Source organism: Mus musculus, chromosome 1, assembly GCF_000001635.26.
Source record: "Mus musculus strain C57BL/6J chromosome 1, GRCm38.p6 C57BL/6J".
NCBI classification, from domain to species: Eukaryota; Metazoa; Chordata; class Mammalia; order Rodentia; family Muridae; genus Mus; species Mus musculus.
The window spans coordinates 136,648,282-136,719,304 of NC_000067.6; the positions used below are offsets into that span (position 1 = coordinate 136,648,282).

Below are 71,023 nucleotides of genomic sequence, written 5' to 3' on the forward strand. Positions count from 1 at the left end.
ACACATAGGGAGTTCCAAGCCAGCCAAAGCTACCCAGTGTGACCCTGTCTCAAAAATCAACAACAGAATCACCCAGCTTTTCTGAGACCATTGTTAGTCCTGTGTGACCAGCTGCCTTAAGGACTCTTCCTGTCGCAGTCAGAAGTGGGAGACTCCTGCATCTGTGTGGCTTGGATGATAAGCAAGGCCCACCAAACACACAGGACCATGTTTGGGTTTTTATTCGTTTGTTTGTGTTTGGTTTGATTTCATTCTTCTTGGGGAGTGGGCTTGTTGAAACCAGGTCTCCTGTGACCCACATTGAATCATTATGTAACCAAGTCTTCTGTCTCTTTCTCCCAAGTGCTAGGTCTGCCATCATGCCTTGCTTTAATACACACCCCTTTTTTTCTTTTTTTGGGGGGATTATATTTATTTATTTATTTATTTATTTATTTATTTTTTATTAGGTATTTAGCTCATTTACATTTCCAATGCTATACCAAAAGTCCCCCATACCCACCCACCCCCACTCCCCTACCCACCCACTCCCCCTTTTTGGCCCTGGCGTTCCCCTGTACTGGGGCATATAAAGTTTGCAAGTCCAATGGGCCTCTCTTTCCAGTGATGGCCGACTAGGCCATCTTTTGATACATATGCAGCTAGAGTCAAGAGCTCCGGGGTACTGGTTAGTTCATAATGTTGTTCCACCTATAGGATTGCAGATCCCTTTAGCTCCTTGGGTACTTTCTCTAGCTCCTCCATTGGGAGCCCTGTGATCCATCCATTAGCTGACTGTGAGCATCCACTTCTGTGTTTGCTAGGCCCCGGCATAGTCTCACAAGAGACAGATACATCTGGGTCCTTTCAATAAAATCTTGCTAGTGTATGCAATGGTGTCAGCGTTTGGATGCTAATTATGGGGTGGATCCCTGGATATGGCAGTCTCTTTTTTTTAATACACCCTTTTTTTCTCCCTCTCCCTCTTCTCTCTCACACACACACTCTCTCTCCCTCCCTCCCTTCCTCCCTCTCTCCCTCTCTCCCTCCCTCTATTTCTTCTCTCTCTCACACACTCTCTCTTTTACTTCTTTTTCTTTCCCTTCTTTTCCTAGTAAACTTATTTGGTATACTTGGAACTCACTATGTAATCCAGTCTGACCTCAACACCTGTTGACTTTTGTTTATTTATTTATTTTTGTTTTTTGTTTTTTGTTTTTCTCTGTATAGCCCTGGTTGTTCTGGAACTCACTTTGTAGACCAGGCTGGCCTCGAACTCAGAAATCTGCCTGCCTCTGCCTCCCAAGTGCTGGGATTAAAGGCTTGCACCACCACGCCCAGCATCTGTTGACTTTTTTTTTTAAGATTTATTTATTTATTATTATATGTAAGTACACTGTAGCTGTCTTCAGACACTCCAGAAGAGGGAGTCAGATCTCGTTACAGATGGTTGTGAGCCACCATGTGGTTGCTGGGATTTGAACTCAGGACCTTTGGAAGAGCAGTCAGTGCTCTTAACCACTGAGCCATCTCTCCAGCCCCTGTTAACTTTTAATACAGTGTGTTTAACACCCATTACTTATCAAAAGCCCACACTTAGATTTTATTTTTTTTTTTTATTTTTTTTTTTTTGGGGGTTTTTTGGTTTTTCGAGACAGGGTTTCTCTGTATAGCCCTGGCTGTCCTGGAGCTCACTTTGTAGACCAGGCTGGCCTCGAACTCAGAAATCCGCCTGCCTCTGCCTCCCGAGTGCTGGGATTAAAGGCGTGCGCCACCACGCCCGGCTCACACTTAGATTTTAAATGCTCGGAAGAAAAAATGTTTCTCATCCCAGCTGATAGACTGAGGCAGGAGGATCACAAGTTCAAGATCTACCTTGGATTCAGAGTTAAGTTCAAGGCTGTTAAGCACATCGGTGAGATCCTGTTACAAAATAAAGGAGGTGGGGAGACAAAGATCCCATGCTCATGAAATAAGAGAGCGCTCCTCACAGGGCTGAGAAAAGAGCAACGTTTGCTGAAATCCTTAAGCATTTTTTAAGAACTAGAAAGAACACTGTATTCATAAAGATAGATGCAACTGAACCCACAGCAACTGCTGGCCACTTGCAGGGAGAAAATAGGGCCTGTTTAGCACTTGGCTAAAGCTTCCCCCCCCCCCCCCCGGGCAGCCCCCACCCTCGGTTGCTTTTCCTTCTCCTTGGTCCCCTTTAGTTCACATTCCACATTGGCCCTGGATAGCTGGAGCATCAGTAGTTGCAGTTGGCGCATGGATCCAGTGAAGTAGTTTGTCATGGGCTGCTGTCCTTCCTCAAGGACAGTTGGTGTGGTGTGTCCATCCTCTTGGCTTCATGGATAAAAGTTCTCTGTGGTTCCTGCCATGGTTTCTTTCTCCCTAGTAAACTTTAAAAAAAGAAAAAAAAGATTTATTTACTATTGAGCCAGGCGTGGTGGCACATGCCTTTAATCCCAGCACTCGGGAGGCAGAGGCAGGCGGATTTCTGAGTTCGAGGCCAGCCTGGTCTACAAAGTGAGTTCCAGGACAGCCAGGACTACACAGAGAAACCCTGAAACAAAAAACAAAAAACAAAAACAAACAAACAAAAAGATTCATTTACTATTACACCTAAGTGTACTGTAGCTGTCTTCTGACACACCTGAGGAGGGCATCAGATCTTATTATGGGTGGTTGTAAGCTACCATGTGGTTGCTGGGATTTGAACTCAGGACCTTCGGAAGAACAGTCAGAGCTCTTAACCACTGAGCCATCTTACCAGCCCTCTTCCTAGTAAACTTATTTGTTATGCTTGGTGTAAAGTTTGATTTTTTTTTTTTTTTAAATAGGAAAATAGAAAACATCAGCAAACAGGTAGAAACATATTGAGGCAATACTGTGTGTGTGCTGGGAAGGGACAGACTTTTTTTTTTTCAACGAGACAGGATCTCTCTCTACATAGCCCTGGCTGTCCTGAAACTCACTCTGTAGACCATGCTGGTCTCACACTCTCAGAAATCCATCTGCCCCTGCTTCCTCAGTTCTGGGGTCGTACACCACCATGCCCTGGCTGGAAGAGACATTTTAAGTGTGGTAGAAATAAATGGTGAGGCCTCAGAAGAATCAGACCTCCCCTCAAAAGCCAAGACTCTGTGCTCCTCAGTTATCTCTGTCCGCAAACTGGATTCTGACCAAGAGATTTGTTAAACACATACACCCACACATTGAGATTCCCTGAGTGGAAAAGAAGCAATTCTCCTCATGAGTATATTTATACCAAGGTCTGTCTTCTCAGCACTCGTTAAACAGATTCCCTCAACAAATGGTACGCAGAGGTAGGCAGAATCAGTGCCACCCTGCCCAGTTGTTTGTTTGTTTTTTTGGTTTGTTGTTGTTTTTTTGAGACAGGGTTTCTCTGTATAGCCCTGGCTGTTCTGGAACTCACTTTGTAGACCAGGCTGGCCTCGAACTCAGAAATCCGTCCTCCTCTGCCTCCCGAGTGCTAGGATCAAAGGCGTGTGCCACCACGCCCAGCTTGAAATCTACGTTCTTAATACAACATCTCCTTAAATACCTTTGCATTACTACAAAATGGAGCTGAAGGAAACTAAGATATCTTGCAGACACACCTGTTGTCTTAACTTTAGACAAGGTCTTGCTCTACCCTAGTCCAGCTTAGAATTCACTACAGACTCAGGCTGGCCTGGAACTTGTAACAGTCCTCTTGCCTTCCTGAGTGCTGGCATTACATACCATCCCACCTGGCTATTCTTTCTTCATTTTTCTTGACAAGTTTTGGGTTGCCGTGAGACGGTGGACTATCGGTATGTGCTCTGTGTCTGAGCAAGGTGTGACAAGAGGCTCAGGAGGCTGGTGAGGCCATAGGTTCTTCTGTTGTGGCCCCAAATTCAACACATCTTACTGTTGGGTTTTTTTTTCCCTATGTTAATTTTTTTTAACTTATTGGGGGGAGGGGGATGTTGTGTTTCTGTGTGGTGCATGTGGTGTGGGGACATCAGAAGATGAGAGGATGACTCACAGAGTCACCACCATGACTTGCTGAGCCTTCTTATCAGCACTAAACACCATCTTTCCTCCATAAGATCAGACAAGGTAGATTTAGTTCTGTAGATGCAGCACACCTAACGAACCTGGGTTACAAGCTCCTGCAGTAAATTCAGGGAGTGCAGAGCTGTGTAACAGTTAAGCTGGACTGAACCAGTCACAGCAGAGAGGTCTAGGAGGAGCTCACTGCAGACATCGCTGATGAGAAGGCCCTGCTAAGTAAAACATTTCCCTGAGAACCCAGCTTGAATCATAAAACAAACAATTAACAAAAGTCTTTTTATAGATTCTTAGGTTAAGGCAAAATAAAAGTATACTACTAGTCTTGATTTCCTTTCCACAAATATGATGTTGTATGACTCTGCAGTGCCACTTAGGACCCCTACAGGACTCTCAGGGGCCACGGAGCAGTGATTCTCAGATGGGGCTGGGGAGGCTGTTTGTCACAGGATAATCTTTGTTGTTGGTTTTCTTTGTTTTGGGTTGGGGTAGGAGTCTTGGCTTTCTGTTTTTCTTTTTTCTCTTCTTCTTTTTTTTTTTTTTCTTTTTTTAAGATGGAGTCTTGAGTGGGGCAAGTGGGATAGGGGGGTTCCAGAGGGGAAACCAGGAAAGGGGACAACATTTGAAATGTAAATATAGAAAATATCCAATAAAAGAAAAGAAAAAAAGATGAAGTTTCACTCACACTTGTAACCCACCCAGGCCAGCCTTGGATTTGCAGCAGTCTTCCTGCTTCAGTTTTTCAATGCTGCTATAGGCATGCATCGATATTGCTGGTGGACCACACTCAAACAACAATGACAAAGTAAGAACAACAACAACAACAAAAAAATCCAGAACCAACTGAGGTGGCTCACAGCCGTACTCCGCAATGGGGAGAATGAGGCAGGAGAATTGCAATAAGTTTTATGTTTGCCTGGGCTGCATAGTTCCAGGCTGGGCTGAATGAAATTCCAGACTGACAAAAAGCAAGGAGCCAGGCAATGGTGATGTAGCCTTTAATCCCATGACTCCAGAGGCAGAGGCAGGTGGACCTGTGAGTTTGAGGCCAGCCTGGTCTACAGAGTGAGTTCCAGGACAGCCAGGGCTACACAGAGAAACCCTGTCTTGAAAAACAAACAAACGGGGGGTTGGGGGGGCAGGAATCAACGACAAAACAACACCCCATCCTGTATTGCGTGTAACACAGCAGAAGGTCTTCGCCTTCCCGCAGCCAGCAGTGAGCTCCGTCATTCAGCCACTGTTGGCTTAATCACTCATTCAGTCACTTTCAAAATTCTGAACTTGTAGATAGCAGGTGCTCTGTCAGGTGTGGGGGTCAGAGAAGAAACTGAGACAGTCTAGGTTCTTGCCCTCCCAGAGAGCAGGTTCTCAAGAGAGTAGCCAGGCAGAAAGAGGACAAACAAGCCGACTGGATGACTGGATGACGAGAAGCGTGAGAAAGGAAGTTCAGGGACCGCTGCAGAGAATAGGGTGGGCTACCCTTTGGGTTGCTGCTCTAGGAGTTAAGAGGCCACTTGGCCTGCGCCTCACTTCCTTCTCCGGAGAAAAGCAACCTCAGTTGGTGCACACAATTGGCACAGCAAACCTGGAGGTGGAAGAATGGCTGTGTGTGTGTGTTAACTTAAGGAAGAAACTTCTAAAACTCTGACATGGTTGACTGACTCTTCAGAGATGAATTTTGAGGATGATCCCAGAGGGCAACTTGCATATCTTAGCCATGTTCTAAATGTGGAGCCCATAGCTCAACGTTGACACCCAATACCTAAATGCAATGTGTGGTGAATGTCGCCGCTTCTCTGATTTAAGCTAAGCTTGCATGGCTCGTTAATTTCACAGGAGAACTATCATTTTGGTGATTGCTGTTACTTTTTTGTGTGTGCATTCATTCATTCATTCATTCAGCGTACCTTTCAGGCCTGGGAATGTTACCATGAACACAACAACCAGCAGTCTCTGCTGAAGCCCAGAGCGCCCCTCTCTTTCCCCTGATTTAGTACTAAGGCACTGGTAATACCATTGCTGCCTGTCACCAATTCTGGAAGACAATGTTTATGTGCTGGACATAGATCTGCTTGGTGTTCTGCTGTTCTTAATTTAAACATTATTGTTGCCAGTGTCGTTTTCTTCTGGAGGATGTGGGTAATTTAACTTTTATTAAGGTAATTTTAGTATGTTAGGCCCTCAGCTCGTCTGGCCACTTGACTGCTCCCCTTTGTTTAGGAGCGTGACTCCTGACTGATGCGTGCTTGTGACAGAGCAGGAGTGGAGAGCCGACTTCGCCTTCGGGAGATAAATCATTTCCACATTCTTGCTTAAGTGGCCATTTTCGTGCAGAGTAGCACATTTTCTGCTGAAAGCCAACCGGACTGTCTCCTTGACCCAAGGTCTCCACAATTTTTAAGCAACATGGCTATGAAGGCTTGGAGAGAACTTGATCGATAGATACGTATTTTTATCTTGTAGAAGTACGTTTTTTTTTTTTTCTTCAAATAATCATTGACAAATATTCATTTGGAGCAGTGCAATTCCTATATATTCATAATGAAAGTAGTAAAGTCTGCTTTTATATTTCAGTATTTACTAACATGGGAGTGATCAGGAGTTGGGTAGAAGCTCGCCCATCCATGGCTGTGGTGGCCTACATACCCAGTTCTTTGTTAAAAATATTATTTATTATTATTGTTTGTGTGAGCACCTGTGTGCATGCTATGACATGCATGTGGAAGTTAGGGGACAATTTTGTGGGGCTCATTCTCTTTCCCTGAAATCAAATTCTGGGTGTCCACTCAAGTGGCAGGCATGACAGCTGCTGATCCATCTCCTTGGTCCACATCTCAGCTTTGATCAACATTTTGGTCCCATTTTTGGACAGTAGAGCAAAGCTGTAGTAGAGGCTAATTCCTCCCTCTGTTTATGCGTATTCAACATAAACACACAAAGAACCAGTTTTGTGTGGAGCAGAACTGAAAGCTAAGTTCAAGTCCAGCAGTTTCTACTTCTTCATCTTCCTGTGGAGAATGGAGCCCAGGGCCCAGAGTATGCAAGATGGTGTGTGTGTGTGTGTGTGTGTGTGTGTGTGTGTGTGTGTGTGTGGTGTGGTGTGTGTGTAACCCCCCCCCCTTTTTTTTCTTTTTTCTTTTTCTTTTGGAGAAGCAAACATCCAAACAACGATCTCGTGGTTGTGCTTTCCTGCATTTATTTAGTAGAGGGTCCAAAGTCTAGACTAAGAAACTTTTGTGTCATTCAGAGAAACAGGAGCTGGTGAAGGGAGTGCAGTGAGCCCTATGCTTTTATGCTTTTGTTTTGTTGTTGTTTGTTTGTTTTGTTTTTTTAAAAAATTAAGTCATTTTTTGGAAATAATACAACATAGGGTCCAGAATCCTAAGGCTGATTTCCTCAGAGGCGGGACTGGGTTCCTACCTGCCCACTGTACCCTGGGCTCCTACCTGCCCACTGTACCCTGGGTAGTCCTAAAGGTAAAAGAAAAGCTGGCATGCTTCTTTTCCTGTCTGTCAACAACTGGGCAAGGTCCAGATACCCACTTCTTATTTGTTAGATACTTTAAAAAGAGGGGATATGAACCACTGTATATAAGCCTCCCTTTCCCTCCCTGTCTCTCTCTCTCTCCCTCTCTCCTCTCTCTCTACCTTTCTCTTTCTTCCTCTCTCTCCCTCTCTCTGGCTTGTTTTGAGACAGTCCTTACATGCAATCCAAGTGTCTGAGCCTCCTAGCACAGCCTTCCAAGTGCTGGAATTACTGTGTGCCCAGCCTATCTCCTTCTTCTAAAAATATTAGAATCATAGATTGACTTTTTTTTTTTTTTTTTTTTTTTGAGACAGGGTTTCTCTGTGTAGCCCTGGCTGTCCTGGAACTCACTCTGTAGACCAGGCTGGCCTCGAACTCAGAAATCTGCCTGCCTCTGCCTCCCAAGTGCTGGGATTAAAGGTGTACACCTCCACTGCCCCGCATAGGTTGACATTTTAAAAAGCTGTAGAAGAGTAGGAAGCCCTTATACTCTTGTTCCACACAGGTAAATTGTAACACGATTGCATTGTAAAATGCACGTGACTATATAATTCTAACATTGTCCTTGGTGATTTTTCTATATAGTGACAGCTTCCTGATTAATTTGTAATGGCTGTGTGATGTTTCATTAGGAAGATAGACCATAATTTCCATTTTCCCTATTACTGAGTGCTTAGATTGATGCGGATTTTATATCAAACATCTTCTCATTTGCATCGCACTTGGGGTTTCAGTAAGAGCACTGTGTCGGATGGAGGAGTCATCTCTGTGACTCCTGATACATGTTATAAATCGTCTCGCAAACCGTTTGGCCCCATTTTCTTTGGTAGAACTTTAAAAGTGAATCATCAGTTGTGACTCAATGCTGACATCTTAGTTGTTATTCCTATATTAGGAAGAGAGAAGTTCTGTGCAGAGCTGATATGCTGTTTGCTTTTGTTATGTAGAGTCAGCTTGGTGAGAACAGTGTCCTGGCCCCGAGACGCTCCAGACGACAGAGCCATCGTTTCTGCAAAGTTTGGACCAACCCCAAGTTTGTAATCAGTTCCCAGAGTTGTTCATATTTCTTTTGGCAAAGATATGTATTAACCATGGTCAGATGCAGCTGTGTGGTTAAAGTCCCAGGAGGAGCTGATCAAGGTGCCTATTTTAGCATTAGGCTGGCAGTCTGTGGCCAGGTGTCTGTGTATTTTGAGAGAAGTAATTTTGAAATGTAATTAGCAATTAATAAATGAACGGTGTCATGAGAGACATATGTAGGTCTTCTGTGGAGATTCATTCTGTTTCTGCCTCTCTCTCACACACACACACAAACACCCACATACACACACACTCCTCATTGAGGGATTATCTTATCACTGGTTTTGGGTGAGGATCTGTGACTGCAGGGGACTCAGAAGGCCTTCATCTTTGCCTCGCATGTCACAGTGTCTGCATTGTGCAGCAAATTGCTTTACCTGTCACCTGTAGTTGACAAGCAAGGAAGCAGGAGTCCTTACCATCCTGCAATTCCTTTCTGTCTGGTGACTACAGTTGCACATTTGTTTGTTTGTTTGTTTTTGTAGCCAAAGATGTAATTTTTCTACTGGTTGGCTCTTCTTTGAGATAACAGCGGAAAACAGCAGGATTTGAAAACAAACCAATGTATATGTTTTGGCATTTCCAACAGGAATCTTCGTGGTATACATAGTTAGGGCTAATGACACAAAATAGTTTACTCCCTGATGCTTGAATTGACGGTTGCTCACCAGTGTGTACAATGGAGCAAGGGGGAAAGTAGCCTGTACTTTCGTGGGGGCAAGTCAGGAGGAAGTTAATTCACTCTGTTGACCTGGCTTTGAGCTTACTGACCAGTAGTTTATTTGCTGACTGTAAAAATTCTAGAATAAAACTATGCCGGGGCCTAGAAAACACAGAAGTGGATGCTCACAGTCAGCTATTGGATTCACAGGGCTCCCAATGGAGGAGCTAGAGAAAGTACCCAAGGAGCTAAAGGGAACTGCAGCCCTATAGGTGGAACAACAATATGAACTAACCAGTACCCCGGAGCTCTTGTCTCTAGCTGCATATGTATCAAAAGATGGCCTAGACGGCCATCACTGGAAAGAGAGGCCCATTGGACTTGCAAACTTTATATGCCCCAGTACAGGGGAACGCCAGGGCCAAAAAGGGGGATTGTGTGGTAGGGGAATCGGGGTGGGTGGGTATGGGGGACTTTTGGGATAACACTGGAAATGTAAATGAGGAAAATACCTAATAAAATTTTTTTTAAATTCTAGAATAAATAATAGCCCTCTCAGAGCAATAATTTCCAAACATTAAGCTGACAGTATTTTTTTTTTGTTTGTTTTTTTCGAGACAGGTTTTCTCTGTATAGCCCTGGCTGTCCTGGAACTCACTTTGTAAACCAGGCTGGCCTCGTACTCAGAAATCCGCCTGCCCCTGCCTCCCGAGTGCTGGGATTAAAGGCATGTGCCACCACGCCCGGCCTAAGCTGACAGTATTTAGTATGGCATTTTGAAAGTCTAATGGCCATGTATAAGAGGAGCTGGGGACCCTTAGATGAGGAAGAAAAGATAAACTGTAAGCGGTGTAGTCAATATCTCTGTAGTTGCCCTCGGCAAACGTTCCTATTGGCCGTGAAGACCAATGAGAGGCAGGTGAAAGTCTTCCCAGTTGAGCCTGAGTAGTTGATCTCATCTGCACTGGTGAGAAGGGCTGTTGTGCTGACTGGAAATAGAGCTGAGGCAGGGTTGCGCTAGTGTAAGAGAAGATGCTGTTCTAAGGGAACCCCCTCTCCCCCTCTCCCCAAGAAGCAGCTACGGAAACAAGCTCCCTCCCAGGCCCAAGTGGAGAGCGTGGGAAATCCCCACACCACGAAGCCACCCTGCGTTCATTAATTTTAGCATCCTTATTGTTATTGAGTGCCCGTTCTGTGCTGGAGGCTATTTGGGTGGGTTAGTATTTGGTGAACTCTATGCTTGCCCCGGAGACAGCCATTCCCAAAGATCCAGTAAGTACATCAGAAGGAGCTAAGCACCGTAAAGAATGAGTGGGTGGGAGGCTGCTTTCTGACACATTTCAGTTGGGGTAGGGTTGGGTCAGCCAGGAGGAAGTGAAGGAGTACTGCTCAGACCAGATCAGTATTGGGCAAAGAGCGTTCCAAGGACAGAGAACCACATGGGCAAAGGCCCAAGGTAACAGCCCAAATAACTACTCCAGTAAGCAGGGCAGTGTTGTGGCTAAAGGAGAGCAAACATGGAGGACCGTGGGGTAGGGACTGAAGTCAGAGATGGGTGGGGTCTTCAGGTCACATCCTTGGAGAGAAGGATGAAAAATGTCTTTGCCACTCATTCATTAATTCACCCAGCACTGTTCAGAATGGACAAAGGGCCACATGAATGCTAGGCGCTCTACCACATCTCCAGCCCTGATCTTTGAGAGGATGGGAAGCTGTAGAGGAAAGCATGCCATAGAGAGTACCGTGGCTTTGCCAGAGCAGTGTAGGGCAGATGTGTGTAGATCGAATGGGCTGTGCTTTGTTGGATGCTAAACCCCGGAACCGGGTGGTTAAATGTCAGTCAACTGAAAAGCAAAGGATTAGGGCTGGGTATGTGGCTCAGTAGGGAGTGTACTTTTAGAGCATACGAAAACCCTGGGTTTGATCCACACTGCCTAGGACCGAGTGTGATGGCACGTGCCTCTCATCCTAGTACTGCGGAGGGTGAGACGCTCAAGGTCACAGGGGCTGAGCTGGAGGCGTAGTGAGACCTTCTTTCCAAAAGAAAAGCAAAAGAAGTTTAAGGTCATCTTTGGCTACATAAGAGAATTTGAGGCTTGCCTGGGCTTCACAAGACTGTCTAAACAAAAAGGGAAAAAAGATCCCCTTCCTTGGTCACATCAGCACACCTCCAGCACTCAGCCGCTGGATCGGAAGAAAAACACACGCCGGTTTCCACCCTGATGGAAAGTTCGTATCAGACAATGTCGGTAGGGTCTGGTGGACCTAGAGGGAGGCTTTTCCTCTGAGTAAGAGGAAAGTCGTGTTAGTGTCTTGAACAGAGGAGAAGCCTGCTCTGAGATGTGACACCCAGAAGGTCACTAACAAGGCTAGCCTGGAGGAAGCACTGGCCAGAGCAGAGATCAAGGTCTAGAGGTGACCTCTGCCTCTACTGACCTCTCTTACGCTTAAGGGGAAGTAGCTGCGCTCAGGGAATATTTTGAAGGCAGAACCAGGAAAATTTCTCCTGGAATTGAGGTGCTGCGTGAGAGAAGCGATGTGTCGTGTGGGTGCTGTCAAGGAGAGGAGGCCGAGCCCAGACAGAGAGCTGATCTCCGGGGAGAGGCTGCTTGCTTTGAGTCAGGAGGGAAGGTAGCTAGAGGAGGTCTAAAGCCCTGAGCACCAGGAAAGACGGGTGTGTTAGACATTCGACAGTGGGGGAGAAACTTTGAAACACCCACTGCAGAGAGCTAAAGAGAAACACAATGCCGTACCCTTATTGGTGTCAGGGCCCACCAGAGTAGGTGACCATGATCTTTTCCTCCGTGTCAGTCATCACTGATTGATGGGGAGGGAGGGAGGGAAGAAGTGGTGGCTGAACTGCTCCAGGGGCGGAGTTACTGTATAGATGGAGTTGTAAAACAAACAAACAAACAAACGGGGAGGGGCACGGGGGGGGGGGCAGGGAGTGTCGGGGGAAGCTGCTTAAGGAATTGGCAGAGGTGTCACAGTAACAGACCACCATGGAGTCTAAAGGTAGCAAAGTGAGAGGAAGCAGGAATCCAACTGGGAAAAAGAGCAATCTACAGACTGGTGGCTCCAACACGTCCAGAGCATTCCAAGTCGTTGTCCGTTGCACTCGTTGGAAGGAGAGACGCCTCAAGCAGACAGAGCACTGCTGGTGACCGGGGAGCTCTTAGATTCTGAGTTCATCTTCAGTGTATGCTGGCTCACTCAGTGTGCCGGTAATGTTGTGCCAACCTGACACACGGTAGACACCTCCCATCCATGAGGAGGGAACCCCATAGAGAGAATGCCTTCATAAGACTGGCCTGTAGGCAAGCCTGTGAAGTATTTTCTTAACTCATGATTGGTGTAGAGGACTCACCCATTGTGAGTTGTTCCACCCCTGGGCTGGTGGTCCTTGGTTCTATTACAATGCAGTTTAGCACGCCACAGGGACTAAGCCAGTAAGCAGCACCCCTCCATGGCCTCTGCATCAGCTCCTGCCTTCGTAGGTTTCTGCTCTGTTTGAGTTCCTGTCCTCACTTCCTTCAGTGAAGGACTACAATGTGGAAGTTTAAGCCAAATAAGCCCTTCTCTCCCCAGATTTCTTTTGGTCATAGTGTTTCATCACAGCAATAGAAACCAAGCCTCAGAATTCCCTGTGATATATTCTCACCACAGAGCCTGTTAGCAAGTCTAGTGACCAAGAGCCCAAGAAGGTACGACTGGAAGTCCTGAGGGCTACCTAAATTTCCAGGCCTGCCACAGTGCAAGTCTGTACCTGAAAACTTGAGAAAACAAACCTTCTAGTGCCTGGTCCGTCTCTGTGGCCTCATCGTCGTCACACGCTGTTCTCTCAAATGCTGACCTTCCTTCCACACGAACTGGAGGAATTTTCTATGAAAAAAAAAATGTGCAGCCAGGCAGACTTTTAACTGCAGATGGCTCATGGAATATCAGTGTCTCTGAAAGGCACCCTGTGGGGCACGTCCTGGAAATCTGATCGCACAGTCGTCTGAATGAATGGGTGAGACGGGACTGACATCCCAGCACCGCCTTGCCTGGATGACTGGCCCCTTACCCAATCTTCCCAGGTCTCTCCACTCTGCCACACACTGGTGGTCTCTCGATTCCTGAGCTGCTTAAGTGAGAGCCTAGTCAGCAGAAATGATGGAGGTTGCTCCTCTCAACAGCAGATGCTGGGGACCTGTGAATCCCTCAGAGCGTCTCTCAGCACTCTCAGGGTATTTATCCAAGAGAGATTCCAGGAGTGAGACCTGCGCCCACCTCCCATCACTCTCCCCTCTTTGGGGCACAGAGAGAGACGAAAGAACAACCTCAAGTAAATTTTTAACAAGATGGTCGGTCTTGCTTGAGCTTGGTGCGGCTTGACAGATGAAGTGAGTGGCTGGCTGTGTTTGAAGGAAAACAGCCACACTGCTTGCGGGTTTCTCCCCGACTGTTCTAGGGTCATTAGAGTGATCCAGCTGCCCTACCTGATGTTTGAACTGGTTGAGCCTCTTAAGGGATGGAAAACAAAAACTGGTGTTGAAATGCAAACAGACAGCTCTGGGTTTCAGTCAGCCAGGCTGCAGAGTGAAGCCAGGGCTGACATCACTGTTTCCACCAGCCATACAGAGCCTACAGAAATCTCACAAGATGGATTTCTTTGCTTGGATTCCAGGGCTAAGGTAGGAAAGAAAAACAAAAGCAAAATAAAAACAAAGAAATCTCATCCTTGGAGCTTACTCAGTGCCTGCTGAATAGCGAATTGTTCCTTGTGTCCATCCCCTCCCCCCATCTTTTCTGCCTGAATAGATAATCCTTACAAAACGGCTATTCATTCTACTAGCGAAAATTTCCAAGAATTACGTGATACCGACCTTGGCACGAGTCATGGATGGGATGGAGATGGGCTTCTGTGTGTTGTGGCTGTGTGTGTTGTAGCTCTGTCGATTTACACATATCAGTAGTATAAGAAAAGAAGATTTATAAGATTTGAATGAATGAGGGCATTGAAGGTTAAAACCTGTAAATAAATGTATAAAATGAAACACTTTTATAGCTTGCCTCTGGGCCAAACTCAGTTTTCTTCCTCTTCCTTCTCCTCTTCTCCTCCTCCTCATCCTTCTTCTTTCTTCCTCTTCTTGTTTCTCCTCCCCTTCTCCTCCTCCTCTTCCTCTTCCTCTTTCTCCTCCCCTTCCTTCTCCTCCTCCTTCTTATTTCTTCCTCCTCCTCTTCCTCCTCTCCTCCCTTCTCCTCCTCTTCCTTTTCTTCCTCCTTCTCTTCCTCCTTCCCTTCCTTCTCTTCCTTCTTCTTTCTTCCTCTTCTTCTTCCTCTTCTTCCTCCTCTCCTCCCTTCTCTTCCTCTTCCTCTTCTTCCTCCTCCTCTTCCTCCTCCCCTTCCTTCTCCTCCTCCTCCTTCTTTCTTCCTCTTCTTCCTCCTCTTCCTCCTCTCCTTCCTTCTCCTCCTCTTCCTCTTCTTCCTCCTCCTCCTCCCCCTCCTCCTCCTCTTCCCCCACTAGCACTACCTTCTTTAAAAAGGCTTTTCGGAGCTATCGCTCAGCTAGTAAGAGTGCTTGTTTAGTGAGCCCGAAGCCCTGGGTTTGGTCCATAGTGCCTCACATTCTGGGGTGATGGCCCTTGTGTTCCCAGTCCTCAGAAGCAGAGGCAGGGGCATCAGAAGTTTGAGGTCATCCTTGGCAATATAACCAGTTTGAGGTCAGTTTGGGATATATGAGATGCTGTCTAAAATTAATAGACAGATAAGAAAGTACCTATTAGAAATAGAGATGGAGCTGAGTTGGTGAGCATGAAGTCCTAGGTTCAACCCCCAGTACTGCATATAACAAACAGGCACCCAGGCACCGCGACACACGCCTGGAATCACAGGCCCCTGGAAGTGGGAGCAGAATGGTAGATCAGAAGTTCAGGTCAGCCTTGGCTGCACAGTGAGCTCCAGGATAGCCAGAGCTATGTAGAAAGACTCAGAAGAAAAAAAAAAAGTAATTAAAAAAAATCTAAAGGGCCCAATAATAACCAATGATGGCTTTTGTTATATTTCCATGGGACCACATTAGTTGGTGTGTAAACTATTTTTCTTTTTTCCTCCCAAGAGAGAGAGTTTTTCTGCGTAGCCAGATGCCCTGGAACTTGATCTGTAGAGTAGGCTGGCCTCAAACTCAAAGAGATCCACCTTAGGAGTACACCACCGCCACACTGCTTGCTTTGAGGTTAGACCTAGATATGTAGCCCAGGCTAGCCGTTAACTCCCAGTGATCCTCCAGCCTTTCTGGTGTGTGTCACCATGGCTACCCAGCTAGCAACAAGTTTGGTTTTATAGGGGAATAAAATAAGGCCTGAAGGCGACCTCGGAGAGAAGAATACTGTACCGGGTTTTTAGCAGGTCTACTTAGTTTTGCTTTCAACCATCCTCATGGCCCTGTATAAGTTGCTTAGCTCTTTTTCACATTTATTATTTTCTTTTTATTTGTTAATTTATTTTGAAGCAAGGTCTCATGTAGTGTGGGCCGGCCTGAAACTCTCTATACAGCTAAAGGTAGATTTGAACTCTTGATCCTCCTGTGTCTTCTTCCTAAACACTGAGATTACAGGTATGGGCCACCTAACCTCCATCTCTTGTTTTAGTTATAATAATAATAATAATTAGAAATGTTGGATAATGAGGGGCTGGTGAGATGGCTCAGTGGGTAAGAGCACCCGACTGCTCTTCCAAAGGTTGGAAGTTCAAATCCCAGCAACCACATGGTGGCTCACAACCATCCAACCAATAAGATCTGACTCCCTCTTCTGGAGTGTCTGAGGACAGCTACAGTGTACTTACATATAATAAATAAATAAATAAATCTTTAAAAAAAAAAAAAAAAAAAAAAAAAGAAATGTTGGATAATGAAAAAAATGAATGTGGGCTGTTGTTGTTGCTTGTTCTGTTGTTGTTGAGACTGTGCCTCTGTATGTAACTGACTGACCTAGAACTCAGTATATAGACCAAGCTGACCTTGAATTCACAGAGATGTTTGTCACATCCCAGCTATAAGTGTGTTTTAAAGGCTGCATTAGAGACATGCTCAGAAACCACAGCAGGTTTTTCAATGGGAGTTACTCAGTTCTATCAGTGACCTAACTGTTTTAACCTGCTTATTTATTTATTGTTTTGTAAGCCTCCATTTAATTTTAGGTGCTTATCAGCTCTTCAATTTGTTAATGGCAAGACATGCCATTCATGCCAGTGCCTACACAGTAACTTTATTCTGGTGGAATAATCTCTCAAATCCTTATATACACAGTCCTAACTGTTGGCTCTATAAGGTCAGTAGAGGCAGCAGAGCAGCCTGCGGCTGTCAGGGGCTCAGGGGACCAAGATAACATTAACTTGAACAAACACACCAAAAGCAAATGCTTTAAACTCTCCTCTTTGATTTGAATTTCACAAGTCTGAGCTGAGGGCCAAAAAAAAAAAAAAAAAGTCATCATCCAAGTTACATTATTTATAGAAACTGTTAGGTTGCACCTACACAATTCAGCTATGCATTTGCAAAAGGGACAGACGGAGAATGAGACTTTTAAAAGTCAGATTTAACTCTCTACTGCCAACTTGCAGGCTGTTTATTTCTGACTGGTGTTTTGAAGGGAAAAGCTTTGCAAACTGACATGGGCTCCCCGGGGGGCCTCCAAAAATCACAGTCCTTTACAAGAGAGGGGCTGGTGGGATTAGCCAGAGGCAGAAGGCCTGAGGAGCTGGAGTCCCAGGGCCCAAGGTTCAGAGCTCCAATGTTGACTCTGCCTGAGTCATCCTGACCCAGGCACCTGGGCTCTCATGTTTCTGTCTAGAGAAGCGCTGAGACTGTTGACTTTTCGGGGGGTTGCAGAACACATCATAAAAGGATAGGAAAGTGCTGTACAAATACGTAAATCCTGGGAACTATTAGAGAGGCACATTGTACTACTAATAAACTACATTCTTGTGATAATGGGAAGTTGATCAGCCTTATGTAGAAATGAGAGTGTTGGTCTCAGGGTGGAGGAAAGTTGACTTTGAACAGTGTACATTTGGGTTTGGACTACTGGTTTGTGCTAGATACTGAAAGCCTTAGTAGAGTGTGGTTAATTGATTATTTGATATCAGACCTCCGGGTGCTCTGGCAATCTGGGTTAAGATTTGCACCAGGCGTGTGGCCCATATGTAGTGACCACCTGACTTTTCAAGAGGAAGACTAATGCCTGCTGGGCCTCTACACTGGGCTTGGGTTTCTCTATGCGTTATAAACAAGAGACACAGTGAGCTCTCAAGGACTGTAAGGGATGGCGGTGTAACCCTAGGATTTGGGGCACAGAAGGAGGAGGAGCTTGAGTGGAAGGCTAGTTTGGGTTCCATGGTAAAACCCTGTCTTAAGTGAAATTGGGACTGGTGACATAGCTCAGTGGTTGAGAGCACTGGCTGCTCTTCCGAAAGAGCCGAGTTCAATTCTCAGCACCTGCACGACCATATGTAACTCCAGTTCCAGGGGATCCAATAGCCTCTTCTGGCTGCCTTGGACACCAGGCATGCATGTAATGCATGCAAACACATGCAGGCAAAATGCCCGTATACATAAAAATGAAAAACAAATACAAAAACAAATGTGTGCATAGATGAATAAGTAAAGTCTCTAAAGAAAGTAATGGCCGGGCAGTGGTGGCGCACGCACGCCTTTAATCCCAGCACTTCTGAGTTCGAGGCCAGCCTGGTCTACAGAGTGAGTTCCAGGACAGCCAGGGCTACACAGAGAAACCCTGCCTCAAAAAACAACAACAAGAAGAAAGTTAGTAATAGACTGATGTAGCTGGAGACATGGCTCAGCCGTGAAGAGCACTGGCTGCTCCTCCAGAGCCCCCCCCCCCCATTCCTAGCACCCACATGGCAGCTCACAACTGTCTTTTAACCCCAAAGCCTTCTTTTGATCTCAGTGGACCCTCAGATACATGGCACACATACATACTTGCAGGCAAAATACCTATACTCATAAAATAATAAAAACTTTTAAAATAATAAGTAAGTATATTGATGGAGACAGACATAGTGACATGTGTCTTTAGTCCCACCACGTGGGAGGCAGAGGCAGATGGATCTCTGGGAGTGCCAGGCCAGCTGGGTCTATATAGTGAGTGCCAGGCTACATGGAGAGACCTTGTGCTGGATAGTTTTATGTCACCTTGACACACACTAAAATCATTTGACAGAATGGGGCCTCAGTTGAGAAAATGCCTCAATGAGATCGGGTGCAGGGGAGCCTGTAGACCATTTTTTTAAAAAATGAGTGATTGATGGGGGAGGGCCCAGCCCATTGTGGGTGCTGCTATCCCTGGGCTTCGGGTCCTATATTCTGTAAGAAAGAAGGCTGAGCCGGGCAGTGGTGGTGCACGCCTTTAATCCCAGCACTTCTGAGTTCAAGGACAGACAGCCTGGTCTACGTGGTCTGCAGAGTGAGTTCCAGGACAGCCAGGGCTACACAGAGAAACTGTCTCGAAAAATTTAAAAAAAAGAAAAAGAAAGAAAGAAAGAAAGAAAGAAAGAAAGAAAGAAAGAAAGAAAGAAAGAAAGAAAAGAAAAGAAGGCAGGCTGATTAAGCCTTGAGAACAAGCCAATAAGCAGCACTCTTCATGTCCTCTCTGTATCTGCTCCTACCGCTAGGTTCCTGCCCTGTGTGAATTCCTGCTCTCACTGCTTTTGATGATCTACTGTTCTATGGACCCGTGAGTGAGATAAACCCTTTCCTCCCAAGGTTGCTTTGGGTAATGGTGTTTAATCACAGCAATGGTAACCCTAACTAAAGCAGACCCAGTCTCAGAAAGAGAAGGCAGGGAGAGAGGGAGGGATGGAGGGAGGGAGAGAGGGAAACGGAAATAACTAATTTTCTCCCTCAGTTTCTCATTGTTTCAATAACATCTTTAGGCTTTGCTTTTCTTTCTTTCTTTCTTTCTTTCTTTCTTTCTTTCTTTCTTTCTTTCTTTCTTTTGTTTTTTTGGGGTTTTTTGTTTGTTTGTTTTTTGAGACAGGGTTTGGTTTTGTTGTTGTTGTTGTTGTTGTTTTTTTTTTTTTTTTGAGTCAGGATTTCTCTATAGCCCTGGCTGTCCTGGAACTCACTTTGTAGACCAGGCTGGCCTCAAACTCAGAAATCCGCCTGCCTCTGCCTCTTGAGTGCTGGGATTAAAGGTGTGCGCCACTACACCCGGCTACTAGGCTTTTCTTTACACTAATCTCTCTCTCTCTCTCTCTCTCTCTCTCTCTCTCTCTCTCTCTCTCTCTCTCTCTGTGTGTGTGTGTGAGTGTAATGTGTGGTGTGTGTGTGTGTCGGCCATGGTCAGAGGATAACATATGGAGTAGAAATTGTCTCTCTCCTGCTATTATGTAGGTCCTAGATTCACACTCAGCCCACCAGGATTGGTAACAGAAGCCTCTGTCCGGCCAATGATCTATCTATCACCTCACAGTCTCCACTCCATTTTAAATACTGACTTCTTGCCTTCTCGCTCACGATTACTTAGCTATGCCATGCATACAGAAGACATTTCCAAAAATGAACAAAAAAGAACTGTTTTTCAGCTCTCAATGGTATAATTATCCCACCCTCACTCATAATCTCTCTCTCTCTGTCTCTCTCTGTCTCTCTCTCTCTCTCCCCTTTGGTTTTTCAAGACAGGGTTTCTCTGTGCATTCATGGCTATCCTAGAACTCACTGTAGATCAGGTCAGCCTGCAACTCAGAGATCTACCTGCCTCTGCCTTTCGTGTGATGGGGTTAAAGGCATGCACCACCAGCATGGCCTTAATATGATCAGATTTTTTTTTATCAGATATACCTATATGATTTTTAACTCATTGCTTCCTGGGTCATTTATACTGCCCACTTATCCAACCAGCCCTGAAACTTCGTTAATTTTTCTGAGGGTGTTTAGCATCTCTCCCTTCCCACACTTCTCTCCCCACTCCTCCTTTACCTCTTCTTCTTCTTTGCCCACTTTCACAGTGCTCACTCACGCTGGGTAAAAGTTCTACCACTGAGCTACACTCCCAGCCGGGCGTCCCTCTTCCAGTCCGCAGTGACACTATTGCCTTCCTGTAATCCAGTGTTAGTTACATTGTTTTTGTCATGGCTGCTCCAGTTTAACAGGATAAAATATCAGAAGCCTGGCAAGCTGTCACATGTCTATAATTCCATATAGGAAGTGGAGGCAGGAAGATTTAGAATTCAAAGTCAGCCTGAACGGTCCCAGAAAACAAAACAAGACGAAATAAACAAACAGAACACCAGTAACAATCAAGCTCCTTGTGTGCCTGGTCCTAGTTTCGTTTTCTGCTGTCCCTACTTCTCAGAGCCCATGTGAAGGGTTATATTATAAATCCTTGTAAAGATGTTATAGCTGGGCAGTGGTGGCACACACCTTTAATCCCAGCACTTGGGGGGCAGAGGCAGGTGGATCTCTGAGTTCGAGGCCAGCCTGGTCTACAAAGTGAGTTCCAGGACAGTCAGGACTATACAGAGAAACCCTGTTTCAAAAAAGCAAATAACAACAACAAAAAGATATTATAGTTATTTAAATGCACTTATAGTCAATACGTTGTTAAATAAGTTTGAATGTGTGTGTGTGTGTCCCCTCTCTTCTGAGACTGGACTTCAAGTCGTCCAGCTGGCCTTGAAATTCTGAACCTCCTGTGTCTATTTCCCAAGGGCTGGATTACAGGCATGCACTACCACACCTGGCTCTTTTAACATTGTTAAGATTTATCGCGTGTCTCTATGTGTATGTGCATATGTGCACATGCACTGCTGTTATTTGGTTCATAGTATAATCTATGTTATTTATTAGTCCATGCATCAGCAGATATGTGATTACTTGCATTTCACTACTGAGAGCAAAGCTTGTGTTAGTTTTACATGTGTGGATTTGCACAGTAATTTACATGGCTATTTAGGTGCAGAATTGCTCATCCTGAATATGCACGATTTAACTTTTAAGAGTTATTCATTCGTTTGTTTGCCGTTGAGTATAGGTCTCCCTGTGTCCTGAAACTCCCTCTGTAGACCAGGCTGGCCTCAGACTCCCAGAGAACCTGTGTCTACTTCTGAGCGCTGGGAATGAAGGTGAGCCCCTGCCATACCTGGCTGTCAATCCTTGCTCTCTAGTGTTTGAAACCAGTTCTCCGAAGAGTGCAGCTCTTTGGCAGACATTAGCTTTGCCAGTTCCCTAGTAGCAAATGATTTCTCTTGGGCTGTTTTTGTCTTGTTCCCTCTGATTCTGTTTGGTTACTGGGCCAATACTTTCTAGGTCCGGAACTGCTCGGTGCTGTCCTGGCTACACAGCCAGGACCAGCACGCCCCACTTTCTCCCTGGTCTACACTGTGCCAGCCCCTTTGTAAGCCTTCCTTTTCACCTCATCTCTCCACGGCCAGCCGGACCAGAAGGAGCAACCCGCTATTTCCCTAAACCCAGCTCTAACTTTTTGCCTCAGCAACTTGATCTGTGTTTCTGCATCCCTTTATTGATTCAATAAATATTTATTGAGCCCTGAACTTCCGGCCAGGTGCTGGGAGTGTAAGGGCAAACAGGAAAGACAATATCTCCCTGTTTGTGGGGTTTACAGATTTTACCTGCACGTGGAGATGGGTAGGAAAGACACCTATCCAAAAAAAAAAAAAAAAGACAGCTTTGCATAGTTCTAAGTATTACAAAGTAAACTGTCATATCGATGTGAGCTAGTGGGTAGGTTAGTAGTGGCAGAGGGTGTGAACAAGTTCAGGTGGGAACAGAAAGACTGGGCTCAAGGAAGGCCTTGCAGGGATTATATCTGTCCAGAGAGCTGCGGTGAGAAACTCATTCACACCACAAGTGTTTCTGAGCCCGAGCAAGTGCAGATGCCTCCCTCGGAATGGCCTCAGTGTGCTGGAGAACAGAGCGGCCCTTGTGGCTGGGTGGTCAGCAGGGAGAGAGGTGCAGGCGCGGAGACCAGAGGCGAACTCAGCCATACGGCTAGGCTTGCTGCTGCTGTTCCCTTGTGCAGCACATTGGTCCTGTGAGGCAGGCGCTCTTCGCAGTCACGTGGGAGAGGCGCCTGCGTCGATCGGAAGCACTTAGCATAGCACTTTGGGATCTTGGCCTTTCTAGGAGCCAGCTTGCTTTCATCTTACTGTTTTGATTGTGCCTCACAAGGGACAACACTCCGATTGTCTAGGAGGAGGAAGGTCAGGGACAGAAAAGTAAAAGCCAGGAGCAGCCTGTCCTGTCTGCCTGGGCTGCTGGGGAATGATTGTCAGTGAATCGAGTTGTCTGTGGAGCCCCTGAGCAAATTCTCCCAGTGGCAGGTAAGACAAACTGACTTAGAACTGTAAGACCAGCGAGGGCTTTTTCCCTTTCAGCCCAGTTTGTGGGCTGTCACCTGACATGTCCCCCATCTTATGGAGATATTCAATGTTCTGCTCACTCGGAGTTTTCAGGTTGCTCCTTTAATGCTGGCATCTGTCAAACCCAGAGTCTCACTCTTAACAAGGAAGTACTGTACCCCTGAGCTGTCCAGCCCTGAGTCTTCGCGGTTTGTGAAGCCGTGCTATGTTATCTACAATGGAGACTTTACTCCAGATAGACCAGCTCCCGAAGGTGTTGCTGCTTGCTAGAGGCTGAGGCACTGTGGGGTGATTTCTTCTCCCCATGATAGCTTTTGAGTGGTGTATTTGCAGATCAAAACAAACAAAACCAAACCAGAACCGTGTCATCCATGACATCCTTTGTCCCCAGTCACTGACTGACTCCATTTTGCTTAAGTCTCTATGAAGCATCCACCCTGGAAGTAATATTACAACACTGCTAATATGTCCGGGCAATATTCCTGGGTGGACTTGTTTGGTCTACATATTTTTCATAAACAAGACAGTCTATGAGCTCAGGTTCTATCTGTGCCTGGCCTGCCTGGGCCAAAGGCTCTTTCTCCAGCTTTACTAACTGTTTAGCAAGTAGCTCAGCAGCTATAGTTTGGCTATGGTATTTCTAAGGTCGGGATAATGATAATACCTGCCTCATTGGGTGCTGAGGATTAAATAGGATACACACTTAAAAGGCTCACCTGAGCCTTGCACTTACAGAGCCCTCGGTTAAAGGTCTCGTAATTTCAGGTGTCGGGCTCAAATGTTGCCTGACTCCTAAGAGCTGGTGTGGGGTAAGATACCCCTGGGTATTCAGCGTCTCTCCTTCTCCCATGGGTGTTTTCCAGCGCTCAGTCTGTGGGACTTATTGACTAGTTCTTTCCCCCATGACAACGTGAACTCTCCGTGGATGGTCTTTTTATTCCGGTTTCAGGCCCCAAGGTTGCGCCTGGCATGCAATTGGCTTTGTTGAATGCCTCTCCGCTCCCAGCAACCTTGAGCTAGAGCATTCATTCTGGACAAAGCAATCACCCCTCCGCTTCTTCCCCTGGTTGTGCCCCATGGATTGGCGTTCCCTGTAATTCCATCTCCTGGGCTTCAGATGCCACCCTAAGCACAACTCTAGGGGGTGGGGGAAAACGGTAGTTCCTCCTCCTGTGCCCCAAGACGGACTGGTGAAGTGGGCCCTCGCCCAGTCTTCACCTACCCACTTAGAAACCTGAGAGCTAGCCTGTGGTCTCTGCCTACCACCATGTTGTCAGACTGCCTGATCCTGTTCAAGAATTTTGTACCCAGGAGCCTGGCCTCACTTTGTTTACACAGTGGCCCAGAGGGCAGATTCCTTCCATATAAAATAAACAAGGTGAAGTTTTAAAGAAGTTAGGGACTTGCCCAACAGCCCAGCAACCCACCTGCCTCCAAAGCTCCCAGAAGCAGGCCTCAGTTTGGTGTTAGTCTGGGATCTGTCCATCCTCTGCCCTGGGGTAGCGTTATCTTTCTAAATCCACATCCAGTCCTGAGGCCCTTCTGCATGAAGGCAGGGCAGCCTTGCTTGGTTCCTTTTAAGCCCTGTGTAGTATGCTGTATGCAGTTAGGTCTCCTCCTGGTCCCTACCTCCATCCACTGGTCCACATCCCCAGCAGCACATAAGCCCTTGCAGTCTTTTGTTAGAAGACTCTTCACACACTACCACAGACCCAGAATGCCCTGCTCTCCGCTTAGTGGAATCTTTTTGGTCCTTCCACGCTCTGCTTTATGAGCCACATCCTCTGTGGCGGCCTTCAAAGAGTGCCCGCCTTAGACTGCCACTCCCACTGGGGTTCCTCTGAGCTCTAATTCAAGTGAAAAGTTTCTGAGTCTGAAGCGGAGATGTGAAGATCTAGCCAGTAGATGATGGGATATCTATCGGATTAAGCAAATTCTAGAAGATGCCCCTTGCCCCTCCCCCACTGTACTGTGAAGCTCAGGGCAAGACTTTCTAAAAGTCTTCTGCCTACACCTGACATGCTGTCCAGTGTGCACAGTTATATGTTGACTGTATGAAGATGGTGAAGGCTTTTCTGTAGTTGGTAAGGGTTTTTTAATTTAATTTAATTTATTGTTATTAATTTTTTATTGAGGCAAGTTCTTATGTATCCCAGGTTGGACTTGAACTGGCACTGTTGCTGGGGATGATCGTGATGATGGTCCTTCTGTCTCTGTCTCCCAAGTGCTGGGATTACAGGTATATGCCAACACACCTGGTTTATTTAGTGCGGAGAATTTAACCCAGGGCCTCCTGGATGCTAGTTTAAGTCCTGCCTCCCCCTGCCTCAAATGGCTTTTCTCAAAAGACCGCCCAGAGTCAGCAGGTGAGCACCAGGCTTCCTCTTTCTGTTTTCCCTCCTGGACGCTTCTCTCAGCCTCTGGATCCTTATCTCCGATGGGGATAATAGTGGCTTCTTGCAGGGGCCTGGCTGCTGAGAAGATTACGGGAGTGAACTGAATGAAGGAAGTTGTTAGCAAACACAGGTCTGCCTGAGGAGTCTTTGTTACAGGCACAGAAATATGTGTGACTCATAACTAAAAAGGAACTGGAAAGGCAAGGTCATATTCTACAATAACCTTAAAGTTAGGATGTCATTGGGGATTTGTTTTGTTTTTAAATATTTTTAATTACATGCATATGTTTGTGCCTATGGGTTTGTGCACATGATTGTAATGCCTGTGGAGGCTGAAATTATTATATTATATTATATTATTTTATATTATATATTATGCTATTAGCAGCCAGAAAGGGATATTGGGAACTGAACTCACATCTCTCCAGGGACCCTCAGCCTGGATATTTTTTTTTAAGTTAGGATCTCACTTGTGTGCCCTGGTGGGCCTGAAAGGCACTATGCTGGCCTGTAGCTCAAATATCTGCTTTCCTCTGCTTCTGAAACACTGGGATTAAAGGCTTAGGGCACTATGCCTGACCTCTCCAGCCTGCCTTTTTAAAAAAAAAAAAAAATGTTTTTGAGTTAGGCACGGTAGTGCAAACCTTTAATCACAGTACTTAGAGGACAGAGGAAGGTGGATCTCTATGAGTTAGGAGCTTACCTGGTCTATATGGTGAGTTCCAGGCCAGCCAAAAGTGACTATGTCTCATAAACAAAGCCAAATACAAATACACACACACACCAACCAAATTCAAAACGCAAAGCTAGGAGATCATGGCGCACGCCTTTGCTCCCAGCACTCGTGAGGCGGAGGCAGGTGGATCTATGAGTTCGAGGCCAGCCTGGTTTGCAGAGTGAGTTCCAGGACAGCCAAGGATACAGAGGAACCCTGTTTTAAAAATTAAGACAAATTTTTACATCTGTCTGTTTTGTAAGTGTGTCTTTAGGGGGGAGGGGAGGCGTGTGCACATATGAAGGTTCGAGGACAATTCATGGGAGTCATCCTCTCCTACCCTGCCTTTCTTCAGGCACAGCAGCGAGCACCTTTCCCCAGTGATTTGTCCCACCAACCATCATTGGGGATTCTAAGAGTTAAGGCAATGGGAAATATTCTTGATATTTATTCTAGCTTGCAAGGCCTGGAAAGGCTGGTGCACAGCCAGTCAAATCCTGCCCCAAGCGTGCCGGAATCACCTGGTGAGTGTTTTAGATTGCAGGTCTCCACCCCAAAGCTCTTGAATCAGAATCAGGAATGATAAATGCGCCCTTCCAAAAGCTGCCCCTGTGGCTTTGATAGTCAGCAAGGATTGAGCACTGAGGGTCGTCGGTCCGCACACAGCTCAAAGAGCTGGCGCGCCACACTGAGAACTCCTCAGCATTTTTGATAAAAAGCACTCTCAGCACTTTCCCTGTGGTCTGCCGAGGGATAAACGGTACCGCTCAAACAATAGGAGAGAGAAGGAGTCGACCACAACAGCCTTCCCACCTGCTTTGCATCTTGGAGTATTTTCCCAGGTCCGACTGTGGCCATTTAAATGCTAATATGTAGTTAAGCACTGCCATTTTTTTTTTATTAGCAATCTGAGAGAATGATGTTTATGAGGGCCTAATTCTCTCTAGCTTTCTCTATGGTTAGAGAGTCACATGTTAAACTCTTTGACCTTTCAAACTCAAAAAAAAAAAAAAAAAAAAAAAAAACAACCAACAACAACTTTTGTTATTTTCTCAGCAGATCTCGCAAAAGGGGAGGAAGGCCTTCACCGCTGAACCCGAGCTTTGCCATTTCGAAGTGCTGAGTCACCTCGTCCTCTCAGGGTCAGACACTTTCACGCAGGAAACGTCCTGCAGAGCACCGCAGCGGGAGCACCGAGCTGGTATGTCCCTATTTGAATGACAAGACGGGAGAAGAGACAGCGCATATCTATGCTAACTTATTTTTCCTCATAAGCTGGTGTTTAAGAGACTTCTGACAGCAGAAATCAGCTTTCTGGTTGGTAATTTTGTTGAACAGTATTTTCTTCCCATGGCTGGAGATGACTCAGTAGTTAGAGTCAGTTGCTCTTCCAGAACAGCAAGGTTCAATTCCCAGCGTGTGCACGCGCGCGCGCGCGCACACACACACACACACACACACACACACACACATACACACGCCGGGGGCTCACAACTGTAGCTCCAGGCGTCAAGTTTTCTGGCACTAGGCATGCATGTGTGCACAGATGAATGTGCATGGAACACACCCATGTACGGCTCCTGTAAAATGAACATGACTGTCAAAGTGTTGTCTAGTGGTGTTTACAGGGGAAGGTGCTCTCCGCTTATTTTATTATTTTTAAATCGCTTGATTCTCAATTTAGTTTAAAAAAAAAACCTAATACAAAAAGAAAAAAGAATACAAGAATAAATTAGATCTTAAACCAGCTCAACTTTTAGGACATCTGTTTTTGTATTTTGAACATGTCATCGAGTGTACCGGAAGTATTACTGCTGTATTAATGAGGGGAAGTGGGTAGTGGACAGCTGGGGAGGGTGGGAGGGCAGGAAGTTACAGTTTAGGATTTTGGGGGAATGTAGAGAGCATAAACACACAAGATTGAGCAACCTGGCCAGGTGGGGTACGCACGCCTTTAATTCTAGCACTTGGAGGCAGAGGCAGGTGGATCTCCTGAGTTCCAGGACAGCTGGAGTTTCCCAGAGAAACCCTGACTCGAGAAAAAAACAAAACCAAGAAAAGACTGAACAATTTGTATATAGAATGGCTTTACTGTTCTTTTAACAGAAAACTGTCTCCCATCATTTGGGGGTCCTCCAACAGGAAGCGGCTTGGTCTTTCCACAGGGTGGTAATTTATTCTAGAACCGATGTGCCAGCGTTTCCTTCTGTGTGCTTTGAGTAGGAGCAGGAACAACGGATCTCTCCAAGCATGGGCAGACGGAGAGCTGCAACCCTTGGACCAACCAACGCCTGCCAGTGGGCGCCTGCATCCCACGCCTGCATCCCGCGTGCAGGCTACTGGCAGGTGCTCTGTGTCTCACTCCATCTTTACCTGCCCTGTAAAGGAGGAACTGTTGTTTTTAGTCTCCTGGAGCAGCCGCGCCTTCCCACAGCACTCAGACTTGAGGAAGCTTAAGAAGCTGAGACCAGAGAGGGCGATGTCCACCTTGGTGACGAAGCACTCTAGAGGCTGCCGCCACACTTAAAAAGTGACCAGTCACCAACAACTCATCTTAAGTACAGGAAGAATGCCAGCAGCTGAATGAAATTCTTGCTTTCCCTGGTGAACAACGAAGGGGAAGGGAATGGAGTGTGGTGAAAGAGAGGGCAGAAAGGCTGCCAGTGTCCTCTTCATCCCTGCCCCACCCCCACCCCCACCCCCCAGCACAGAGAGACCCGGGAAGATTTCAAATCTTTCCTTTAAGTGGCGGCTAAGGACAAAATGAAATGACTTAGCCACCTATCATGGTCTTTACTGAGTTATATCCATGGATATAAGATAATTTGGCATCTAAAAAACAAAGACAGGGCCAGTAAAATGGCTCACTGGGTAAAGGTGCCCGCTGCCAAGCCAGAGCACCTGGGTTTGGTCCTTGGAACTCACACGGTGGGGAGAACAGATCCCTTCATGCTGTGTGCTGATGCCCACATGCATGTTAGGAAAACACTTCCAGCCCCCTAAACTAACTTTTTCTATTCCGTACTCTGCCTGTGACTAGACCTGGAAGGAGAGAACAAGGGCCTTCCTGAGGCAGGACAAGGACCCAGAACTACCCAGAATGCAGCAGGGCGGCCCCGCACGACTGAGCTCTGATCCTAACCTGCAAAGTGAAGTTTCAATTTCCACTTCCTGAGAAGGTCAGGTAGGAATAGCTCAGAGGCTGAGCACTGGGGGGCACATTGTACAGGACTGGGGGGTGCTCTGGGGCTTGGGGTCACAAGCTTGAAAGAAGATGAGACTGGAACAGAGATATGAATCGGCCGAGTGAGGCAGCCTTTGGAAGACCCTGGAAGAGGAGACAAGGAAACAGCTAAAGACATTGCCTCTGGCAAAACTTAGGAAGGGCCAGGAAGTCTTGTGGCTGAGCCCAGCAACTGAGGCCCAGGAGGTGAGGGATCAAGCTGGTTAGGGCAGAGTTTCCTGCCAGAAGCCAGGGCTTACAGGTGCTGGGTGAAGACTATACACTGTCCTATAACTGCCCCACTGCTAGTACTGTTTTAGGGACTTTGCATTCAAAAAAGAAAAAAGAAAAAAAAAGCATCTATTAGAGGCTGGAGAGAGACTTGCTCCGTGGTTAAGAGCTCTTGTTGCTCCTATAGAGCGCCTGAGTTCAGTTACGAGGACCCACATGATGGCTCATGGCGATCCACAACTCCAGTTCCAGGCAGTTCAGTGCCCTCTTTGGGTACCAGGCATGCATTTGGGCACAGAGATATGCATGCAAGCAAAGCAGCAACTACATACATAGCATAAAATAAATTTAAAAAACAACATTTATGTGTGTGTACATACATTGTGGCGACTCCCAACCATAAAAATTATCTTTATTGCTTCTTCATAACAGTAATTTTGATACTGTTGTGAATCATAATGTAAAATTCTTTTTTGGGGGGTGGGGAGATAGAGGTTTGCAAGAGGGGTCGTGACCCACAGGTTGAGAACCACTGGACTAGCACCTCTGAAAAGAATAAAGTGTGACATGCCTGGGCAAGAGACCTGACGCCCTCCTCTAGGCTCTGGAGGCACATGCCTGGGTACCTCACCCTACAGACATGCATTTTCTCTCTGTCTGACTGCTCTGATTACTGTGAGAACCTGGGCATGGTGGCTGATGCCTGTTTTAATATCTAAACCTGAGAGTCAGGGGCATTGTTGTGAAATCAAGGCCTACTCCTGGGCTACCCAGTGAAACCCCTTTATTATTTTATTTTTTTCCCATTGACAGGGTTTCTCTGTGTAGCTAGCCCTGGCTGCCTTGAAACTCACTCTGTAGACCAGGCTGGTCTCAAACTCAGAGATCCATCTGCCTCTGTCCAGAGTGCTGGGATCAAAGGTGTGCGTTACCACTAACACACCCAGTCTTGTTTAACTTTGTAGATAATTTTTCTGCATGTATGTCTGTGTATACTTAGTTCCTATGGAGGTTAGAAGAGGGTATCTGATCCTCTGGAACAAGAGTCACAGACAGTTGTATGGTTGTGAGCCACCATATGGATGCTAGAAATAGAATCCAGGTCCTCTGGAAAAGCAGCCAGTGTTCTTAACCGCTGGGTCACCTCTTGACCCTGAGTCCCTACTTAGAACAATCTAGACTGAACCACCATTCCCTCCTCACACGGCCACCAAAAGCAAACAAGAAAATGAGATATTGAAAAAACCCAGAAAAAAGGGTGATGACTTGGGCTCAGGACAACTAGGGCAGATTCTGGACCTGCAGAATTGAGAGGAAAGAACAAGTGGAGAATGGACTCTAGTTCTGGCTTTAAGCATTTGGTTTGACACGAACAGCCAGAGCTCTTGCCCACCTGTATCCCCTCAGTATCCATGGAGACCAGTACAAGGAGACAGGAGTGCTAATGTAATGACACATGTTAGAAACCACCAGTGAATAAATATTTAAAGCTTGAGACTGTGACCCTGAAGGGAGTGCTTGCTGCTCGATAAGAGAGAGGTCAAAGAGCAGAACCCTGAGGCACTTACACCAGTGCTCAAAGCTCTGGAAGAGGCAGGATCAGCGAGTGCTCTTGAGGCGAGGAATTCAACAGCCATTTTGGAGGTTTCCCTCAGGCTGATGGAGGAAGAATTCTAGCTGAGGAAAAGAATAAACTTAAGGGCTGGAGAGATGGCTCAGTGGTTAAGAGCACTGGCTGCTCTTCCAGAGGTCTGAGTTCAATTCCCAGCAAGCTCATGGTGGCTTACAACCATCTGTAATTGGATATGATGCCCTCTTCTGGTGTGTCAGCAACAGCATGCTCATAGATAGATAGATAGGTAGGTAGATAGATAGATAGATAGATAGATAGATAGATAGATAGATAGATAGATAATAAATTTAAGGATCCAGAGGTAGGAAAGCCTTCTGTACCTGGCAACTGAAAACTGGGAGTTCATTTCCTGATGAAGGTAAGGATGATGCTGGCTACAACTTACCGACACCTTTGCTTTAATGTTTTCTGTCTAGTTCCTCTGTAGTGTCTGCCACAGTTGCGTGTTGTTCAGTTAAGTATGTGACAAGGCTTACTGAGGACTTCAGCTTACTGCCTGTTAACATTATGCATATTATCTCAGTCTTTACTCATTATGTTGTAAGAAATACAGTCAGCCTGGCGCGGTGGCGCACGCCTTTAATCCCAGCACTCGGGAGGCAGAGGCAGTCGGATTTCTGAGTTCGAGGCCAACCTGGTCTACAGAGTGAGTTCCAGGACAGCCAGGGCTACACAGAGAAACCCTGTCTCGAAAAAACAAAAAAACAAAAAACCAAAAAAACAAAACAAAACAATAGACAAAGGCTGATATCCAAGTTACGCTCTGACTGACACACACACGCGCACACACACACACACACATGTGTGAATACATCGTATATTCATCTACATAGACAAGGAGAGAGAAATGTTGCAATATTATCCTCAACAAGTGAAGAAAGTATGGGTCGGGTCAGAAGGGTCGAGAATTTAACTCAAGATTACTTTGTGAGGTGGATCTCTGTGAGTCTGAGGCCAGCCTGGTCTACATAGTGAGTTCTAGGCCTACCAGGGCTACATAGTATGATACTGTCTTTAAAAAGTAAGTAAAAAGAGTCTACCTTTAACCTAGTTGGCCTCACTTTAGCATCTACCATTTTAACTCCCAACTGTGCTGTTTCTTAGAGGCTGGCACTTCTGGGAGCAGACTGGTGAGTTAACCTCAGGCTTGCTGAAGGTCTTTGTGTGCCTTGGGCTATGTCAGTTGAAGTAATTAAATGGGCAGTTCTGGTGAAGGAAGCAACTTTCAGCTCTCCATTGTCCAGAGAGACTTCCTTTGTCTGAAATGAAACCTTGTCTTCACACCCCGCCAGTAACAAACTCTTACCTACTTGACCAGAAGGATATTCAGCATGTCCCTTTTCAAGTCCGGCACCGTTGGGAGAGGTGATGTTGCTGACACTTCCATTCCTCCCCATATTCTTTAGGAGAGAACTCAATGTCTTAGTGATGACATTTGTAAATGAAATTTCTGACACAGTTATACTAAATGGTTCCTAATAATCTCCCCGGGGACTCAGACACTCACCATAAGAAATGTGCTGAATCCAGTTTAAGCCCATGAAAGAATGAGTTTCTCAGGCTCGAGGGATGGCTCAGTCTGCAAAGGCTCTTGTTGTGCAAACCTGGTGACCCGAGTTCAACTCCCAGAGACCACATAGAGAAGGAAGAGGCTCCTGAGGTGAGGTTAGCTCTCCTCTGACCTCCACGTGCATACTGTGTGGCACAAGCACCCCCCCCCAACACACACACATCATGCATAAATACACCATAAAACCTTAACTAAAAAAGAGTATTTCTCATGTGGGAGGGGGAGGCAGGTAGGTCTCTGTAAGTTCAAAGCCAGCCTGGCTTACATAGAGACCCTGTTCCAAACAAACGAGTGTTTTCTCAATAAGCTTTCATACTGCTTTCTTTCTAATACACATACACACACATGTATGTATGTATGTATGTATGTATGTATGTATGTATGTATGTATGTGTAGTGTGTACTTTGATGCCAGTGATGAAACCCAGGACCTTGTTCATGCTGAGAAACTTGATACCTGTGAGTCTCCCTCCCAGCAGTTATCAGACTTTGTGATATGTTTCTGATGCTTTGATTAATTGATTAATTGTGTACTACTAATAGTGGGAGCTTACTATGAATGGAACATTTTTTTGTGTATTTAGGATTATGGTTACAAATATTTTTTTTAGCATAGAATGAAAGGCAGAGAGAGAGAGAGAGAGAGAGAGAGAGAGTCTTTAATTGCTGAGCCGTCTCTCCACCCGCATAGTCTATCTTTTGACTTTTATTTTTATTCTTTAATTGTAGGTGTATAGGTGTGAACCAAGTGCACGTCTAGTTCCCTTGGAGGCCAGAAAGAAGGCGGTGTCAGATCCCCAGGAACCATAGTTACAGATGGTTGGTGAGTTACTGTGAAGGTGCTGGGGAATTGAACCCAGGTCCTCTGTAAGAGCCGCCAGTACTTTTAACCTCTGAGTCATCTCTCAAGCCCCCTGTATTTTTGAAATAGGGTCTTACTCTGTAATTAGGACAACCTGAAACTCACAGTGTAGCCCAGAGTGACCTCGAACTGCTTCAACCTCCAGAGTGCTTGTATTTCTGGCACTACCTGCCACACCTAGATTTTTATTTTAAAATTTTATTCATGTTCATAGTTGGAGGGTTTGGTTTCGTTATAGTTTTGGTTTTGGTTTTAGAAACTTGCCATGTATCTCGGGCTGATAGTTGCAGAATGCTTTCTCCTGCTTAGCACGTCCTCAGTGCTTAGACGGCATGCACTACTACACCTAACCAAAGAAAAGCTTTGTGAGAAAATTATCCATAAAGTATCATTAAATTTTTAATTGATGATTAGTGTGTATGTGCGATACGTGTGTTTGTGAGCGTGAGCCTGTATGTGCAGCATCATACGTGTGGAAGTCAGAGGACAACCTTCCAGAGTTGGTTTCCTCTTCCCATCATATAGAGGCAGGATCTCTTGTTTCGGGGGTGTTACGGTACGTACTCCAGGCTAGCTGGACAATTGTGTCTCAGTCTGCCATCTGCCTAGGAGTGCTGAGAGGGTAGGCATGTGCTATGGCATCTGGCACTTCTATGGGGTTCCAGGAACGGAATCTGACCCTTGAGTGTACACATAAGCACTGGCCAAATCATCCATCCATCCAAGTATGTATGTATGTATGTATGTATGTATGTATCTATCTATCTATCTATCTATCTATCATCACCTGTTTCTCTGTCTGTCTGTCTTTTGAGACAGTCTCCTGTAGCTCAACCTGGCCTGGAATTCTCTATGTAGCTGCAAGTGACCCTGACCTTCTGAGTCTTCTCTACCTTCCAGTGTAGTCTCCCCTCCCCCAGCCTGAATCCTGCTTGCTCAGGGGTGGAGCTTCCCGCTCAATCGTTCAGCCATGCCCACTGCTGGAAGCTGCCGCTTTGCTGTTCGGAGCCGGAGCCGTACACGTGGTCACCCTGCTATTGGACCCCAAGACTAATTGGCGGGAATCGGGCCCCTTCCCCTGCTTTATAATTGCGTGTGGAACAGTAAAATTGAGCTTTGATCAGAATGCCTGTCTTAGCTGCATTTCTTTATCTCAACATCTAGCCCCTCTTCTCTTCCAGTTTTCCAAAATGCCTTTCCAGGCTAGAACCCATGTTGTGATCTGCTGGCCGAACACAACATTCCAGTACTAGGATTGCAGTGTGTGCACCGCCATCACTCAGTTATGAGGTGCTGGGAATCAGTCGGGGTTTTATGCATCCACTTCAAATATACATATAAATAAAATGTAAACACATATATACATTATCTTAAGAAGGTAGAACATAGATGTAAAGGGCAGGTAGTGTGGTAACTCCAGGAAGTGGTATAAAGGGTGTTGCTGTGCCGACCATCATGTGAACATGTTTGCAGGTCAAAGGTGAAAATGCTGGTGCAGGAGGGTGAATGGGGGCGAAAGGTGCCCATTTCTGCATGCAAAATGTGCTGTCAGGCTCAGAATCCTTGCTGCAGAACTGTGGCCCTCTGTTCCAGCCAGCTGGGAATTTTACTCAGTGGTTGTGCAGGAATTTTACAGGAATGTCTCATTCAGGCAGTGAGCCACTATTTTCTGACACACAGTTTCCAAAACTGCTTATTTCTACATAGCTTTTTTTTTTTTTTTTTTAAATGTTGCAGATGTTTAAACCTCAGACAGGATGGGGCTGGGGCTGGGCCAACAACTTGCTCAACATTCTTCTGAGTCTGACGGGCTGGTGGAGTGTGAGCGTGGCTCCTAAATTTCTTGGGTAGGACTGAAGAAGCACTTTTAAGGTAAACTATTTTCCCTGGCCTTCATTCTTGAGGATGATGCAGGCTGTTACTAACTGGTTCACCTCAAATCTGAAGAGCCCCCCCACCCCCACCCCCAGAGGGGAAGGTAGAGGAGTTGCCTCATTTCCAGCTGCTGCAGAAGGAGGAGGGATTGGGTGTGTGCCCAGCTGCGGGGCTCAGGTACAGATGGTCCAGTGTGCGCTGGGAGGACCCGAGGAACGGCCCAGCAGGCAAGGCTCTCTCCTTCTCCACAGATGTGTCACTGTTACTCCAGCTTGCTCCCATTTATTTCTTTATTTTTACGATCTTATGAAATGCCATGGACCAGACCTGGAGCAATAATAAGAGAAGAAAGGAAGTATTTGGAAATATTAAGAGAGACCCGCGGTTGGGCTGGAACATCCTGCATTAGTCACTGCTGCTGTGGGAAGCCAAAGACTGTGAAAGGATATCTTTTTACATGTCTTACATATTTAGAGACGCTGCCCTTTCGAGATCCCATTGCGCATATCAACAGGGTTGCTGGGGAACTGGCTCTGTCCTCCAGATATCCCCAAGTGTGTGTGTGTGTGTGTGTGTGTGTGTGTGTGTGCTTCTGGTTAAGTTCTTATGCTAATGCTTTGAGGAACTGAAGCCAGGGAGGGATGTGGTTCCAGCTTCATGTGCTTAAAGATCCTCTGCCAACAATGAGCCATTTTCCAAGATTATTTCCAAAATCACACCAAGATTTGGTGTGAGCCCTCCATAAAAGAAAGGCTTTGCCTTTGAGTCTGTGTTCATATCTAATGTTGCTATGCTGGGGCTTTCTTAACCTCTATCTTTCATACACAGATTCAGCCAACAAGGTTTAAAAATATAGTCAGACTCACGTACTTAACATACACAGATTTTTCTTCCTTGCTTTTAAAATACGGGAATAACTATGTGTAGACTCTTGCATTGTATGAGGTATTTTAAGTTAACTGGATATGACAAAGGGTACAGGTGGGTGGGTCCAAGTTCAAGTTAAATACTGTGTGGTTTCATACAGAGGATTTGAGCTTCCATTCGTCTGACTTCCTTGGGAGTCCTGGAACCAGCCCCATACAGATACCCAGGAACAGCTGTGGTGTATTAAGACGGTACCTGTGAACAGAAAGATATATGAGCCCAGTCCCTTTAAACAACTGCCCTTATCCAGGTGTCTGTGGGCCCTGGTCCAAAACTGAAATTTTGGGACCCTGTGGACTCAGGAGGGAAGAGGCTATGTTTTCCCTGACCTCTGACTGCAGCGTAGTATAAACTTCATTCAGGAATGGCGACAAAGCTTAGGGATGTTAACTGTACCCGGGAAGAGTCACACATTTTCAAATTATACTACAGATGCTTTATCAACTCTGTCCCCCTCCCAAGCTCCTACTTATTTGTTATAAATAACAAATGCAGCCGGGTGTGGTGGTGCATGCCCTTAATCCCAGCACTCGGGAGGCAGAGGCAGGCGAATTTCTGAGTTCGAGGCCAGTCTGGTCTACAGAGTGAGTTCCAGGACAGCCAGGGCTACACAGAGAAACCCTGTCTCAAAACAAACAAACAAACCCAAAAACAAATGCATTTGTTATTTTAAAAAAAAGTCATATGTTTTGAAAGGTGTTCAAAATATAAAACTCATAAAAGGGGGGGAGTTTTTGACGATTACAGAAGGGGCATAGTGATGACAGATTGCTGAGAAGCGGGGATCTGCGCGTGGCTGGAGCGATTTCCAGCACAGCCTGCTCTTAGCCTCAGGGCTAAATCTGAGCACATTTGAGAATATTTTGGACCTGAAAGGAGGTTGGGCATGAAAATAACCACTGTGTCTAACCAAGCTTTTGAAACCACAGGCTGATGGGAAGACGCTGCCTGGTCAAGTGTTCCGGATGCAGTCGTGTGTCATCTGTTTTCCCGACACCCTTCTCACTTGCTAGATAAGGGGCAAACTTATTTTCCATGTTGCAAAAATAGGAAATGAGGTATAGGGAGTCTGGGAGAATTATTACCCAAGATCGCAGTGAGTCAGAGGCTTTTTGAGTACCACAGAAGCCCTGGCTCCCTCCCTGATCATGACCCCAGATTTGCTGTGTGCAGGCCTTGCGGTTTTAGAGGAAAATGTAGTAATTTCACTTTCACTTTTGTTTCTGTTTGGTTACGGTACAATCTTCAGTTTAGGCAAATAAAGAAATCTTTTTTAACCCCAGGCCCCCCCCCCACACACACACACACTATGGCCTTCTTTTTGAGACAAAGCGTCACTGGCTGGTTAGTTTTGAACTCTCTGTAGAAAGTGGATTGGACTTGAACTCACAAAGATCTTCTGCCTCCTGAATGCTGGCATTAGAGGCACGTGTCAACACACCATGGTTTTGTTTTTGAGACAGGGCCTCCTGTAGGCCAAGCTGACTTCTAGCCAGCTGTGACATCCTGAGCTGATCCTCTTCCTTCGACCTCCTAAGGCTACAATTAGTCAGCCTAGTTTCTGCCTGCATGCTGGGGACTGAACCCAGATCCCAGATCTCTCTCTCTCTCTCTCTCTCTCTCTCTCTCTCTCTCTCTCTCTCTCTCTCTGCTCACATGTGTGTAAGAACTCTATTAACTGAGCTATATTCAGCCCCAAGTAAAGCAGGTTTTGTTTGTTTGTTTGTTTTGTTTTGTTTTGTCTTGTTTTTCAGGGTTTTTTTTTCTTTTTAGGAATTTCTTCTTTGGGGGGAAATATTGTTGATGATTCAGTTGAATCTAATTAATGCCTGTTTGTTGCAAGCCTCTTCTAGCCAGTGAGGAGACACTGAGTGATTTAACCCCAAGGTTTCTGTGGAGCATGGGACTAAAGGACCAAACTAAACTTGATTTTATAAGCTTTCAGGGGTCCTGGTGAGTTATTCACTTTCTGTCCAGAAAAAAAAAAGGGGGGGGGCTTCTATAAGGAAGGATACGTAGGCTTTTGCAGAGTTCAACCTGTTTGGGACCCACCCTAGCTGAGTTGCAGGATTAATTTAGGCAGAGTATTTTTGGCATGGAACAAAAACAGTAATTCCTTGAAGGAAACACAAAGCTGTTGTGGCCACAGGGTAGAAAGAGAGATTGAGATTAAATCCAAGCAGGTCAGAGGATTTGGTGTCTGGCAGGTTGGCCAGTGTCCCTGGATATAAGCCTGGGGTGTCAGCTGGGTATTGATCTATGGGTGGTAATATTGTAGGCAGAGAGAAAAGTCAGGGCAAGCCAGACCAGGCCAGGCCAGGGAGCATAACAAACAGGAACAGGCCATTGCACCTGAGGCCAGTTTCTCTGGACATGGGGTTGAAGGAGAGGAATGATCAGAAAGAACTCTTACCCTGAGATGGGCAGGGTCTGGTGCTAGTGCTACTGAGATGAGTGAGTAGTCTTCCAGAAAATTCTTCCAGGCAGATATTCTGTAGTTCCATTAATCGGTTGGTTTTTTTTTTTAGATAGAAGCCTTCAGCTTGGGCTGGAGAGATGGCTCAGAGGGTAAGAGCACAGACTGCTCTTCCAGAGGTCCTGAGTTCAATTCCCAGCAACCACATGGTTGGTTGCATGGATGGCTCACAGCCATCTGTAATGGGATCCGATGGTCTCTTCTAGTGTGCACGAAGAGAGCAACAGTGCACTCAGATACATAAAATAAATAAAATGAACCTTTAAAAAAAGAAAAGAAAAAAAAAGAAGAAGAAGAAAAAGCCTTCAGTTTGGTACCTTCTGAGGCTACAAAACCCTTTTGCTGGTCAGCACTTTTTCTCTGTCTCCCAGCTCTAACCCTTCACCTTTTAAAGAGTCACAAGGGCTTGCTGATTCTATTAGAACTCTTTAGAAGTTGGTTTCTGGGGCTGGAGAAATGTCTCAGTGGTTAAGAGTACATACTGAGCTGGGCAGTGGTGGCACACGCCTTTAATCCCAGCACTTGGGAGGCAGAGGCAGGAGGATTTCTGAGTTCGAAGCCAGCCTGGTCTACAAAGTGAATTCCAGGACAGCCAGGGCTACACAGAGAAACCCTGTCTTGAAAAACCAAAAACAAAAAGAGTACATACTGCTCTTGCAGAGGACCTCCGTTCGATTCCCAGGACCCATATCAAGTGGCTCACAACTACCTGTACCTTCAGCTCTAGGAGGACCCGAAACCCTTGGCGTCCATGAGCACCTACCTGTACTTACACCCATGCCTCTGCACATCATTTAAAAAATTAAAATAAATGCAAATTTTGTTTTTGTTTTTGTGGGCCACCACTGCCCAGCTAAATGCTAAATTTTTATTTGTTTGTTTGTTTGTTTGTTTTAAGGTTAATTTTCTTCACACAGAGGTGAAGTTACTGGGTCAATGCATATAAATTTAGAAGGCAGAGTAGGTAGGCATCAGTAATTGCTTGTGCCACTGAATTCTTTGTGTTGTATATTGTTTTCCTGCCAATAAACTCTATGATTGTTATGCTCTAAGAAACAAACACCATAAAGTCACATCATGCGATAGGTTTCACATGGGAGGTTTATTGGGGATGGGGTATACAGAGGCTGGCTCTGGGCGAGGGTGGAGGGAAGAAGAAAACAGGGAGAGTGGCGGGGGGGGGGGGGGTCTGGCTTTTTATAAGGGGGTGTAAAACATACACAGGGGGAGGATATGTGACTCTGTAACACTGAGAATGTGTCAAATCTTGGCAGCTAGTGATGACATCTGCTGTCACTAGGTCCCTGGGGGCAGGTGGTGGAGATACCTGGTTACCAGCAGTGATTTCTCCCTAGCTTGGTTCTTTTCTTATATATAAAAGCTCCCCTAGTCAATGTTTCTTTGGAGCCTCCCTCCCTCCCTCCCTCCCTCCCTCCCTCCCTCCCTCCCTCCCTCCCTTCCTTCCTTCCTTCCTTCCTTTATTTTTGTTTATGTACATTGGTAACTTGCCAACATGCATGTCTGTATAAGGGTGTCAGATAACAGGAGTTAATGACAGTTGTGAGCCACTGTGTGGATGTTGGGAACTGAACCTGGCTCCTTTGGAAGAGCAGCCAGTGCTCTTGACTGCTGAGCCATCTCTCCGGCTCTTTGGGAGCCTTTTCTTAAAAGTAAAATAAATAGTAAGCGCTTGGGAGGCTAACGTAGGAGGTCAGGGCTAGCTTGAACCATATAGCAAGACCCTGTCTCAACCCCTGCCTTACACACAAGGTTCATGGGCCCAGTACTGGGTTTGACATTATTAACTATAATATTGTGTGTGGCCACAGCTTGTCACATAACGATGAGCATCTTCATTTTACAGATGTGGAAACTCAGAGAGGATGCCACTGTTTTGAACTATTTTGAAGGCACAGCCACCAGAGCTTTAGGTGAGTGACTCTATGCTTATAGGCCCAAATGTATCTTCACCCCCTCTCACTCCCTGCGCTGTACAGTTTCCCATTACCCAACATGCACTTCTGTTAGCAGCTGACTCTTTCCTAAACCTATTCCTCCAGGGACTTACTTAGCTAGACAACCAGCTTTTCAGTTTCTTCCTTATTTTCCTACCTAACTTTATTAAATTAAATTGTTTATTTTTTGAGACAGGGTCTCACCTTGTAGCCCTGAATGACTTGGAATTTGCTGTGTAGACCAGGTTGGCTTTGAACTCACAATTCTCCATCTGCCTCTGTTCCCAAATGCTGGGATTAACAGTCTATGTCACACATACCTAGTCTTCCTTCCTAGCTTTCTATTTTCAGGAAATGTCTCTTGGGACTCAGTCTATCAAGACAGGGGTGGAAGTGGAGCTGGCCAGTGGAGTGTTGGGACAAAGCTCTGAGTGGAGCCCTCGAGTTTAAAACGGAATCTTAGAGAGGACGTGTTTACTCCTGCATTATAGAGCACGGACGCTCATGACTCAGTTTGATTTTCATACACCGTTCTGCTCATCACTGCCAAGTGGAGCAATCCAGGCCTCTCAAAATGTGCCATACTACCTTCCAGCTAAAAGCTTTCTGTGGGGCTGGCGAGATGGCTCAGCGGGTAAGAGCACCCGATTGCTCTTCCGAAGGTCCAGAGTTCAAATCCCAGCAACCACATGGTGGCTCACAACCATCCGTAACAAGATCTGACTCCCTCTTCTGGTGTGTCTGAAGACAGCTACAGTGTACTTACATATAATAACAAATAAATCTTTAAAAAAAAAAAAAAAAAAAAAAAAAGCTTTCTGTGGCTCCCCTTTCCCTCTGTATTTTATTATTATTATTTTATTTTTTAAAAGATTTATTTATTTGCTTTTATTTATATGAGTATATTGTATCTGTCTTCAGACACACCAGAAGAGGGCATCAGATCCCATTACAGATGGTTGTGAGCCATCATGTGGTTGCTGGGAATTGAACTCAAGACTTCTGGAAGAGCAGTCAGTGCTCTTAACCTCTGAGCCATTTCTCCAGCCCTCTCCCTCTGAGTTTTAAATGTCAGCTTGATATAATATAGAATGTCTGAGAGTCCTAATGAGGAAGTGTCTCAATCAGAAGAGCCTATGGGTGTGTCATATATGTGTGTGTGTGCATATATACACATATATGTTTATGTATGTGCAATATACAAATATGTATATATACACACATACATACATATATGTCATAACACACACACACACACGACTTATTTTTTGTCTGTGAATGTTTTGCTTCCATGTGTACAATGCCCTTGAAGGTCAGAAGAGGTCCTTGGAACTGGAATTACAGGTGGCTGTGAGCCTCCAGGTAGGTGCTGAGAATCAAGCAGCCTGGCTCCTCTGTAGGAGCTCTAAGGAATGCTCTTACCTGCTGAGCCATCTGTCCAGCCCTGATTGTCCTGGCTGTTAATTGAGGAAGGAAGACTTACTCTGAGGGAGGGCTGAGCCAGTCCCCAGGCTGCTCCCTGAATGGTATGTAGAGGAGGGGAGCCAGCTAAGCACTGACCAGCGAGGGTGTGCACATTTTCTTTGGTCTTTGTTTTGAATGTGGTGTGGCTGGCTGCTTCAATTCCTGACTTGATTTCCTCAAAAGGATAGGCTGTAACCCAGAATGGTAAACTGCCTTTTTTTTTTTTTTTTTTTGACAGGGACAGGGTATTTTATCACAGCAACAGAAATGAAACCAAAACAACTCCACAATAAAATTCTTGAGTTTCTTGGGGCCAAGAAGATGACACGATAAGATAAAGACACTGGCCAAGCATGACCTCCAGAGTTTGGCCCTTGCATAAAGGAGAAAATTAATTCCTTCAGTTGTTCTCTGACCTCCACATGCGTCCTGTAACATGGGTGTATGCATACACATAAACACACATCCACACGTTGTTAAATAAATAAAAAAAATATGTTAACAGTTCCTTTCTTGCTTTGTTTCTCTGTATTCTGACTGCAGTCACTCTTCCCTTTGTCCCAGTCTCCACTCAGGCATGCATCTTCCCCATGGGCCCTCACCTGACTGCTAGGCTGTGGCTGTGGCTCTGTCCTTCCTTCGTCTTCTCTCCATCTTACCCATTTCTCTTTTCTTATTTCTTTTTGCTTGGGGTCTCATTTGTGTGGTCCTAGCTAGCTGGCCTGGAATTCCATTTGTAGGCCAGGCTGGTCTTGAACTCATAGACATCCCGCCTCCCTCTGCTTCTTGAGTGTGGGGTTAAATGAATGTTGCTCCTTTACTGACCCACCCACTTCTCTGGACCACCAGTGATTATCTTCCAGGGCTTGGCTTAGTGGCAGGAGCCAGGGGTGCCCTTCCTTTGCTCCCGGCCTACCTCCAGCATGCTCAGCTTGGTTGGAAGAGTTATCAGAGCCTGTGCTAATCGGCTCATTACTCCCGTGCTTTTCCATTTCCCTGATTTAGGAATTTTAAAGCCACGGCTTAAGCTCTGTAAGCCTGCATACTAAGATGGTGCTGGGTTTATAGCAGTCGGGCAGCCTGAGGCTGAATGAGCCGCAGTGTTTCTCCCAGGCCTGGGGCACAGTCGCTGTCTTGTCTGTCACAGCTCAGATGAATGGAAGACTCTTGCAGACTAAGTTACTAAGTATGTGTTATACTCTTGCTTCATGATTGTTTACATTTATCTTTTTTTTTAGTGAAATCCAACAGCTGATCTGCCTGGAAAAGTATTCATCAGTAAAGCTGATAGGAAGGATTTGTGGTTTAAATTTATTTATTTATTTATTTATTTGGTTTTCCCAGCTAGGATTTCACTGTGTGTAGCCTTGGCTGTGCTGGGACTAACTCTATAGACCAGACTGGCCTTGAATTCAGAGGTCCACCTGCCTCTGCCGACGGAGTGCTGGGATTAAAGATGTGCACCACCAATGTCCTTCATGTGGTGTGTCTCTAATCTAACGAACACGTCTCTTGTTTTGTGCTTCCTTACTCACATGTGAAGTGCAGTCCTAATCATGGAACAGAACAGCTTCATCGAAGAGTCCTCCTCAGACCCAGGGCTGGGGTCTGAGCGCCAGGTTGCTCGTCAAGCGTGCACGGGGCACTGCATTTGTCCCCATCACTGAAGACCAAACCACAAGCCGCATTTGTATACATATGATTTGCTTCTGCCCTTAGAGTTCTATATAGCTCATGTGACTGCTTTTGCTATAATTAATACTGTGCTCTCTACAGGCCTCTGGGAATCTTCCCTTCCTTGATTTTTTCCCCCTCTGTGTAACTAGGAACTTACAATTCTGATTATTAATATACAATGGAATATCAGCATTTATCTGTGTGTTTGTAGGGATATGGGTAGAAGCTAGGACCTTCTACATACTAGGCAGATGCTCTACCACTGAACTACTATACTCCCAGCCCCTCGGTTCTGGCTTTTACATTTGAAGCTAAATTTATTTGTATTAGCTTCTTAAACTTTATTTTTATTGCATGTGTGTGTGAGTGTGAATGCACCCTGTGTGCATTCAGTCAGCAGTCGGCATCTCTGAAGCTGGGTTTGTAGGTGGTTGGCGCTACCTAATGTGGGTGCTGGGAGTTGAAGTCAGGGCCTCTGCAAGAACAAATGCTGTTAGTCACGGACTGAACTGCCTCTCCAGCCACACCCACACTCTATCACATACACAGCTGTACAAGACTATAGTGGCATTGGGGTCTATGATACTTTACTCTGCTTCTCGCTTTCAAAGACAGTGCTATCCCAAGGTCAAGGCTGAGGGTAAGGGCAGAACCGTGGTTATTATCGTGGCAGTGCCCAATGTTGGCTGCTTTGTTTGGGGTGTGAGTTGATGCAAAGTCAGTAACCCCTTCAGCAGCCTCCACACTGTTTGCAAAGCTCACATTACAAAGTTCAGATTAGCCGTAAAAGTAATTGAACTGAACTCGGTAAGTGACCACTGGGGAAACAGTCCCAACCTGGTAACTTTTGTTAATACTGCCAGTCGGGCAGGCAAGCAGGATCATTTCCAATCACCCAGCAAACCTGAGTGTCACAGCACCAGTCTGTAACCTCAGCACTCGGGAGACTGAGGCAGGAGGATTCCTATGAGTTTGAAGGTGGCTTGAGCAGCATAGTGGAAGCCATCAGAAGGAGAATAGGAAGAAGGGGAGGAAGAAGAAGAGGAAGAAGACCCTGGAATGCTGCCCCATGCCTTTAATTGAGAGGCAGAGGCAGATGGATCTCTGTGAGTCTGAGGCCAGTCTGGTCTACAGAGCGTGTGTTCGAGGCCAGCCAGGGCTACACTGTGAGAGCCTGCCTCAAATATACAAGAAAAAGAAGAGGCAGAAGAAGGAGAAGAGGAAGGAAAGGAAGAGGGAGAAGTCATCTTGATGTTCATCAAACCGTGCCAGGCGCTTGGGTGAGCACCACCATTCTCCACAGCCCTGATTGTTGTCTGTCCTTCCTGTCGTTGAAACTGAGGCTAGGAATCCAGCAGAGGGAAGATTCGGACCTGGGACTCCTGACTCTTGCCAAGTCTCAGGCTTGGAGACAAATCAAGGTTTGTGCCCTGGCTTCCGCTGCTACCAGCTGTGAGTAGAGATGGTACCCCACTGGGATCTAGTGCATTAGATCGGATCTGGGGGCCACAGAGGAGAGAGCAGACCTCTGACCTGGCCTAGCTGAGCCTGTAATTGCCCGATCCTTTTCTCTTCCCAAGGAGCCAGCCAGCTATCTTGTTTGTTTAGAACGCTAAGCTTCCTAAGGGCAGGGACTGCAGGGTTCTCTTCCGGACTGTGGCAATCAGTAGTACTTAGCAGGTCCCAGCACATAGCACATACTCAGTTGACATTTCCTTATGGTTGTATCTCTTGTAATTTCGTATCTCCTGTCATTTCCTAAGCAGAATTTGGCTCAGGGTCAAATCTGATCACCACCTAGTCTCATAAAGGTTTGTGAGCCAAGAATGGATTCTACATTTTTTTGTCTGTTTGAGGCAGGGTCCCATATTATAGCCCAGGGTGGTCTGGAATGTACAGCAATCCTCCTGTTCCAACTTCTTAACTTCCTGTAATCTCCCAGACCCAGCTGTTTTTTTTTTTTTTTAAGTGTTTTGTTTTTTGTTTTTTTGTTTTTGTTTTTTTCAAGACAGGGTTTCTTTGTATAGCCCTGGCTACCCTGGAACTCACTTTGTAGACTAGGCTGGCCTCGAACTCAGAAATCCCCGCCTGCCTCTTCCTCCCAAGTGCTGGGATCAAAGGCGTGTGCCACCACACCCGGCTTGGTTCTTAAGTTTTTAAGTGGTTAGAAAAACCTAAGGCAGGAGAGGCAGGGTTGGGAGTGGGGGGATGACATCCTTGTGGAGACAGGGATGGGATGGGAGGAGGTATGGGATGTGGAACAGTCAGATGGTGGGCCAGGAGGGGAATAAATTTTGGAGTATAAATAAATAAATAAATAAATAAATAAATAAATAAATAAATAAAAGAAATCCTAAGTCTTTTTTTTTTAAAGATTTATTTACTTATTATATGTAATATACACTGTAGCTGTTTCAGACACACCAGAAGAGGGAGTCAGATCTTGTTACGGATGGTTGTGAGCCACCATGTGGTTGCTGGAATTTGAACTCTGGACCTTCGGAAGAACAGTCGGGTGCTCTTACCCACTGAGCCATCTCACCAGCCCCAAAATCCTAAGTCTTAACATATGAGATCATTCAAACGTTGAATCTCTCTGTGTGATTCTGCATGTATATTCATTTTTGCATATATATATACATATGTATATATATACCCAAACATACACATCTATATAAATATATAAACAAATATAGTTTTACTGGCCATAGCTGCATTAGTCATTTACATATTGTTTATGATTGCTTTCATTCTACAGAGCTGGTTATCAGTAGCAGACATTATGTCCTGAACCATAAACTTAACTCTTCCTCTCAGGGTGAAGAGAAATGGCAGTCCCCAATGCTTCTTTAATCTCAGTTAGTCACGGGCATACTTAACTCTCCTTCACGCAAAGCTTTTATTTATTCGACAAATACTTGCTGAGCACACCCCTTTTAAAACAATGTTTAACTCTGTCTCTGTGGTTAGGGAAGTGCATTCGGTGCCTGCCCTCAGCTCTCATCCTTTGGTTGCGATGGCCTTTGGTGACTGTGAGGGGAGAAAGGGAAGAGGTCCCATCCTTGGGTGCTTAGTGCAGCGGGGAGGTTTTGGAGGTAGGACCTGGCTCCTCAGACTGGGACACACCCACCTCCTACTTTGCGAGGCTTTGATCTTTGTGTCTGTGCCTCTGACCTCACTTCACATTGTAAAATGCTTCCGCAGGCGCCCTCTTCCCCTTCCAGCCCAACTTTCCATTTCCTCTGTCTTCTGTCCCAGGTGTTAAAGCTGTATTAACTAAAGATGGGCCAAGGGCACCGGAAAACCAGCTCTTGGCACTTAGGGCGTGTGCCCCAGAGCCAGCATACTTCAGGCTTTACATAGCCACTTTTTTTTTTTTTTTTTTTTTTTTTTTTTTTTTTTTTGAGACAGGGTTTGTATAGCCCTGGCTGTCCTGGAACTCTGTAGACCAGGCTGGCCTTGAACTCTGCAATCAGCCTGCCTCTGCCTCCCAAGTGCTGGGATTAAAGGCATGTGGCACCACTGCCCGGCTACGTAGCCAATTTAATCTGCTCTAGAAAAAAACCTTTCTTTCAAAAGCCAGGTACCTTTTATTCTGTTTCACAGATAGAAACCTTGAAGCTCAGAGAGGTGAAACAATTTGCCCAAGGTCTATTAAACAGAGGAGACTGGACTCTGAATTCAGACTGCAACTCCTGTTTGTAAGCTCTCAGTCATGTAGGTCAAGTGCCAGGCCAAGGAATTGGCATATTCTGTAATGCCAGGAAAGAGGTGAGTAGGAAGCGAGGCTACCTCACCCTGTCTCCCCTGGAAAACTGGTAGTGACAGACCAATGGATTTTGGATTTGAGCATTTCCCACCAAAGGACATAAATTCTAACAGGTAGGAAGTTCGGTGGTAGAGGAAAGCCAGGCATGCCTGAGGCCCAGTCCCCTCCATCAAAAACAAACGGACATCCTGACTTCTGACTACTCCTGGAGTAAGCAAGGGATAATTACCCACAATACCTGGGGCTGTGAATTCAGCAGAACTGACCAGACAGGCAAGGCCTAAGGTACAGGTGGAATGTTAATGACGATGCTAGAGAAAAGGGAGTGTCCAGTAAGTTTGGGGACCGCTGAGTGAGAGGCTTGTAAGATGTGGGCCTGGTGGATTCCTGTGCACAGCAGGGGGTTAGCCACCGCCCTGGGTCAGCAGGCACCTCTAAGGAGGAATGTTCCGAGGAATCAGTTTGGGAATGTGGCTTCAGGCCTGGCCGTTTCCTCTTTGTTTAGTTAGCGATTACCAAACACTTTTGTGTGGGTGCGGATCGGGCTACCGGACTGCCTTGAATCTCTGCTGCTTGCGCCCCGAAAAGGAAGAGGATCAGTACCACGTGACCACCGGCGGCAAGCTCCGTTAGGAAAAGATGTGAAGGTTAGTGAAACAAGATCATACTGGAGTTTTTTACAGAGCCTGGTGACTCAGGGATGGCTCGGTAAAAATACCTGTAGACTGAGGTCGTAGAAGCCGTCCTTGGTGACTAAGGTTTCACGTATCTCAGTTTGTCAAATTCTTTGTTAAGTGGTTCAAAACATTGAGAAAGACCTTAGGGCCCTAACAGAAACTTTCTTCTCAATGACACAGGAGGTCTCGGACTCTGAGTCAGTGGCCCTGGGCTCCAGAGCAAAGTAAGCATGGGAATGCATGGAATTTATTTGTAGTTTGCAGGAAATAAAGTGTTATTGTTAGGGACGTTTCCTGTCATAAACACACACACACACACACACACATATACATCAACACTTTAATTTGGCTTTAAAATAGCAACCTTAGATGTTGTTTTTGATCCAGGAACGTATGGGAAACCCCAAATTATATGTGTTTTGTGTTTTCTTTGCCTTTTTTGAATTTGTGGTGTAAGAATTCTCCATATTTCTCACAGATAGGATGTTAGATGTTTCTAGTTTCTTGGTGCTGTGCACGTAAAGATGTATGACTTCACTGTATGTGTGTGTGTAGGTGACACTGCAGTATAAATAGGGAGATTCTAGAGAGTTCTGTGATGCATTAGATATGAAAAACTAGCCTTTTGAGGCTGATGTGTAGCTCTGTGTCCCAGTACAAAAAGAGCAAAAAACTTAAAAAAATAAAACAACCTGGCGCACACCTTTAATCCCAGCACTCGGGAGGCAGAGGCAGGCGGATTTCTGAGTTCGAGGCCAGCCTGGTCTACAAAGTGAGTTCCAGGTCAGCCAGGGCTATACAGAGAAACCCTGTCTCGAAAAACTAAACAAACAAACAAACAAACAAAAAACCAACCCAAAACTAATAATAGCACTGGGACTCCCAATTAGGGAGGAAACTATTTATGTATGACATTCTCAAAAAGAAAATTTTAATTAAAAAAAAGAAAAGAGTGCTCACTTCGGCAGCACATATACTAAAATTGGAATGATACATCCTGGCCCCTGCTGCAAGGATGGCATGTAAATTTGTGAAGCGTTTCATAAATTAAAAAAAAAGAAAAGAAAAGAAAAGCAAGGTGGAGGGTGGTAAGCCTGCTTGGGGTGTGCCGGCGGGGGGGTGGGGGGTGGGGTGGGGGGCTTGGCAGAGTGCAGGATGTGGGGGTGGTGTGCGGGGGGGGGGGGGGGAGGGCGGGCGGGGGAGGTGCTGGGAAGGGAAGAAAGTCCAGCCTTCCTCCCCAGTGCTTCCCAAGGTTTTGGAAACTATCTTAGGGACTTTTCTTCTTGAGAGAGCAACACACATAGATATTCAACAGTTAGCACCGATGGTCTGGACCATCTACGAGTGTGGCTGAAGTGTTAAGGTCCTGGGGCTTATGTTAAGGAGTCAGTGTCCTGGGAGGTGTTAGGGTAGTGACCATTTGCCAGTTGATATATAAGGATGTTATTTTTATAATAATTTTAATTATTTGTGTATATAAGTATATATATTGGTACACATCACATGTGTGCTCCTGGTGCCCATGGAGATGAGGGGTCCAGGATCCCCTGGAACTGGAGTTATAGACAGTTGTAAACTATGTGGGTGCTGGTAATCAAGTCCGGGTACTCTGCAGGAGCAGCCAGTGTTTTTAACCACTGAGCCATCTCTCCAGCCCTGTGTTTTCTTTCTATTCATTTTTGGTTTTTCTTAGAGACAGGGTCTCACTGTGTAGCCCCACCTGCAGCTTGCTGTGTAACCCAGGCTGACCTTGAACTCACAGAGATGCCCTTGTCTCTCCTGACTACTGAGTGGTGGGGTTAAGTGTGCAACTGGGCCTTTTTCCTTTCTTCTTTTAGACCTATTTATTTTATTATTTTATGTGTATGAGTGTTTTTCTTGCAGGTAGGTCTGGACATCTTGTGCATCCTGAAGTTGGAGTTGGATGCTTGTGAACCCCCATTCAGTTGCTGGAAATGCAGATCCTTTATGAAATAGCAAGTGTTCTTATCCACTGAGCCATCTCTCCAGCTCTGGGCTTTATTTTCTCAATTGTAGTTAGCTTATTTCTTGGATTCAGAAAAGCCCTTTGGATAAGCCCTCAGCAGTGAGGGTCAGACTTGTGCATGGAGATAGAGAAGGCAGGAATGTGTCCTGATAGGCTTCCCTTAAGCCCTGGGCACACCCCTGTCGGCTTCAGGGAATGATTAAATTCCCGGGTTGCTCAATTGGAGTCCCGTTTCCGTTGCTAGATGAGGTGGCGATCTCTCCTGGCCCAGCCTCCACTTTTTTTGAAACAAGGTCTTGCTTCATAGACCCTGCTGACCTCAAAGTTGCCAAGATCCTCTTGCCTCAGCCTCTGGAATTCTGGGATTACAGGCACATACCACCCTGGGTTCACATTCTCTCTCCTGGCCTCCTCTTCTGGCTCTTTCTCACTTATTTATAGCAGATTGTGTGCTGTTGATTCTGCAGAGCGGTAAGACGGTGAGCCTCAGTAGCACTTTTTTGAGATGCGAGGAGGAGAGAGGAGAAACTCTGAGAGGGAAGGGGCAGGTTGCCAAACTGGTTTAACCCTGCTCTGGAAGGCCAACCAGAAAAAAACAAAAGTCCTAGCTTGGCTCAGAACAGTTTAGCTTACCAACAAAGGGAATTGGGGAAGAGAAGGAAGAAAACAGAAGAGAAAGGGTCAGGGGAAGGGCTCCAGGCTCCTCTCTGCAGGAGAGCTTCGAGGAGTGCTCAAAGGCCTGGCTTGGGAAACATGACTGTTTATTCTGAGGTGTGAGACCTGGGGGACATGCTACCCTGATCTATGGTGATATTTAACCTGAGGAGTGGAAGGAGAATTGTCTTCAAAAGCAGCAGGCTGTCAGTTTCCTGGAGATATTGCTTGCGCACTTGAGTAGGTGAAGGCCCGGGTCTGCCTGCGTTCAGTTCTCAGAATTCACAGAGCAGAAATGAAAGTTGTCTTCTGACTTCGTACGTGTGCTCCCTAGCACAGTAAATAAGTGTAACAAGACGATTTTTAAAAGGAAACACCCGTTTTCTTTTCTTTTTTTTTTTTCTTTTTTTTTTTTTTTTTTTTGGTTTTTTTGAGACAGGGTTTCTCTGTATAGCCCTGGCTGTCCTGGAACTCACTTTGTAGACCAGGCTGGCCTCGAACTCAGAAATCTGCCTGCCTCTGCCTCCCGAGTGCTGGGATTAAAGGCGTGCGCCACTACACCCGGCTTTTTCTTTTTCTTTTTTCTTTTTTTTTGGTACTCGTTTTCTTAAAACCACTTTGCAGATCTAATGTCTGTGCTTCCTCTGGTGTGCACCTCCACTAAGGCCTTAAAGCATTCCTGTCTCCATCTTTCCCCAGCCATCTATCTGCTTCCTGCCACGGTGCACATCTTATCTTGTCATCTCCTTCCTTATCTTGAGACTGCAAAACATGCCAGAAAGTCTAGAATGAAATTTCAGTAACTGGAGTCATAGCGACAGATAGTCGCTGGCTGTCTTCCTACCTAGACCATTTTCAACACCACTCCTCCTCCTCCTCCTCCTCCTCCTCCTCCTCCTCCTCCTCCTCCTCCTCCTCCTCCTCCTCTCCTTCCTCCTCCTCCTCTGCTTCCTCTTCTTTTAAAAGCACACTCACCCTCAGACCCTTTGTTTTGTAGACCCTGGCTGGTTTTGAACTCACTATCCTGCTTCAGCTTCCCAAGTCCTGGGACTGTGTGAGCCACCACCCCGGTTTATGTACGCTTCGTATCTTTTGAATATTTGAAAGGAATTTCCCAGGGAGTAATTTTGAGTGTAAGTTAGGATTGCTGAGTTTAGACCTTATATCTACCCTCTCTACCACTCCTTCCACCCCAGTTTTTCTGTGTGGCTGTGGCTGTCCTAGAACTCACAGAGATCATCCCCCTGCCTCTGCCTTCTGACTGCTGGGATTGAAGGCCTGGGCCTCCACTAGCCAGCTGACCTTATTTCTTCTTAAGTAAAGATGTAAAATGAACCTTTTATAAGTTATACTTGAAAATTGCTTCTAAAGGCATTTCCAGCTGAGTAAAGATCTCTGCTACTCTTCAGTTGAGCATGGAATGAAGTGACTGCCGGAATGAGCTTGGGATTAGGAGAGGTTTCAAACACTAGACCCACTATCTTCCTGCCCCCTGCCTTCCTGTTTTGAGACTGGGTCTAAAGTATAGGAGATGGACCTTAAACTTCATGTGGATTGAGTCGAACCCAAGACTCCTGCATACGAGGCAAACAGTTACCAACTGAGTTATATTCTAGCCCACGTTAGACTCTCTTTTCTAATCATTCCTCCTTTCTTGTCCTAGTTTGGCCCCTTGCTTGGCTTGGTACCACCTCTGGTTTGGATTTTGGTACCCAACCTGGGCCTCCATGCCTAAGCTACTTCCTAGGCTGCAAGAAGGACAGAACACTGGCCTTCTGATCTATTCAGCCACATGCAAATGAGGTGTGTGTGTGTGTGTGTGTGTTGTTTTGAGGGACCTATTTTTACTCAGGTGCCCACAACCCACACCCTTCTATTTACTCTCCCAATATGCCTTATGACCTCCAGTATGCTGGCTGCTTGTGACAGCCTTCTCTGAAGTTCTGAGCAAATTAGATTTTCTCCACACATGAGACTGTGGGTGAGCATTACACAAATGATACTGAGTGACAGGAGGCAGTAGCACACCAGGTGCTTTGTAATACTTGTATGCAAGTGAAGCCAGTGGTTGGGACAGTGACTGGGATGAGATGGGGGAGGCTGGCGGGGAGTAGAGCAAGGGAGCTGGGATGCTGCTGTTGCTGTTGAGTGTTCTACAACTTAATTTGAGTGCTGGCTACAAGAGTATTTTTAATAAGTAAGGGTACTGCTATGTAGCCCTGCCTGGCTTTGAGTTCGTGGCAATCCTGCCTCCTGTTCTGAGTGACAGAATTATAAATATGCAAATTGCTGCCCAGTTATTTTTACTTTTAATGCCTAGATTACACAGTAAGTTAGGGCCAGTCTTCTTCATACTATAGAATTTTTTTTTTTGGTTTTTCGAGACAGGGTTTCTCTGTATAGCCTGGCTGTCCTGGAACTCACTCTGTAGACCAGGCTGGCCTCGAACTTAGAAATTAGCCTGCCGCTGGGCATGGTGGCGCATGCCTTTAATCCTAGCGCTTGGGAGGCAGAGGCAGGTGGATTTCTGAGTATCTCCCTTCTGGGTTTTGTTGCCTCTTTCCGCTCTTATACAGCCACCTCGGTTCCTGGCTTATCTCTGTGCCAAGGACATGCTCATCAGGCAAGCTGTCCCACTCTGACCCTCCCACTACGTATGCTCAGGACCTTTCTGGAGTCTGACATTTGACTAAAGCATGCATGTATATTTGGTCTGGATCACTGACAACTATATAGCGAGAGGCCTGACAGCCTTCTATATTCAGAAGCCAAGTCGCCATCAAGGGTGACAAATGACACCAACTAATGACCACAGTAATTCACTGTCCTGTTTAAAGACACTATTTAGCAAAGTCAAGGTTAAAACCATGTAATGGAACAAATGAAGGGGCTCTGCCTCCCAAGCGCTGGGATTAAAGGCATGCGCCACCATGCCCAGTGGCAGGCTAATTTCTAAGTTCGAGGCCAGCCTGGTCTACAGAGTGAGTTCCAGGACAGCCAGCCCTACACAGAGAAATCCTGTCTCGAAAAACCAAAAAAAAAAAAGAAAGAAAGAAAGAAAGAAATTTGCCTGCCTCTGCCTCCCAAGTGCTGGGATTAAAGGCGTGTACCACCACACCCGGCTCATAGTATAGAATCTTGTTTCAAGAAATATATAAATAGGGGGCTGGTGAGATGGCTCAGTGGGTAAGAGCACCCGACTGCTCTTCCGAAGGTCCGGAGTTCAAATCCCAGCAACCACATGGTGGCTCACAACCATCCGTAACAAGATCTGACTCCCTCTTCTGGAGTGTCTGAAGACAGCTACAGTGTACTTACATATAATAAATAAATAAATCTTTAAAAAAAAAAAAAAAAGAAAAAAGAAATATATAAATAGGGCTGGAGAAATGGCTCAGCCATTGAGCACTGGTTGTTCTTCTAAAGGTCCTAGATTCTATTCCCAGCAACCACATAGTCGCTCACAACCATCTGTAATGGGATCCGATGCTCTCTTCTGGTGTGTCTGAAGACAGTGACAGTGTACTCATCTACATAAAATATTTATTTATTTATTTATTTATTTATTTTATTTATTTATTTTGGTTTTTCGAGACAGGGTTTCTCTGTGTAGCCCTGGCTGCCCTGGAACTCACTCTGTAGACCAGGCTAGCCTCGAACTCAGAAATCTGCCTGCCTCTGCCTCCTGAGTGCTGGGATTAAAGGCGTGCGCCACCATGCCCGGCATACTTCTTTTTTTAAAAGAAATATATATATTTATTTACATGTAGTTACAGTTTGTGACTTTTTGTATGTAAAACTTAAAAACATTGATTTTGTTTGTTTGTTTGCTTGAGACAGGGTTTCTTTGTAGCCCTGGCTGTCCTGGAACTCGCTCTGTAGACCAGGCCGGTCTCAGATTCACTTGCCTCTGCCCTCCAAATGCTGGGATTAAATTGTACACTACCACTACCTGACTTGATTTGTTTTTGTTTTTTTTTTTAAGATTTATTACTTATTTTTACTTGCACTGATGTTTTGCCTGCATGAATGTCTGTTTGAGAGTGCCAGGTTCTCTCGAACTGGAGTTACAGACAGTTGTGAGCTACCATGTGAGTGCTGGGAACTGAACCTGTGTCTTTTGGAAGAACAGCCAGTATTCTTTTTTTTTTTTTTTTTTTTGGTTTTTCCAGACAGGGTTTCTCTGTGTAGCCCTGGCTGTCCTGGAACTCACTTTGTAGACCAGGCTGGCCTCGAACTCAGAAATCCGCCTGCCTCTGCCTCCCGAGTGCTGGGATTAAAGACGTGAGCCACCACGCCCGGCTCAGTATTCTTAAAGAATGAGCCATCTCTCCAGCCTCCTTGATTCTTTTTTTGTTTGTTTGTTTGTTTGTTTTTTGTTTTTTTGAGATCCTTGATTCATTTTTAAAACACTTACTTTCTTTTATTTATTTAGAGAGATGGTCTTACTTTGTAGCCCAGGTTAACCTTAAACGCTCGTTTCTCCTGCCTCAGTTTCCCAGTCCTGGGATTTCATGCTACTACATGCAACTACATGCAACTACATGCAACTACATGTGGCTAATATAAACTTTTTTGTTTTTGAAATAGGCTCTTACTGTATAGCCTTGGCTGTCCTAGAACTGGCTATGTAGACCAGAATGTCTTTATCCCACAGAAATCCACCTGTCTCTGCTCCCAGGGTGCTGGAATTAAAAAAGGTTTGCTCCACCACATCAGGCTAGTAGAGACTATTTTAAAATGTTATAGTGCATTTAATTACTTTTAAATCCATTATGGTGATTTCATTTTAAAATCCACTCCATTGGACCATAAAGTATTGCTTATATTCAGTTTTCAGTTATTGGGTGGTCACTGTAATTGGTATGGATAGGTCAAAATCAAAGGTTATATGTTTGATTTTACTTTTAAACATGTGGCTGTGTGTGTATGTATGGCTGTGTGTGTGTGTGTGTGTGTGTGTGTGTGTGGTTAAGGGAACTCATTTTCCCAGAGTCTATTTGCATACAATTTGTTCTCTCTGCTGTTCATGGAAGCCTCAGGATAGAAGTGTGGGACATGTCACCACAGGTAGGGACAATGATGGACACTTGCTTTTGCCTTCCAACCTGGATTCTCCATTCTGTGACAACAGTGACCTGCCCTTGGCTTGGCAGGTAATCAGTTACTAGCCTCTGGGTACAGTACCATCTTGACCATAATGGTGTCGATGATGTTAACACCTCACGGTTTCTGAGGGCAAGGGTTTGGGCAGGCACAGCTTGCTATGGCTTGCTGCCTGGATCTGAGGCTTGTTTCCAAACTAACAGGGCTATTGGCAGAACTCAGTTCTTCTCAAGTTGCCTCCCCTTCTTGGCTGTGATCTGATCACCAGCCCTACTTCCTGGAGGCCACTCAATTCCTCGCCATAACATGGCTCCCTATTTTGTCAAGCCAGTAAGAGCAGGATACCATTAGCGAGCGGCCTCTCAAGCCTTGTGACATATAACTGCATACCTAGGCTCTTTATTGACTGGTGAGGAGCTAGCCACAGGATGTGTACCTTCTCAAGGCAAGGATTGCACAGGGGTGTGAACACTGGGAGGCACAGTTGTGGCAGCTGGCCTGCCTATCTGCCACTGACACAGCTGTTCAAGGGAAGCAGACCGCTATGCCCCAGGACAAGCCGGTATCCACACACTCTTTCCTGTCCACAGAAGTTGGCTACAGGTGATGTATGGCCGAAGTGACTGCAGGGTTGGGTGAGCAGGCTGAGTTTTTACATAGTGCAGGGAAGAGAGTCCTGGGACGGGAAGCCAATCTGCAAAGGCTGGGCTAGAGTCCATTGCGAGAAACAATGTCATTCTGCACTCATGGAGACAGACAGGGACGTTCAAAGGGTGTAGGTCAGGCTGGACCACTTAATAAGACCCTGTCTCAGAAGACAGAAGCAACAAGAGAAATCATAAAAGTATTCGTCCTTTATAACAGTGGGTCTCATTATAGTATTTTATATTTTTATTTAGAGTAGTTTATATTCTTCTTTATTTATTATTGACAGGTCTCTGTCATACTCAGGTTGGCCTCGAATTTACCATCAGCCTCCTGAGGACTGAGATTACAGGCATAGATCACTATGGTATGACAGGTTTTTGGGTTTTTTTTTTTTTTTTTTTTTTCAAGACAGGGTTTCTCTGTGTAGCCCTGGCTGTCCTGGAACTCACTCTGTAGACCAGGCTGACCTCTGCCTCCCAAGTGCTTCGATTAAAGGCATGTCCCACCACACCTGGCTATGACAGGTTTTATTAAGATGCCTTAATATATATAAACAGTATCCTTTGATCATATTTATCTTCCCATAGTGCCCTATTCTTTTTTTGTTTTATAGTCTTCACATATAAGAGAAACATACACAGTATATATATATATATATATATATATATATACATATATATGCATCTATATTATATTCATATGTAATTTTTCATGTTTTTCAGGTTACCCTGTAAGTCACCGTGTAGCTGAAGATGACCTTGAACTTCTAATCCTGGCTCTGCTCCCCATTTCTGGGATTATAGGCTTGGGCCACTACATTCCATTTGTGAGTTGGGGATTGAACCTACTACTTTTGTTTTTCTTTTTCTTTTTTTGAGACAGGGTCTCTCTGTGTAGCCCTGGCTGCCCTGGAACTCACTCTGTAGACCAGGCTGGCCTTGAACTCAGAAATCCGCCTGCCTCTGCCACCGGAGTACTGGGATTAAGGCGTAGCGCCACCACACCCGGCTGAACCTATTACTTTTTATAAACTACTAGGTAAGCATTCTCCCAGTGTGTCATGCCCCCATTGTTCTTTCTTTCTGAGCCTCATGTGGCCTAGGTTGGCCCCAAACCTACTGATAGAAGATGCTGACTCCTTATTCTCTCCTCCCTCCACTTTCTTAGGGCTGGTATTCCAAGAGCAGGCAGGTACACCCAGCCGTGAGTCAGGGCTGTTTCTCCTAACATGGTTAGAGATTTTTAGTTGCTATCAGATGGTTGGTTGGTTGATTTTAGACAGTCTTCTTTGTCTCTTGAACTGGCCTTCACCTGTACTTCTCTATGTAGCCCAGGCTGGCCTTGAATTCCCTCAGCCTGATTTGTTACTGAGATTTTTGTCTCTAGACTTGTCCCTTTTCCCTTTCTGAAGTGAGAAAGCAATGAGCATTGACTAAATAGCGAAACAGATATCTTCCTATTCAACAAGAACAAGAGAAACGGGGACAAAGGGAGGTTATAGATACGGTATCAAAAATGAGGGGAAGAAAGTGCTGGAGAGATGGATCAGCAGGTGAGGGCGTTAGCTATTCTTCCAGAAGACGCCAGTTCAAATTCCAGCACCCACATGGCAGCTCACAACTGTCTGTAACTCCAAGATCAGCACTCTCACACAGACATACATGCAGGCAAAACACCAATGCACATAAAATAAAGGTAAATTAAAAAAAAAGATTTTAAAAATGAGGTGCTGATAAGGGTGATGGGTAGTGAAGATATTTATTCATCTCTTTTCTGGGAACCTTAAGGCAGTCTCTTTTTGTTCCTTTTATAGTTCCCTGCCACGGTTACCATGGCAATTGTCAACAGGCATCGTGCTGGAGAGTATGCCATTTAGCCGGCAGATAGATTACAATGCGGTTAAATGTTGTCTGGCTGTTGCTCTGGTGGCCATTTTAGGTGCAGACAGTTTCTGCTCATACACTTTCCTGAAGCCCCGAACATTTTGTCCTCAAAATGCACTAAGATCAGAAACACAGTCAGGCTGTGCTTGGGGCGACAAAATAGGAGCCGTTTTCCTGCAGCAGGGCCATTTGGGTCAAGCCCACCTGCGGTAGGCTCTGCTCCATATTGAAAATCACCGCAGCTGATGGGATACATGTGCTATCTTGACTAGACTTTTTTCTAGGCAATGTTTGGATGGTACCCAGCACCTCATATGTTCAACAAATGCTCCCTCACACCATCCTGCCTAGTGTGCCTGAACCGCGCTCAGGAAACGAGTAATGTTGAGGAGTAAACCTATGATAAATGTGAGATTTTTGTTTGTTTGGTTTTGGTTGCTACTGAGCTAATTACTGGCTTTGGGATGGGGCCTGGGCACCGGGAAAGCGCAGGGAAGGAAGCGAGAGAGGCTGCAAATTTGTTACCAGTGATCAACTCAGTCACGAACTCAGTCATGCCTACGTAGTGAACATTCCACAAAGACCTGAGTTCGGAGAGCCATGAGATAGATGGCTGGCTGTTCTAAGCACCTGGAAGCTGGCTTTCCCTCAAACCCCTGTCTTGACTATGCCCTGAGCCCTGTGCGTCCCTTCATCTGTTACCTAGTTCTACAGTAAGCCAGCAAGCCTGTTTCCTTACTTGCAACACCAGCAGATTAGCCAAACAGGAGGAGGGAGGCACAGCTGGTGTGGTGGTTTGAAAGGAAATGACCTCCAGAGGCTCACAGGGCGTGGCCCTATGAGGAGGTGTGGCCTTGTTGGAGTAGGTGTGGCCTTTTTGAGGAGGTGTGTCACTGGGGGAAGGGGGAGGAGCTTTGAGTTTCAGAAGCTCAAGACAGGCTCAGTGTGGCTCTCTCTTCCGGCTGCCTGCCAATCCGGATGTAGAACTCTCAGCTACATCTCCTTCACCATTTCTGCCTGCATGCAGCCGCGCTTCCCACTATGACGATAACGGACCTCTGAATTGTAAGCCAGCCCCAACGAGACTTTTTCCTTCATAAGAGTTGCTGTGGTCACCACGGTGTCTCTTCCCAGGCACCGTGAGCCTGAATAGCACTGACTAGCACAGCTGAGTTGTAGTTGGTTAGAAGCACAACTCAAAAACGATCCATAGCGACTGGCACGGGATGTGGGGAGCCTGGGACCAAAGTGTCTTCAACGTGTGGGATCTGACACGGTGACCGGCTGAATGGTGTCATATCCAAAGTGAGTTGCAGGACTGAGCTGTTGTCTGATTCGGGGCCTACTCGTGACTGGCTGTATAGATCCTGCCCGCCTCCCCACCCCACCTGCACGCACCTGTTCACAGATGTTTTCCGTGATGATTGATGACTAAGCAGAGAAAGAACTTTGATTATTTTGTCCTCTCAGATAACCTCTAAATATGTCTCCCCTAGGGGGAGACAGTAGGGCCTTCAAGATGCTTTAGCAGGTAAAAGCCCTTGCTGGGCAGGGCTGACAAGCGGAGTTGGAGCCCTGGAACCCATATACAAGTGGAAGGATAAATCGTCCTGAAGCTGACCTCTGACCTCTACACGTGTGTCATGACACATTTGCACACTCTTCCCTTTATGACTTGAAAAAAAAAGTCAGGTGTCAAGAAGGAGTGGCTGCTGTTGGCACCCCCTTCTCTGCCCACCCTGGAGACAGGGTCTTACTGTGCAGCCTAGGCTGGTCTTGATCCCCCTGCCTCAGCATCGCAAGGATTACAGCTGATCCATCATGCCCAGCTTCCCCTTCCATTGTCTGAGGAAGCGGTTCTTCACCTGTGGTCGTATATCAGATATCCCACATATCAGATATTTATATTATGATTCATAACAGCAGCAAAATTACAGTCATAAAGTAGCAACGAAAATAATTTTATGGTTGGTGGTCACCACAATATGAAGTGTATTAAAGGGTAGCCGCATCAGGAAGGCTGAGAACCGCTGATCAGCGTTTGGACAACAAATTAAATAGTCAGCCAAGGTTTAAGGTGGGCTGTTCTGTTGTTGTTTGTTTTGTTTTAACATGGAAAGCCTTAGGGAGGCCCACCATTAGAGTCAAGCTGACCTACAGGGGAGAGCTGCAGATGTTCCCGCCCTTCCTCTGTAACAGCCGTTCTCAACCTTCCTAATGCCACGCCCCTTTGATACACTTCTAGAATCATATTGTGGTGACCCCCCTCAGCCACAAAATTACCTCACTGCTACTTCATAACTGTCGTTTTGCTACTGCTATGAGTTATAATGTAAGTATGCTTTCGGATGGTCTTAGATGACCCCTGTGAAAGGGGGTCGCGACTCACAGGTCGAGGGACACTGCTGTACAAGTGAGGCTGAAAGTTACTTTCAGAAAAAAGGCATGGCAGGAAGCTGAGGTGAAACTGAAGACGTGGGGAAGAAGAGAAGGGCGGTGTAGGTCACACAACAGTGACATGAGCTCTGGAGACAAGTCAGGCAGATTGGAGTGTGGATTCTGTCCCTTCACACTTGTATGACTGTGTCACGTTCATCTTTCACACAGTGCTAACAATGCTGTGGACATTGAGGATCACATGGGATTAACACACAGAGGTGACTGGTCCAGGCCTTGCACCATAGTAAAATGACAGCCAGGATCAGCCTTTATGAATAAGACTCGATGGACCTTTTAATATTTCATGTGGCTGTGAATATATTGTTCCATTTCACTAAAAGATCCCCCAGCTTGTGCTTGGGGAAAGTATGGCTTGGAGGTGGTATCTGTTTGCAGTGGTGGTGGGCATCTTCTGCCTCTGCTGCTTCTCCACCATACTCTGATGCTAGGTCCCCAGAGCCCAAGACACTTCTGCTGAGGGACCTACTGAATGCACACAGGCTGGCTGCAGGGATGGCTCCCATCTCCACCGTGACCGTTCTTTTGTGTGGTCTGTTGGCCATCTGAGGATTCGGCTCCCAGGGTATTGCACTGCACCATTTACTATGCTGACTCTTGTCTTGGAGGCTTTGTGCGTTGCCAGTCCCTGGCCAACACAGTTTTCAGAAGGCCAGCTTCCCCTTGTGTTGTTCACTCATGGCCCAAACTAAACTAAGAAGTGTGATTGTTCGGAGCTTCTGAGGTTGAGGACTCTTGATTTACTTTCAAAGATTCAGATACCAAATGTGAACTTGGCAAGCCCACCCTTCCTAAGTCGAGTCAAATGCACACCGCTGTCTTTGCCAGGGTTGTGCTTCCAAAAGCAGTCATTGCCACCCTCTGCAGACCGTTGGCTGCCTTTGTTTCAGAAGCTGTGTGGTCCCTGGAAGAACTTAGAGCTTCAGTCATGTGGTTTCCAGGGCCCACGGCCTCATGCTCAAAGCTGGATGGATGCACAGACCCCAAACTTGGTGAGGTCAGATGAGGTACCAGATCTGAAAGGCATTACTGTTGTAGATTACTGTAAAAATATAAAGCATTTTAAATATGCATTGGTGAAAAAAATTGGAGAATTGGAGTTGAATCTAGAATCTTAGTATATTTTTAAATGTTATTTTATTAATTAAAACAATGAAACATGAAAATTTTTATGTGAGTTTTGCTTACATGGATGCTTACGAGTACATGCAGTACTCAGAGAGGCCAGAAGGCGGCGCTGGATTTCCTGCTTGTGAGCTGCACGTGGGTGCTGGGAACTGAGCTTGGGTCTTCTGGGACAGCAGCCAGTTCATCTCTCCAGTTTGTAGTTAATTATTTCTTAACACTGGGAATTGAACCCAGGACTTCAAGTGTGGTAGGCAAAGCTATTGTGCCTAGCCAGAGATTTTTTTTTTTAAACAAAAAAAACCTTGAGATAGGATCTTACTACATAGCTCAGGCTGGCCTTGTACTCCTGATCTTCCTGCCTCTTGGCTCCTAAGTACGTGTGTACCATCACACCTAGCTGAATATGTACAAGAAGGTCCTATCTCCTTCCTTCCTTCCTTCCTTCCTTCCTTCCTTCCTTCCTTCCTTCCTCCCTCCCTCCCTCCCTCCCTCCCTCCCTCCCTCCCCCCTTCCCTCCCTTCTTCCTTCCTTTCTTTTTTCTTTTTAGATTTATTTTTTATGTAGACAGCGTTCTACTGGTATGTATGATTGCAGGCCAGAAGAGGACACCAGATCTTATAAATGGTTGTGAGCCACCATGTGGTTCCTAGGAAATGACCTCAGGACCTCTGGAAGAGCATTCAGTGCTCTTAACCATCTCTCCAGCCCCAGGGGGCCCTATGTCCTTTGTCACCTCTAGATTATGAGATTATGACGTGTAGTATTTCCTCAGGCTTGCCTGTGTGCGCTATTTAATGTTGCCATTGTGAAGGGGGAGGAGAGGGGAGCTTGATTGAATCATTAAGTCATGGGCCTGAGACAGAAGAGTTGCTTTGAGTTGGAGGACAGTCTAGCCTATGGAGTAGGACCCCACTCAAAGAGAAAAGGAAAGAAAGATGCAGCTAGAACATTACTGAGGCGTGAGATGGAAAGATGCTCCACCAGTTGAGAGCACACTGGCTGCTTTTCCAGAGGACCTAGATTTGAGTCCCAGAGCCCATGCGGTGGCTCATCACCATCAGTAACTCCAGTTGGGGGTGTGTCTGTGGGGGTGTCCACCAACCTCTTCTGGCCTCCGCAGGCTCCAGGCACCCACATGGTACAGAGACCTACATGCAGGTGAAACACCCACACACACAAAATAGCAGGAGAGAGATCCTGAAGTTCTGGAAGGATGCTTCTGTTGTATGCAGCGCAGGCTCTGTGGCCCAGACCCGGCCTCTAAGCCTCTGCTTCTAAGCTGGCCGTTACTCCCAGTCCCTGCATCCACACCACATGGCCTTCCCAGTGGTTTTGCAGCTTCCTTTCGGTTTGGAGCCTGGATCACTGGAGCCATGGAAACCAATCCTCTGTGGCACTTCCTTCAGAGCACATCAACTGGATCACTCTTGCTCTCTGTCTGTGGCCTGGGGACCATTTTTGCCCGCATATACTTACACAAAAAATATTTATTTTTATTTTATTTTATTTTATTTATTTATTTATTTATTTATTTATTTATTTATTTTGTTTTTTTGAGACAGGGTTTCTCTGTATAGCCCTGGCTGTCCTGGAATTCACTTTGTAGACCAGGCTGGCCTCAAACTAAAAAATCCGCCTGCCTCTGCCTCCCAAGTGCCGGGATTAAAGGCGTGCGCCACCATGCCTGGCCAAAAAAATTTTTTTAATTAAAAAAAAAAAAATTGGACTTTTAACCCTGGTGCTTGGTAGGCAGCAAGTTTGAGACCAGCCTGGTCTACAAAGCGAGTTCTAGGACAGGAAGGGCTGTTACACAGAGAAGAAACCCTGTCTCAAAATACCAAAACAACAAATTTTGTATGTGTGTTTTGCCTGCATGTATATCTGAGTACCACTTGCATGCCTGGTGCCCCGAGAAGCTGGAAGCCAGTGTTGGAACTCCTGGACCTGGACTTATAGAGAGTTGTGAGCCACCACTCTGGGAGTGAATGCTCTTAACTTCTGAGTCATCTCTCCTGCCCCCCATATATATATACACTTCTTAAAATAATTTTCAAAAATTTTATTCAGTCTTGGACAGATGGCTCATCAGGTAAAGATCATGTAAAATCTGTCACCTGAGTCCAATTCCTGGAACACAAGTTGTCCTCTGACAGGGCTGGAGAGGTGGCTCGTGGGTTAAAGAGCACTGGCTGCTCTTGCAGAGGAGCTGATTTTCGTTCCCTGTACTCACGTGGCAGCTCACAGTTGTCTGTACCTCCAGTTCCATGAGAATCTAACACCCTCCTCTGGCTTCCATAGGCACTGTGTGTAAACCATGTATGTACATTTACATACATACACATTTATATATGTTCATTTACATGTATGTAATCAGGCAAAGCACTCAGATAAAATAAAAAATCAAGTAAATTTTAAAAAGTCCTCTAACATCTACACAGATGCCCTCCCCATCCTGTGTACATACACAATTATAATGCTTTTTTTTTCCATTTTTTATTAGGTATTTAGCTCATTTACATTTCCAATGCTATACCAAAAGTCCCCCATACCCACCCACCCCCACTCCCCTACCCACCCACTCCCCCTTTTTGGCCCTGGCGTTCCCCTGTACTGGGGCATATAAAGTTTGCAAGTCCAATGGGCCTCTCTTTCCAGTGATGGCCGACTAGGCCATCTTTTGATACATATGCAGCTAGAGTCAAGAGCTCCAGGGTACTGGTTAGTTCATAATGTTGTTCCACCTATAGGGTTGCAGATCCCTTTAGCTCCTTGGGTACTTTCTCTAGCTCCTCCATTGGGAGCCCTGTGATCCATCCATTAGCTGACTGTGAGCATCCACTTATGTGTTTGCTAGGCCCCGGCATAGTCTCACAAGAGACAGCTACATCTGGGTCCTTTCAATAAAATCTTGCTAGTGTATGCAATGGTGTCAGCGTTTGGATGCTGATTATGGGGTGGATCCCTGGATATGGCAGTCTCTACATGGTCCATCCTTTCATCTCAGCTCCAAACTTTGTCTCTGTAACTCCTTCCATGGGTGTTTTGTTCCCAATTCTAAGGAGGGGCATAGTGTCCACACTTCAGTCTTCATTCTTCTTGAGTTTCATGTGTTTAGCAAATTGTATCTTATATCTTGGGTATCCTAGGTTTGGGGCTAATATCCACTTATCAGTGAGTACATATTGTGTGAGTTCCTTTGTGAATGTGTTACCTCACTCAGGATGATGCCCTCCAGGTAATGCTTTTTTTTTTTAAAGAAAATTAATTATGCAGTATTCTGCACAATCTCAATTGGAAGGTCAATGTGAACACATTTAATATGAAAATTTGAAAACATAGGAAATCCATTACAGCTTCTTTAAGTGCATCTCTTCCTCCTCATCCTGGGCCGTGTGTTGAGACTTTTTTTTAGAGATAACGCTATGTACATGCGTGCATGTGTGAGTGTATGTGTTTGCATATGTGCAGAGACCAAGGGTGCTGCTGGCATCCTCTTTAGTCAGCAGAGCACAGCCCTGACGGCCCACAGTGCTCCAGATGAGACACTGGTTGGGATGGACGCAGAGAAATTTGTGTTTCACAGGGACTTAGCACTTACCAGCATCCGTTTCCATCCCCACACCCCCTGTAGATGCTTATCCTAAGGCAGCTTGTCCTTTGTTGGTGGTCCTTATTCATTCTCGACTGTACAACTGTGTGTGTGAGCATCCTAAAGGCAGGCTCTGAAGGTCAGCAGTGGCCTTCCGCATGGAGGTGGCATCAGGAACTGATGGGAGCCTCACAGATCCATTACATTTGATAGGTGAGGTTTAAACACAGAGGACCTTTGATTGACACACATCTCTTCTGGGGATGGACTGGTAAGGAAGTAGAGGCTCTCACCCTCTGGGTGGGATAAGAGTTGGGGTGTGTGTGTGGGTGCTTTTGAAGTAGGCTGGGGAGCATCTGTTGTGATTTGGGGTAGAGAGTGGATTAGCTTATGTTCTCAGGCTGATTAATTTTAGGAAAGAAAACATATGGACACAGTATTTTGAAATGATTTCCTTAAAAGCTCTGTGCCCACGTACCCTCTGGAAAGTCTTCATGTTCCCATAGAGGGATTCTTACATCCACTTGATTTGACTCAATGCGCCTTCCTGTAACTAAGCAACACTTTCCTTTTAGTGATTCGGAAGAATTTTGCACATAGCGTGCATGTTAAAGAAAGCAGAGCCTCTGTATTTATACCGTGCGTTACTTCATATGTCAAGCAAGAAAAATTCCTTGGGGGGGGGGGCGGGGCAGATGTGGTAGAGACAGCATAGCACCATAGTTGACTTCTCCATTTGCACACAAAATTTGTTCCCGTTGAAGCAAATCATTGTGTACAGCCCTGGTGTACAGCCTTAGCTTTTAAACTGAGATTAAAACGGATTCCTCAAAAGGATGTGAGTCTCCGCAAGGTCGTACATATAAAGCCCTCCTTACAGTACACAGCATATACCAACTATTGAATAAATATCCGTTGTTAATTTAGGTATTGCTGTGTTTGCCAGCATGGGTAAGCTAAGATGGTGGTGGAATAGCTACTGCTATTCCAAAGACAATGTGTAAACTGTGGAAGAACGAGTTCTGGAAAGGCCATGGCTCTGAGTGATACTTTTTGGATATTTCAGGATACCTTGTCATTACATAATGTAGATGAACGATGTCCGGCTTGCCATGGGCTCACTTGCGCAAAACATATGTAAAGATATGACTTCCAGTAACAATACCAAAACACCTTACTTGGTCCTTGTGTGGGCAATCGTCTTACTGGGTTACACGGTTTTAATCCCAGAGGAGTTGTCTCTTGACATTAAACTGTCCAAACAGTATTTATATCTGAGGCTGCCCTGCAAGATCACTTACCCTGCAGAGCCGTTTAAAAGTAGTTAATGACAGAAGCGACGTGACTCGGCCCTCATGAGTGATCGCCTAAGTTCGACCCATGCTGTCATGGTTTATGGAGGAAGGCAGTTTGTCCATACCCAGCGTCCACCACAGCAGGTAATTTGAAATGAAACGAGACAGTTTCTACAAGCAGATTGATTTGGGAATCTTGCCTGTTCTTCCCTTTGACCCTTGACAAGTTGACACTACAAAGATTGTGACTTTAAAAAATGATTGGGTGCAAATACATTTAGGTAGATGATTTACTGTGCGCTGAAGCAAGGACAGTGGCCGAGGTGATGCTGCGAGGGAGGTGACTGTAAACTTTAACAACTCAGGTTTTATGTTTCTGTAGCTTATTAATTATCCCGCCAGGTAAATCTACTGATAGCCCTACATCAAGTAGTTTATATTCTTGGCAAGAGACCAGGGACCTGATTTTCTGGTGAGAGACTTGGCACCCAGTTTCAAGACTAAGTGATGTGGTACTCATATTAACCTTCATTGATATTGCAGGTGCTGGTCGCCATCTTCGTAGGATCTCAAAGCATGAACGTGAAGTGAGATAGCTATCTCAGTTTGTGATCTCTCTCTCTCTCTCTCTCTCTCTCTCTCTCTCTCTCTCTAGCATACAGAGGAATAAATGCTAAATATGATTAAAGTAATGATAAGCTTAATTACACACACACACACACACACACACAGAGTTAAGGAGTTAAGGACTTGCCAGGGATATCTAAAAGGAAATTCTGCTCTGAATTAACACATTTTGGGGGCTAGAGATCTGGCTTAGTGGCACTCACTGCCCTCTGGGTGGACTCAAGCTTGGTTTCCAGCACCCACGTCAGGTGACTCACAACTCTCTGCAAGTCCATCTCCAGGAGACCAGATGCCTCCACAGGGACTTGCACTCATATGTGTACATATCCACATGCATAGATACACACCTACATATAGTTAAAAATAATAAGAATGAATCTTAAAAATGAGTTAATGCACTCTTTTAGAATCCTTTGAAATTGCATTGAGATTTCATTGTCCTCTGTAGCAGTGTGGCTGGAACCCAGAGCCTTGAGAATTCAGGACAAGCACTTTATGTCTGATCTGCATCCCCCAACTCCACATTTAGGTTCTTATAACAAATCTATTCTATATATCTATATCTATCTATAACTATATCTCTATATCTCTATCTATCTATATATGAGAGAGAGAGAGAGAGAGAGAGCGCCTAGAGCTTGCTATGTAGGGCCAGGCTAGCTTTGAGATCCTCCTTTCTGCCTTTGCCTCCCAAGGACTATGATCTATCAACATAATTTAAAGATGAAGTATTCTCTAAAGCAGGCACCAGGAAGAGCCTTTGAAACATGTTATTCCAGGTGTGGAAGGGCACACCTGTAAATCTTGCAGAGGAGGGTAAGATCTATGAGTTCAAGTCCAACCTGGCCTACATGGACAGGAGTACACAGTGAGGTGACCCCCCCTCCTCAAAGTTATCTCATCTATAATCATGAAGTGCTTATGGCTACATATCTACATGAAGTGCTTATGGCGTTCTGCCTGCATGCGTGTCTGCGTGAGAGTGTCAGGTCTCCTAGAACAGGAGTTATAGATGGTTGTGAGCTGCCATGTGGGTGCTGGGAATTGAACTTAGGTCCTCTGGAAGAGCAGTCAGCTCTTCACTAATTACTCTTTAGAGACAGGGTATTGTGTAGTTCAGGCTGGCCTTGAGCACTGTCTCCTTAGTGCTGGGATCCTGGGCTGTCCTACCAGGCCTCCTGATAAATGAACTTGGTAACAGAGAATTGTTGATGGGTTAGCGTTTAGCTCCGGGCCAGGCATTACAGGCCTCCATACTTGCTAGAGAAATATCCATTCTGCGAGGATGGGAAACCTTGGGCTATTCTCTGTAGCTTTTGTTCCTTTCTGTCTTTCTATTTACCTGCTTTGTTTGAAATATAAATTGAAGATGCTCTTAAAAAAAATGGAACAGTTTCCCCATTGGTCTCTGTTTAAATTATTTACTGCCCTTTCGAGCCGTATCTTCATTGAACTATGTTAAAAGTATTTTGCTGAAATGTTTCTTTATGTTGTCCATCGGGTTTAATAGACGTCCCATTTAATAAGCTCTCTACCTGTAAGGATAGACTATTTGACCTCTATGCCCTGCTACTGCTAGACATAGTATAAGATTGCTTTGTGAAATAAAGCTGTCGGTAACATCAACAAAATAAAAAATGATCGTATTCCAATACTCTCCGCTGAGTACTCTGACAGCGCTGAAATATGGAATAAAATTGAAAGTAGATTAGTTTTGGGTCTTAAGTCATGTTTTGACAAGAAATAAGAGAGGAGAACATATCTTTGAACTTTTAGTTTTAAAGTTTTTAATGAAAATATTTATCATTTTGTAAGCTTCCTTCTTTCTTTATCGCATCTAGGCCGTATGATCTTAAAACAATCCGTTCTCTGATTGTGAGGGACATAAATACTGCTCTATCTTTATACTAAATATCATAAAGGAGACGCGCACAGGGCATGGCAGCTTGACACTTGTAAGTTAAGGAGTGTCATGCTAATAAAAAAAGCTTATTGAAGAGGTTGGGAAATCAGTCATTAATAAGCTACATATTTCCAGGGTATGTAGAGCATGTAAATACTGCAGACAAGCAGGCTGCGTTTGCTGTATTTCTAAACTCACCCTTCTGGAATGGTTTGAATCTGAAGAGGAAGAATAAATATGTCACGGGGGAGAAGGCCTTGCTGGCGATTGCTTCCAACCTGGAGGAATGTCAGAACTGCCTAGACATGCAGATTGTGAAACGCCTTGCCTTTCGCTTCTTTGGTTACATATTAATCAAATGAACTCCCGAGGGAGAGTGGTATGGATGGTTGGCAGAGAGGGCTGGCCGAGTGGGTGACTCTCCCCCCACTCCCCCACCCCAGGCAGCTGCAAACATCCTGGGCCACCAGATTCGGGGTTGTGGCTTCCTTGAAGGTACAGAGCCTCCCTCCTCCTCTTCCTTTCCTATGCAGAAGGTTCCCAGAGGGCTGCCTTAGCAGTGTGCACCTCACTCGGAACATCTCTATTTGTGTGCTTTCCCACAGACTGGGGGCTAGCCCCTCCCTGCCTTCCTCATTGTGTCCACTTGAGGCAAGGCTGGGCACGAGAGCCTTCAATGACAGCTTCTCAGATGGACATCTCTGCCGACGGTCCCCTCCTAAGCCCACCTAAGTGTGAGTCACATGCTAGCCTAAGCCCACCATGCTAGCGCGTGACTAAGACGAGCTAGAGCCCTTGAGAGATTCTTACTGTTTTCAGTAGTGAAAAGGGCAATTCTGTGTGTTTGTATTTTTTTTTAATCATATTTATGATTGAGTCCAGCTCATGGATGCTCTCTCTCTGAGCTACATTCCTTCCTTCTTTATTTTAAAAGGTTAGTTTTATCATTTTTTATTCTCATGTCTGTATGCATGTGAGTGTAGGTACCCTCAGAGGTCAGAAGCAAGCTTTGGATCCTGGGGTACTTGGGTGACAGGGGGTTCTGAGCTACCCAGCAAAAGTGCTGGGAACTGAATTTAGGTCCTCTGTAAGAACAGCAAGTGTTCTTAATTGCTCAGCCATCTCTCTAGCTCCTTTGTTTAAGTTATTTCATTGTAGCCCAGTCTGGCTTTGTAGGTGTGGGTGGCACTGAACTCCCGAAGGAGCACTTAGTGAGGAGTCCTGCACCTCCTGCCTGGCCTTAGTGTAAGTGTTTATAAGGTCTCAAACAATCTTTCCTTAGATGTTTTACAGCTGTTCCCATGAAGAACATTTTAAAAATGTAGATGGCTGGCAGATTGCTGAGTTCAAGGCCTGCCTGGTCTACAGAGTGAGTTCCAGGACAGCCAGGGCTACACAGAGAAACCCTGTCTTGAAAAACAAAAACGGACAAACAAAAAACAAAACAAAACAAAAACTCAAAAAATCACTTTAAAGCCGGGCGTGGTGGTGCACACCTTTAATCCCAACACTGGGGAGGCAGAGGCAGGAGGATTTCTGAGTTGGAGGCCAGCCTGGCCTACAAAGTGAGTTCCAGGACAGCTAGGGCTATACAGAGAAACCCGGT

General features: G+C 45.6%; 3 long non-coding RNA genes, 1 other non-coding gene and 1 pseudogene across 7 annotated transcripts in view; 4 read left to right on the plus strand and 1 right to left on the minus strand.

Moving 5' to 3' along the window:
• Positions 1-2,162: 2,162 nt before the first annotated feature.
• On the minus strand, positions 2,163-14,440 carry Gm34056. Of its 2 annotated transcripts, none has more exons than XR_387442.3 (3): positions 14,176-14,440; positions 13,096-13,189; positions 2,163-2,381 (listed from the first exon to the last, which is right to left on the minus strand). It is a non-coding gene; the product is annotated as a predicted gene, 34056 (long non-coding RNA). The 2 variants fall into 2 exon arrangements; XR_387444.3 differs by lacking the exon at positions 14,176-14,440 and adding an exon at positions 13,789-13,964.
• Gm41958 lies at positions 13,898-34,444 on the plus strand. 2 transcript variants are annotated; one of them, XR_003948010.1, is made up of 8 exons: positions 13,898-13,983; positions 18,983-19,044; positions 21,343-21,433; positions 24,847-24,929; positions 26,861-28,405; positions 28,842-28,980; positions 33,188-33,281; positions 34,140-34,444. It is a non-coding gene; the product is annotated as a predicted gene, 41958 (transcript). The 2 variants fall into 2 exon arrangements; XR_878576.3 differs by having other exon boundaries at positions 28,842-28,985; positions 34,140-34,443.
• Positions 34,445-35,114: 670 nt separating this feature from the next.
• Positions 35,115-42,524, plus strand: Gm19705 (predicted gene, 19705). 2 transcript variants are annotated; one of them, NR_045324.1, is made up of 3 exons: positions 35,115-35,192; positions 40,463-40,529; positions 42,256-42,524. It is a non-coding gene; the product is annotated as a predicted gene, 19705 (long non-coding RNA). The 2 variants fall into 2 exon arrangements; NR_045325.1 differs by lacking the exon at positions 35,115-35,192 and adding an exon at positions 35,348-35,422.
• Positions 42,525-47,929: 5,405 nt separating this feature from the next.
• The window catches only part of Platr22 (pluripotency associated transcript 22), a 29,518-nt gene continuing 6,424 nt past the window's right edge, over positions 47,930-71,023 (plus strand). The window contains exons 1-2 of the long non-coding RNA NR_037986.1: positions 47,930-48,110; positions 57,258-57,361. This is a non-coding gene — a long non-coding RNA (pluripotency associated transcript 22). The remainder of the gene's footprint in view (positions 48,111-57,257; positions 57,362-71,023) is intronic.
• Gm24086 lies at positions 49,093-49,190 on the plus strand (annotated as a pseudogene).